The sequence below is a fragment of the Parus major genome, chromosome 13, assembly GCF_001522545.3.
Source record: "Parus major isolate Abel chromosome 13, Parus_major1.1, whole genome shotgun sequence".
Classification (NCBI taxonomy): Eukaryota; Metazoa; Chordata; class Aves; order Passeriformes; family Paridae; genus Parus; species Parus major.
The window spans coordinates 6,378,305-6,445,789 of NC_031782.1; the positions used below are offsets into that span (position 1 = coordinate 6,378,305).

Genomic DNA, 67,485 nt, shown 5'->3' on the forward strand with positions numbered 1-67,485 from the left:
ACAGTCTGAGCATCTCAACCCCCTCGGGTCCAATCCAGGTTTAAAACTTCCCAGGTAATCCTGGGGGCTGGCCCAGCCACTGCTGGATTTCACAGCCATTGTCACATTGTCACAGCCCTGCCCAGGTCCTCCTGAACAGACAAATGAGGGGCCATGACCTGGGGCTGTCAGGATCAGGGCACGGGACCTGCCGGCACAAAGATCCAAGGTCAGTAGCAGACCTGACAGCTCAGCCAAGGTTTGCTGAGCCCAGCAGCTTTGTCCTCCCCACTGTGACCCCCTCCCTCCCCCCATCACCTCCAGGCATCCCTGAATCCCTAAAGCTCCCTGAAGAGCAGAACTGCGCTGCTAAGAAACAGGGAGCAGCTCCCTGCTGCCTCTCAGACCTGCAGCCCTGGCCAGTGCCTTGGCCTCCAGCTCTGATCCCAGGGAGGCAGGATGGGAACTGAGAGTAGAGATGGATGCACACAGCCTGGGAACTGCCAGGACCAGGATAAAGGACATTTTAACAGCTCAGTGATGGAGTACACACAAGATCAGGGTTTGGCCCCTCTGAGCCCCATGGGCAGTGCTCGGGTCTGTCCATGGGAAACAAAGAGCATCCCGGGGAAGGGAGTGTTTTCTTTCCAGACCAGGAAAGCAGCCAAACCCCAGCACATGCCCATTCCCAGGCCTTGGCCCCAGCGGCACAGCAGGCTGGTGGCCTTGGGACATGAGGTCCTTTCCCATGTAGCTCCCCAAGTTGAGACCCCAGCTGGTCCTGGCGAGGCAGGAGAGCAGCCCTGCTGCTTGCTGGGCTTCTGGGGGTCCCTGAGGCCAGGGCACGACCACCACCTCACTACTCAGAGGGGTCCCCAAGCCTTTTGGGATGGGGCTGTGTGTGTGTGTGTGCTCAGCAGTCTGACTCTCCTCCTGGCAGAACCGCCTGTGCAGTAGGAATAAACATGCCGAGGACACATCCAAGCCAGTGCAAACAGCCCCTGACCGAGCTACTCTCTCCCAACACTCTGTTTTCATTTCTCTGCTTTTTCCTCTCCTCTCTTAACCCCTTCAGGAGCCCTGGGGACCTGTGCCGGCAGCCCGAGGGGCTGCTGGAGCCAAACCCCATGAAACCCTGGGAGTCTGACCACAAGGAAGGGCTGGGACACCAATGAGGTTCCAGAGTCCCCTCAGGACGCAGGGCTGGTTTTGTTGCCCTCAAGTCGCCTGCCTCTCGTTCCTCTCCCTCTTCTTCCCCAGCCTCCTTTCCCCCCTCCAGAGCTCATCCTTTCCCCAACAGCTCCGGAGGGTCCTGGGGGAAAGGGCTGCTCCCCCTTCAGCTCCCAGCTCACCCAGCCAAGCACAGGCTGGATGCTGGCAGGGGGCTCCTCATTCTGGGCAGGACAGAGGAGCCGGCGGACACCCACCGTGAAGAAAGCACTCCAGGGAAGCTCACCTCCACCCTCCGCTCTGCCGGGAGCCCCCTCCACCCTGGAGGTTGCCGTGTTCGTCTCCTGTGACACCGCTCAGTCCCCACGGTCACCGAGAGCCGTGCCCAGCCAGCATCCTGCTGGCATGGCCACGGAGCCCAGGGAACCTCTGGTGAGCCCAGGGATGCTCGCACTCGCCGCGCTCACCTCTTTCCCTTCCCCTTCTCTGCCGTGGGGAAGTAAAGCTGGCTGCTTTCCATGTGCTCCAGCTAAGCCCGGAGGAGGTCACGTCCTCGCTGCCCCCGCTGTGCCCGGACCCCGGGGTCCCGGGCGGGAGCTGCGGCCGGCAGCGCCCGGGGCTCCTCGCCTGCTCTGCTCCAGCGCGCAGGGCAGAGAGAACGGGGGAGAGGGGAGGGAGGAGGGGAGGGGGGAAATGAAACTTTAATAGCACAGAGCCCCTTTTGTTTCCCAGCATATGGGATATTTCATACATGCTGAAGGCATTAACCACCTATATTCTTCAAGCGCTCGCGGCAGCTGGGAGCACAGCCCTGCGCTCAGCTCGGGGCACAGTGCCTGTCCTGGGGGGCTGCAGGCTGCAGCAAGACACCCCTTTGCCCTGGCACCCCTCTCTGGAAGCGGGGACACCCTAAATTACTGCCTGTAAAACTGCTCTGCTTCACCCAGGATCACACCCTGCATGGTTTTGTCCCCCCAAAAGAGCAACCAAACCCCCAAACTCAAGTCCAAGAAAGGGGTGTCCCTTTCACTGTTTTTTGGACATGCTGTGAAGTGGGAGAAACTAACCCCACCATTCCTGGAGGTCTGAGACCCCAAACATCCCTCCTGTCCTGGGACATGGCAGAGCCTTGAAGTCCCATGGAACTGTGACTAACAGTGGCAGAGAGAGGCTGAGGAGGGCTGGTGGCACGTCTCCTCTCTGCCCAAATCCAAAGGACACAAGAGCATCCCTGGAGCAGCAAACAGGCAAGGTGCTGACAGGGAAGGGCTGGGAAATATCCACATGGAATATCCTTCTGCTGTTTACCCATTTTCTCCCTTCTGTCTCCCCTCGTGGTGCCGGGGGACAGACCATGGTGTGGGTAAAATGGGTGACACCGCCTTCACAAGTAGGGAAGGGACATCTCCAGTCCCTGAGCACAGACAGTGGCTGCCCCCTGCAGCCCCCACCAGCCACCTCAGTGTGGGATGGGGACATCTGGGGGCCTTGGCACTGCATCCTTCCCTTATTCCCTTGGAGAAATGTTGGCTTTGACCTTCTGGGCAGGAGAGGACATCAGCTGGTGGCAAAACTCCAAGCAAGGTCTGAGATGAGGGGGCCACATCTGTGCTCTGTTTTCACCAGGTTGGGTGGATTCCTCACCACTGGGCTTTTCACTGGTGCCCACCCCCTGACTGGCACCCATGAGGGCTCCCAAAGTGGGTTCCCCTTCACCAGCCCTCGTGGTTTTGGGCAGCCAGGGGAAGGAAGGCATGAGCCCACTCACCCAGGGTGAAGGGACATGGTGTCCATCCCATGGAGCTCCACTTGTCCCTGAGCCCCCAGCCCTGCACTGTGCAGGATGCCCTGTAAATCCTTACTTTGTCCAGTGTTTATCCAGTCACACTCTAATTTGAAATAAAAAACGCAGCCAGTAAAAGGCCTTTATAGCTCTTCAGAGCTCATAAACCGGCAGCGCTGGCGGACAGGGGCCAGATGATTGGGGGCTGCTAGGAAAATTTATTGCAGATTTTGGTAACTTAAACATTACAGTTCTGTGAGCCCCGGGACTGGTTTGCTGAGCAGCTCCCAGCAGCAGGGATGGAACAAGGGATGCTTTATTGGGGAAGGGAAGGGGGGGCTGACAGGTCTCACCCAGACCCACAGTTAACACCCACCCAGATTTAGACTGGCTCGTTTTTAAGGCAAGTCTTTGCACACACCGAATCCATCCTCTTGCCAGGAGGGAGTGTGTGTCCAGGTTCCTATCCTCACGTCCAGGGCTGCTGGACACAAGGCTGCATCACCCTGGGATGAAGACAGCCCACAGCAGCATCCCAGGGAGATGATGTAAGGGACTGTGCCAGCACCTCCTTGTGCCAAACCCCCTGGCTCGGTGGGTGACCTTGCACCATGCCCTGCCGTGGGGCAGGAAGAGCTGGGATGGGCTGGCCAAGCTTGTCGTGGGAGTCTGTAGAATTTGGAGAGAATGAGAGGAAGCGGCCGGGGTGGGGAGCGTGCGAGGGAAGGCGGGTAGCAGGAGGGAAGGCATTTTTTCCTTGCCAGTGTCTTGGCTGATTCGGTGTGAACTGCTATAAATTTGTTCCTTATCTCTCAGGCCATTTAATGTTTTCATGAAAAGAAAATAGTCTGCAGGAAAAAAACCCCGCTGATAAAAGATCCCTTTGGCATTGGGAGGAATGTTAAATGTCTCTAATCAGCAGGGTCTGGGGCTCAGAGTGCTCCCGGAGCTGGCAGGGAGCTGAGGAGATGTGGAGACTGGGCAATGCTTGGAGCAGACTCTCCCAGCACCCTCCCAGGTCTGGGGAGGAGTTGGCACCTGCACCCCTGGGTGCCCCTTGCACTAAGAAAGGGTCCAGACCTACACAGGGGACGTTGTGCCCAGTGCAGGATAGCAGTGGCTGTGGCTGGGATGGCTCCAGCCACCTCACCCTGCAGGCTTCAACATAAATTAAACCAAATGCCAGAGAGAATAAAAAGTGGGAACATGAGATGCAAATTCTATGAGAGAAAAGATATGGATCCAAACCCTTCTTGACTGCTTCCCAGGGCCAGGCAGGAGCATGGGCTGTGCTAGGCTGTCCCCACGTGTCTTTGCACCTCCAGGATCCGCATCCCTTGCCTGTGGCTGCACCCGTGGGGAGGCCAGGGGGAAGCCCCAGAGCCCCATGTGGCTGGAAACATTCTTCTCAAGAAAGCTGGCCCACAGACCAGCTGCTGTTTGGATTTACAGATGCAAAAGCAAATCCTGCATGAGTCCTCCTTGGAACAAATCTCCTGGCCCTTGCTGACCGTGGTCTTGCTCCTGCTGAGGACTGCGATGCAAGGCTGGAGACACGAGGGTCACAAGCATCCCTCTCTGCAGGATCAAGTAGTGCCTGGTGGCACTTCCCATGACATGTGGGCACTGAGCTGTATCCCTGAGGCTTCTTCCTTCCTCCAAACACTGGATGATGTGACTGCTGGCAAATCACATGCTGGCGCACCCCTGACTGGGAGCATCCCCACCGTGTGGATCTCTGAAGGCCATCCCACCCAGCAGAACCATGGCACAGGGACACACGAGCCTCTGAGCTGCAGTTTCATGTCCAGGCTTGAAAACAAACCAGGCAGCAAAAATGTGACTGCAAAGGGGATTTTTCAGGGTGGGAAGGAACTGTTAGTGATGACTTTTCCTCCCCATTTTTTTCTCCTTTTGGTAGTGTTTCATTTTATACTCCAAGAGAGCAGAAATGCCATTTAAAATGAAAAAAATCAAACCCTTCTGATTCAACACACTCCCTAGCTCAATGTCCTCATGCACCAACACACCTACATACCAGCTTTTCTCCCAGGCACAGCCCTGGCCCAGCGGAGCCCGTTTCCAGGCAGCATTCCCCCTTGGCCAGGCCCATATCCCAGCATCCTGCCTCCCCTGCCAGCCCCACTCCCAGCCCCATCCCACCATCCACATCCCCTCTCCACAGGCAAACACATTTTCTTCCACATCCATCACGTGGAAGTAGGATGTGCATTCTGGTGCCAGAACACGCACGGCCGGCTGCGCCAGCAGCGCCTGCTCGGCCGCACAGAGCTGCTGCTGCGCCGGTGGATGGCAGCCGGCTTTTGTGGGATGGTTTTGGCTGTGCCTGGAATGGTGGGGAGGAGCCAGGAGCTGGCACTTGCCATCGACACTGACCTGCTGAAGCTGGTGTGGTGCCAAGTGTCTCACTCTTTGCTTGAACATCTTTGTGCCCACTCTTGCCTTGCCCTGGGGCATTTCTGTGCCGTTCAGAGGCAAAACTGGATGTATTTTGTAAAGCTGACAGGCGCTCGGCAGCCTGGCAGCACCGGTGGCATCACGATGGCATCATGGGATGAGGACAGTGACCGTGCATGGGCCCCGGGCACTCAGCATCCTCCTGCCAGGGGATGTGGGCATGAGGGTGCCAGGCTCTCATCTCCAAAGTGCCCAGTGGCAGCTCCCCTTGGAGTCCAGGGCAGCCCCACTGCTGCTGCTTTTTCTGCCCTCTGGAAGACCCCTCCATCCCGCCGCTGTCTGCCTCTGACGCAGGCGGCTTCGCTTCCAGACGGGTCGTGCTCGCCCCGAGCCCCAGCCATAAGAAAGCCCCTTTGTTCGGCTCGGCAAGCGGGGCCCATGCGCTGGCTGACCCCACTGACCTCCACCACCCAAAAACACAGTCCCTGCTGTCCCATGGGTCAGGGCAGGCATGAGGACAGTGACAGGGACAGCTCCCAACACCCCTCCTCGGGTCAGGGACAATGCCCAGGGACACGGGCATGGGTCACAGAGGGTGCAAGGGTATGGAGCAGCTCTGTCCTGCAGGGAGAGATGAAGGGATGGAGGGATGGAGGGGTGGAGGGATGGAGGGATGGAGGGATGGAGGGATGGAGGGATGGAGTGATGCTCTACAGCCAAACCTCTGATCTCTTTTTGAGATGGGCAGAAATCACTGGGAAATAGTGGAGCTGCCAAGCTCTCCAGAGTGGGATGGGGAGCGGGGCTGGAGCTGAACAAGCTGTTGCTAATGAGAAGCAGGTGGAGAGCCCGGCATTGCCCCCCCAGTCTTCTCTCAGCCCTCAGGGTCAGCCTGTATTTTCTGTATTTTCTTAAGTCCTGATTGCAGAGAAATTGGAGGCTTGTGTGCCAGTGGGTTCTGGTGCACTCCAAAACAAAGGGAAACTGACAGGAACATGGGTGTAGGTTTGGGAATGGCTGGAGACTGTTTCTGGCACTTTGCATCCTGGCTGAGCAGGGGACAGGACTCAAGGGATGATGCCTGCCCTGATCCAGCTCCAGAAGGAGCATCCCACTTGGGAATGGCAGCAGCCCATCCAACAGCTCTCAACTCATCCCTGATTTGCATGCAGGAGAAGAGGAACCCTGAGCTTCTGAGCCAGAGAGGAAACGAGTGCAGAAAAATGTGATAAACAGCTGTAAAGCCCAGCCCTGGCTCTGTGCTGCTCCCGCCGTCGCGGGTCGGCCCCTCAGACTGTTTATGGAAAGCCCGGTTTGCCGAGAAATCCATCTCCCGTTTCCTGTTGATCGCTTGGAGCCAAGGTCCCTCAGCCAAGGGCTGCCGCCGCCCGCGCACGTCTCTGTGAGACAGGGGAAGGGGCTGAGCGCAGGGCAGCTCATGAGCTCCGGGGAGCGGGGTAAGGAGCATCCCCTGGGAGCTCAGCAAAGCTCTCTGCTGGGACAGAGCAACCCCAGCCCTTCTGGCACCCTTGGGCATGGGCGACTTGGGAATTCTTCCTCAGGCTACTCAGGATAGAGGGGGTGTGGGTGGGATGCTCACATCGACTCGTGGAGGTCCAGGGCTGGCAATGTCCACCCGTTTCCAGCAAAGACCCCTTCAGCCCTCAGTGTCCCTCAGTCACACAGAAGCCCCCGGTCTGGGGACCAGTGCTGGGTCCCCACCTTCACTCCCTTCCTGCTCCCGTGACCCCGCTGCGGGTGTGGAGGGAGCTGCTGCTCCGTGTCCGCTCGCTCAAGGCCAGCACCATTGTTGGTGAAGCCGTGCCGGGTGGGAGCGGAGCCAGGCTGGGATGGAGCCGGAGCTGCAGATCCTGCCGCTCTTCACTGAGTCATCAGCCCGCAGGAGCTGAGCAAGGCAGAGCCGGGTGCTGACCTGAAATGCAGCCGATTCTTTTCTCTGAATCAGGGCAGGGAGGAAGGGAAAAAGGCTGGGGGAAGGGGAGAGCAAATGAGTGGGTTTTGGCGGCTCAAATCTCCCCTTTTTCCAACTGCTCCAGAGAGAGATGGGGCCGAGGCAGTGCCAGAAGGATGGAGGGAGGCTGCAGAGAGTCACGATGGGGACAGACACAAGGAGATGACAGTGTGCAAAAAAGGAAGGGGCTGGGAGATGCCAGGCGTATGTGTGTCCGTGTTTTCACTGGGCTCATCCCAACTAATCCTTGGAGGAAGAGGAAGGAGGGAAAAAAACAGAAAGAGCTTTCCACCCCCTCTGCCAGGTCTCCTCCCTGAGCTGCAGTTCCCGCTGGGCGGGAATGGGGATGCTCGCCCGGCATGTGCCTGGTCCAGCTCCGAGCTCGCAGCCAAACCTGAGACAACCCCCAGGGACAGTCCCATCCCAGAAGGGCTGGGGGCCAAGGGCAGATCTGGATCCTGCTGGCTGGGAGGGATGGCTGAACATCAAAAGTCATCTCTGAATGATCAAATGAGTAAAACAAGCCCGTCCCATGGGCAGCTGAACCTCCCCTCCCCGCGCAGTCACCTCCTCAAACACCAGCAGCAATCGCTGTTGCAGGAAATCCTCCCTCAAGCCCTTCCATGGGGCTTCACAGACCCCCCCAGCAACCCCAGCACCAGAGCCAGGGAGAACACCCACCCCAGACCCACCCCATCCCTACCCCTGGGCTGCTCCCCATGAGCGGGGGGGTCCGTCAGCCCAGCTGGGGAGCTGGGGGACAGTCACCCATGTGGTCACCAGCTGCTTGGAAACGTTTCCCTGGCTCCGGGTTATATGAACAGATTTTTATAATTATTAACCTTGGTAATTTACCGTAAAATATTTATTCTGGCTCATTCCAAGGCGTTTGATTCGTGTTGGGTCCGTACGGCTTGAGGGGGGGTGGGGTGTGTGTGCATGGGGAGCCACGCGGCCGTGCAGGGCTGGATGCTCGCTCCCATCCTGTATAAATATCCATATGGATGTGTGTGGCCCAGGGAAGAGACTCTGGTGGCGGCCAGGACTGGGGGTCCAGCTCGCCGTGCGGCTCCTCACCCCCTCCTACTGCAATCCCAGGAAGGCCAGCCCCGCGGGACATGCGGCAGGGGAGGGTGGAGGTGTTGTCCTGCGTGGACGGGATGTGGGGGGAAAGCACCCTGGCCAGCCGCGGTGAGGGCAGGTGGATGGAGGTGGAAGGAAGGAACGAGGGGGAGGAGAGGAGGGTCCCGGGGTGGCGGTGGCGATCCCAGCACGCCTGGGTGGTCGGCAGGGCTGGGCTGCTCGCGCCCGGCTGCGGAGGATGGGCTGGGAAGATGGGAGCTGAGATGGGCTCTGTGCCCCGCTGAACCCCCAGTGCGAGGAGAAAGGACACCCCGGGGCACCTTTCCCTGCCTGCCCCGGCGCTGGGATCCGCGTCACGGCTCTCCGAGCCCCGGGGGCTCCGGCAGCGGCGACCCCCACGATGAGCGGAGAGGCTCCAGAGATGAAACTCAACCCAGATGTGAAACAGCGGGAACCCTTTAACATTTCCCTGCTCTGTGCCTGGAGCTGGAAAACCCCTCCAACAGCTCTGTCTCCCGCGTTTCTCCTCTCTAACTCCCCAAGTGTGCCCTGAAAAGGAGCTGCGGATATCCCAGGGAAGAACAAGGGCAGAGACCCACGGGTGATGCTCCAGCAGCTCTGGGCAGTGTCGGGATCACTGGGGAAAGCAACAACCTGAAAGCACCAGCAAACAAACAGCACCGAGTCCCCACGAGGCTTAAAATGACAAGGAGAAATATTAAAACGATTGAAAACTACAGATTGTGTGGGCTGAGTTCCACCCCCACAGCAGTGCCAGCCCCTTGGCAGTGGGAATGTGCTGGTACCAGCATGGGATTTGTATCTCCATGAGCTCAGACAAGTTTCATCTGCACTGACATGGCCAGAAGCTGGATTTGCTCAGGGAAATGTTGCCAGGACATCCAGAATCACACACATCTTGTCACCCTTTGCCCTTCTCAGAAGCTGGAGCCTTGTTTAGTGTCTGCCTTCACTTTTCTCTAGGGATTCTCATCAGCCTTTCCTCATCCTCAGCCTCCTGACATGACAGGACACCCCAGCCTGCCTCCCAGCTGGCCCCTGCATTATTAAACCAGATCCTCCTTATCAGCCTTTATCTTTTTCCACTCATGCAAAACCTGCCTGGTTCTAGCTTTGGCAGCCATCGGTACTTCCAGCAGGAGCCAGAGCACATTGGGACACCCCTTTGGTGCTGCCCCTCCGTTCATCCCCTGCTACCTCTCTGGGGGACACAACCCACTGCTTCCCTTCCCTTCCCTTCCCTTCCCTTCCCTTCCCTGCCCGCAGAGCCCCGGGAAGCAGCCCTGCTCCCCCCGGGCTCGGAGCTGCTCCGACACCTGGTTTCAATAAGAACCGGCGCGGGAAGGGACAAAGGCGCCTTGCAGGAGGGCAGCGGGATGCAGGATGAGGGGCTGGCAGGTGGGGAAGGAGGGGGCCTGCAGGGCTGGGATGAGGGGCATGCTGAGGGGGGCACCGGCCCAAGAGCTCTGCGGGGCTGGAGGGGCCCAGCTCCACATCTCTGAAAAAACAGCACTCACAGAATGGGGTTGACTGCCGGCGCTGGAAGGTTGGGATTAATGGAAATTGGTTATAAGAATTTTCCCAGATGGAAGAAACATCTTTTTGTCATCTGTCCTTTGACATTTCAAGTCTATTTTGCATCCCCAGCATTTTCTGATTTGGGCTGTGACATTTAAATGGGGAATTTGTGTTTACAGTCTTAGGTGTTGTAAATATCTTATATAGAAATGTCTTTGCATGTATAGGAGACATCCTATACATTTGTATCTTTGAAACAAGAGATATAAATCTTTACAGGAAAATGTAGATCTACAGAAACATTTGTATCAGCTTTGTAGTCACAGTGTAGATGAACATGTAACAAAAATACATTGACTTTTTCAGACACTGGGATTTAGTATTATCTTATCACAAAGTGTAAATATGTCACTTCAAAATCATGAGAGGCATTAAAAGAAATATTTTTCATGGCATTTATTCAAGGACTTGCTGACTTGCACTGTCCCCCCCTCCAGTCACAGGTCCCATGACAAGGATGCAGCAGTGTCAGGGCTGCAGAACCAAGGTCACATCTCAGCAGCTGTGGGGGGCATGCAAAGGGACACAGCTCTCCAGCGGGGCCTGGCATGGCCACAGTCCCCTCCCAGCACACAGCACTGTGTGACACCAGCTGGGGCCTCTGGAGGCTTTTGACTGCCCCAAATCTGACCTTCCATGAGGTCCCATCATCCCAGCAGGAGCACGGCTGCAGCCAGAGCTTCACCAGTAGCACCTCTGTCCCCTCCCTGTCCATGCTTGGAGCTTGGAGCTTGGAGCCAAGGGCTGTGGAAGAAGGCAAAGCAATTGCTGTGTTCACAGTCCTGGTGCACTATGAAATAATTGCAATATCTACTTTTACCCTCACCTGGGCTGGGGACACCTTTCTCAGGGGAGGAGGGGGCTCCTCCATGGCCAGGGATCTCTGTTATTTATAGGGTGCAAACACAGCCTGCTTCTCCCTGTGAGAGAGCAGTTTCCACGGTGTGTCCTGACTCCTCCATGCATTTCAGAGCCAAGGTCTCAGACAGGTCAGTGCTTGGCCCTCCTGTGTGCTTTGGGGGAGCAGAGATGGGAGGTGGTTACAGAGATGGGGGGTGTGACAGTGAGATTCCTTCAACCTAAATCCATGGCATAGACGTCCTTTGATTGAAATAATTCTCATTCCTACTAAGTCTCATTGTAAAGCTTGATTTAAATGTCGAGGCTCAGCAGGCTGTGAAGGCTGGGGACAGCACAGAGTGCTTGGAGGAGGAACCCATCCCACCCATAACTGCTGAGCACCCCCACCTCCATCTGCTTTGGGGAGCCAACACGGGAGATGGCTTCCAAGTCATCCAAGAGTTTTCTCTCTTGTCCCCCCACCCACTCTGCTCACCAGATGATGAAAGGCACAATATCCATCTGCAGGGGTTTGCATCCAAACAATCACATGGAGCCAGGGCACTGCTGGCAGCAGGGCAGGAGGAGCTGGCTGGGGTGTACGTGCACCCCAACTGCTGGCACTGCCACCTCATTCCCTGGCAAAACCCTCTCCAATCCCTCCTTCCCAGGGCTGGGGGTCTTAAATCAAGTGAGGCACCTAGGGGTAGGATCCAGGCCTGGTCTGTACAGCTGTGCTGGGGACAAGTGAAGGGTTAGGGGACCACAGGTCCCTCCATTCAGTGCCTGCATTCAGTGGCACATCCCCATGAGTTACTCTGCTGCCTGTGGCCAGCAGCCTCCAGCCCTGTGCCCAGCCAGGTGAGCCCTGCACCCTGCTGCCAGCATCTCTCCTTCCCTGCATCCCTCCTGCCCACATCTCTCCCTGCCTGCATCCTCCTGGCAGCTGGGTGGGCACAACCAGCATTGCCAGACCCCATAGGAAGAGCAGCCCAGGAACAGCTGTGCTCCATATCCCTCCTGCAGACATTGCCAGCAGGGATTCACTGGCACATCCCCAACAGCCAGGAGGATACAGGGCACGTTGGGGCATGGAGGTGGGATGTGTCAGGACAAGGATACAGGACGTGTCAGGGCACGCTGCAGGTTCAATCAAGATGCAGAAAGCAGCCATTATGGATGGACCCAACCCCACAGCTGCTTGTGGGCTGGAAAGCCAGCCCTCACCATGGCCATCGTGGTCCTGCCTGCAGGCTGGGGCTGCCAAGGGCTTGGAGCATCCTCCTCTGCCCCTCTGGGAACTCCAGGAAGCTGCTGACTGCCATCCACTGCCTCATGCAGCTCATGGAAGCTCAGAGCTGAGCAGAGGATGCCTTGGGGTCTCTGGTCAGGGAAGGGACAGCCCCAGCAACCCCTGGCCACAGCAGGGGAGCAGTTGAGGGTTTGAGCCCCAAGCAGGGATGGGGCCCTGCTGGCTGCAGCTGCCCAGCCTCTGGCCCTTGCCCAGCCCAGAAAGGATTTTGCCAACTTTGCACATTTTTGACAGAAGCTAAAAAACATCACTGGTGCAAAGACGAGTGACAAGCAAGGGGAACAGATCCTCCCTCACACAGGGCTCTCCTGTGGCCATGAGGGCAGAGACCTTCTCATCCTCCCAGGCACCCCAATAGCCATGGCACGGGGCTGAGCTGTGCTTATGACCCTGTTAATTAAAAAGCAATTAATTCAGGACTAAGCTGAGCACCAGCTGGGCCCACCTGGGGCAGCCCAGGGCCAAGATAGATGTTTCCTTGCACATCATCTGGGGCTGGAGGCCAGTCCCAGACACTGCTTCTTCCTGGGCTTGGGGACACAAGGAAGGGAACCATGGTGGGTGCATGGCCTGGATGTGCTCCAGCATGGCTGGGAATTAGCAGCCTTCTCTTCTGGGCAAGCAGCTCCATCCAGTTCTCCCACTGCAGCCCCCTCTCCTCCATCCGGCGGCTCCTTCGGCACCACACATCGTTTGTCACTCCGACAGGTTCAAACAAACCCGTCTGGGATTAATTAGGCTCCGTCTCCGTTTCCTGCAGCGCTTCGCAGGGGCCGGGCAGCAGAAGGCGGTGGGGAAGCAGCAGACGGGAGGGCAGGCTCGGGCAGGCAGGGACTGGATAATGGGGCAGAGGGGAGAAGGTAAGCAGGGACCCCCAGACCCCCAAATCCCTCCCCTGTGCTAACGCAGTGGGTGCTGGATGCTGTCCTGGGAAGGAGAGGCTGTGGGCGCCGTGCAGCGTGGATGGATCCAGGACTGGAGAGCTGCTGCCACCTCGTGCATGGAGAGCTGCTCCCACACATCCCCTTCCTAAACCCCCCAAAGACGGGCCCAAAGGCAGCCAGGACCCCCAGGGGCAGGACTGAACCATGCAAGTGAGAGTCACAGGCAACAACCAGCAAGTAAAACCAGGGCCCCCCATTTATTAGCAGTTGGTTCAACAGGACCGTACACCAGTGCTTGGGAGCCTCCCCCAGCACAGCTCCCATGGCCCCATGTGCAGCTACAGGGGCTCCTGTGAAACATCCAGGTGGGAACGCTGCTGCCAGGGGACCCCTCACATGGGGGGTGAAACATTCACCCCACTGCCCTGGCCCCACTCCAGCGGCATCCTGGGCATTGCATCCCCTCCCACGGAACTGCCGCCATCCCACATCCTGCGGGGCAGCTCCATCCAAGGGGAAATGTGGGCCCTTATCCTGGTAAACCTGTGATGGCTCAGTCTCATCTGCCAACAAATCCCAGGGCGTGGGAGAGGCTGTAGCTCTGTACAGCAGCACCGGTACAAAGATGTGTCTCCCGCTGGGAAACCGTCCCATTTCCCCACTGATCTCTGTCCATGTCATGTCTAACAACCAAAGAGACCACATAAAACCCTCGGGGTTTAGGTACAAATTGTGGCACTGAAGAAAAACACCTCCCTGCAAAATGGGAACCAAATGAACACCCTGCCCCCCCACCCCCGTAAAACCCAACATTATTAAAATACTTTTGTTTTTAATATTCAAGAGGTTTGAAGTTCTCAGCGTTCTTCTGATTGCCTTTATCCCAATGTCTGTTCTGTCCCCGAGCTCTCCTCCATGCCAGGGTGTGCTGGGCACCACTTGGCTTTACCACAGGAAACACCACATGTGTATAAGATTGCAGGATGGGCTTGGGGGTCATGAGCATACTGGGACCAGTATGCCCAGACCAGCATGCCAGCCCCTTCTCCTGCTAGGCCACATTCCCACCACACTGCCCATGGAGGGGCAGCCAGAGGTTGAGGAGCTTGAAAATGATGACAGAGATGACAGAAGAAGTTGTGCCCCAATCGCTGAAAGGAAAATCCACCTTGTTCTCAGCTTTTCCAAGTAGGTGCTGGGGGAATCCAGCAAACTCTCCTGTTTCCTGCCATGGGGGCTGATGGCAGGAGTGGGTCTGGGTTCCTCTGTGCTTTAGGTTTCCACCAACTCCATCCCTCTTCTCCAGCTCAGCAAAGCCACCACCAGTGCATCCAGAACAGCTCTTCCACCGCTGGACCAGGAAGTGAGGGACAGCTCTGGTGCTGCCCTTGGGCCCAGGGCAGTTGGAACCCATTTTGAGCAGAGAAAGGGGCAATTCATGCCACTTCCCTATGCCAGAGCAGGATGGGAAGGGATGAGGAATTACAAAGGAAAAATAAAATGAAAGAGATACAGGTGTGGGGCAGGCAGAGAGGTGGGAGCACAGGGATTGCAGAGTTGGATCACTGCTCAGACAGCCTCCAGTGGAGCCCTGTGCTCCTGGGGGTCCTCTCCAAGCCTCCAGTGATGCTGTGCGCTCCTGGGGTCCCCTCCAAGGCTGGGTATTGCTGAGAAGGTCCTGCTGGCACAGGGTCAGCCCCGCTCAGGTATTGCTGGGGGATGGCAGCAGCAGCTACCTGGTGCTCTGCAGCTCCTCCCGCAGCCAGGTGGGCAACGTCTGCCCCATTTTGTACAGGAGCTTGGAGAGCTCTATGTTATGGTCCCTGTAATAGTCCCGCAGGAAGGAGCGTGACTGCAATGGGAGAGCAAAGAGGAGCATCAGGGGACCAGCCTGGAGCCCACCACCCCAGCACAGCTCTGCTCAGGACCAGCCCAGGAGGCTTTCTGCATACTCACATCTGAATCCATCTCGGGGTACTTCCTCCCTTTGCTCTTTCCCAAGCATTTCGTTTTCCCTCCATCCAGAAGCTGACACCAGAATCCTTTCTTTGGATCAAACCTGTGAAACGAGAGCTCTGCCTCAGTCCTCTTATCCCCCTCACACCTTCCACAGACATCCTGTCCTGCAGGTCTCACTGCTGTCCAGCCCTGCAGAGGGCACTTCTCCACCTCTGGAATGCACAGCCCAGCTAACATCTTGTCATCAACCCCCTGGTACAACCCCTTGCAGCTGTTCAATAAGCAGTCCACCAAGGCTCATTCATTACCCTGTTGAGGGAGCAGAGTCTACTTGGGTTTAATTATCATTTTCTGTGGCACTTTTGTCCCTGGATGCCCTCAAGTGCCCCACAGCACCTAGGTGGACACATTTATAGGCAAGCCCTGGCAAAGGTAAATTACTATTTCTCTAGGAGCTCTGGAGGCTTCCCACAGTGGGGTTTATTAAAGGCTCAGAGCAAGGTGACACCTGCAGAGGTGCCACACAGCCAGCAGCTGCTCTCAGGAATGTATGAGGAGATGGAGTGCCAGGGCTCAATACCATCATCTGCATCATAAATGCACTCCTGAATTCTGCTCCAGGAGCCCAGGGCTGCTCTTGGGCTGCCTGGAATCACTTCCCTGTAGTGTCTCAGGCAAAAGCTCAGCCTCATCAAAATCAACTTGGGCAGCTCTGTGGAGAGGCCCAAGTCTGGGGGCTGCTCTGGGACAAGCTGGGTGTCCCCCAGGGCAACCCCCTGCATGAGAGCAAAGGCAAAGTGGAGGAAGAAGCTGGGGGAAGGACTCACGCCAGGGTCTTGTGATAATCGATGAAGTTGGTCACGCCGAGGAATTTCTGGACCGTCTCCATCACTTTGGCGGGTTCTGTTCGGAGCAGTTTGCCATCCAGCACCAGGATCTGCAGGGAGCAAAGCAGGGAGGTGAGGTGTCACTGACTCCTAGCCCTGCTCTCCTGAGGCCAAGAGGACACCTTTACCACACCTTTGATCATCTTGGAGCCAAGTGCCACCAGCCAGCACAAGGACACCTGCTAAATACCAATGTGTGCTGCTGCTCCCCTACACTGGATGTTGGAAAATGAAATGCAACTAAAGCCAGGGCCAGGGCCCACCCAGGACAACATCAGAGCTTCTGCTCAGGGCTACCCAGCCCACAGGGAGTTGGGATTGCAACACAGCAATTACACTAGCAGGAGGCAACTAATAAGGCTTTATAAGGTTAATCGACAGTGGAAAAATCATTCAGGGATTGATCCCGTACTCTCCAGCAGTGCTGCACTGTGTGGGTCACAGCAGGGCTGGCATCCAGCTCCCATGTTCCCTGCAGACAGCTGAACTATGGGCAGCTTCACCTGCTATTTTTGTCCTGTTCAATGCCGTGGTGACACCAGGCAGGGGTCTATGGCCAAGAGTGAGGGTGAGTGTTGGGTGACCTCGCAGAGCCTGCTGTGACAACATCTTCATGTGTCATCCATCACCAGGTTCCCTTCTTGCACAGCACCTGCCCTCTGTCCCTTCTCCAAGTACTTTTACTCCTCTCCCCATGGTTTGTAGGGTGTAAGAAAAACAACTCCCATAGGAACAAGTCCTCATTGGACCTTGGATCCAAGATCTCTTTCCCCCACATCTTTGCGTGGGTGAGGGCTCTCCCTGGGTGCTGTCACTGTAGGACTGGGGTGCTGCCATCCCTACCTGGTTGGCGTGGTAGCTGTTGAGCCAGCGCTCGATGTGGGTGGCGTACCAGCCTGGCACGAGGCAGCGGTTCTGCAGGGTGCGCAGCTTCGGGGTGGCCTCGGGCCCCGCTGTGATCACCTCGTGGAAGGTGTACTTCAGGGCAACCGGGTCATCGTGAGCTCGCTGGTGCTGTCAGGCAGGAGCAAGGCAGGGTTGTCCCCAGGGTAACCCAAATCCTGGGCTGCCCACAAGGCAGAGGCTCCCAGGCCACCACAACGTGTCCTCATGCATCATGTTCAGCCAACTGGCATGGCATCTGCAGTCACCCCACGTCCCAAACCAAGCCTCCTGCCCACTGTCCCACAGGACTGCCCAGGCCAGGGGACAGGCAGAGGCTCACCTGATACCAGGAGTAGGCTCGATCTGCAGGGTTGATGAGGATGGTGATGACTTTGGCCTTGGACAGCAGGGCTGCAGCTCGCCGGGGAGCCACTTCAGAGTCAAAGTAGTTGGCACTTTTCTCAAAGTAGAAGTCAGAGGTGGTGTTGGAGGGGATGGGGAAGAATTCCATGTACCTGGGGGAGGCACAGTGTGAGGCTGGCAGACAGGCACCACAAAACGGCCCCAGCACCACCCTCACAGGTCACATCTCAGACACCTGAAGGTGAAGAAGGGAAGACCCACAGCACCACTGCTCCCGTTTTCAAAGTTATGGGCACTCCCAACATAGTCCCCACAATGCAGAGACCCACCAGTCGATGCCCTTGTGATAGTTGTGTCCATTGAAGAACTGTATCTCCTCAAAGGTCTCTGAGCTGGGGTAGTTGCTGCTCAGGTCCGGGTGCATCCCCAGGAAGAGATAAAGGGCAGTCGTTCCTTTGGACAGACAGAAAGAGAGAGCTGACAAAGCCAAACCTTCCTCCAAGCTCTGCTTCGGGGCAGGAGGGTTGGGAGCGAGGAGGTCCTGTCAAGCCTCCCAGCATGCTCACAGCACTGAAGGTGAAGGGAAGCACCTGTTTTTTGAGGCCCAATGATGAGAAGCTTTGGAAATCGGTCACAGGTCTTTTCTTTGGACCAAATGTCCTTGTGTCGTTTGTCTTCACAGGGATCCTGAAACACAGTGAGGAGGGTCAGAGACAGAGCAGCCTGGATAGGACCCCACCCCACTGCTCAGCCCCTCCAGCCTGAGCAGACACACGGGGAGGCCATCCTGCTCAGCACGCAGGACAAAGACTGGGCTTATCTCCAGTTCTACAGGACAAACGCATTTCTGGCACTGCCTGCAGAACCAGCAAGAGGTGAAAGACCACTGCTAACCCAGGGAATCAGAAAGAAATCCAGCTTGGAAGCTGCTCAAAGCAGGGCCAGCTATAACCCACTACCCTCTCCCACACAATAAACAGGGTCACTCCCCTATTATAGGCACAGGGGTACCTGCCACAGTGGGTCCTTCTCCTCAGAAAAGATCTGGAAGTATTTCTGTGCCAGCTGCACGGGGGGCAATGTCTGCAGCTTCAAGTTGGTCCAGGAGTTGAGGAAGCGGACCAGGTGCTTGAAGGTGTACAAGCCCAGGCGGTCGTTGCCGTAGTTGGACAGATGGGTCATGAAGATGCTGATCTGTAGCCGAGAGGACAGAGCAGGGTTAGTGGAGCCTCACCCAGCAGCCATCCCACAGATGGCCCCACCCTGGCTGAGGACACTGGGGACATCTCCTGCAGCAGTGCCAGGACAGCTCTGCAAGACACCTGTCTGTCTCTCTCTGGGCAGTACTTACGGGGTTCAGGAGGACAGTCAGGAACAGTTCACCCCCGTTGATGATTTTGTCCAGCTCACTGGAGCCACCAGGATATTCATTGTAGAAAATGGTGTGTGTGAACAGGCCACAGGTTTGCCGGGGGAGTACCTGGGGGGGGATAAAAATATATGGATGGAACAGGTGGAAAAACCAAGGCAATGAAATGGCCACAAGGCCTCCTCCAGGCTTTGAGAGCTGGGTCTCCTTCCCTTCCCAAAAAAATGGGAGAACCTAACCTCAACCCCCCAGAAACCAGGACCAGTTCCACTGCCCCTCACCACCCCTGACTTGAATCCATACACAGAAGGGAAGGATGTGGACAGATGGAAAAGCCAAAAACTGTCCTCACACAAGCTTCAACCACGCAGGATGAGCAAGGGGGAACAACCCCCTCCAACTGCAGCTGCACAGAAACCACCTCCCGAGGTTCTGGCTTTGGTGGAGGAGGCAGAAGAAGAGAAGCACCAGAGACAGAGGCCAGCACCCACCATGATGCCATTGTGGATGAAGCCGCGGCGGTAGCGAGCGGGTTTCAGGTGTGGATACTCCTCCGTGCTCGTCACCCTGATGGACCAAACCTGCTTCCAAGCCTCATACAGCTGCACATGGACAGGGTACACACCCGAGTGGTGGGGGGCCACAGCATACCCCATGTCAGTGGGGATGCCGTGCTCCTACAGAGAAGAGAGTGTGGAATGGGTGACTGTAGAGACCCCAGAATCACAAACAAATCCCTTTCCATTCCCAGCTACAAACTGTCTAGTTGTGCCTCTGAGAGCAGCCAGAGGCTGTGCCTCTGCATCCTCTCCTAAGGCTGGCTGACTCCACAAAAGAGAGCCCAGGAGCTGCTATGCTGGGTGGACACCCAATCCTCTGCTTCATTCAGACCATCCTCATCCCGGTCTTCTGCTGTCACCCACAGAACAGCCACAGACAAGCATTTGTGTAAAGAATGAGGAGATACAGCTATATAGGGCAGTAGACTGGTTTATATCAGTAGATACAAAACAGCATGGAAATTCTGAGCTGGAACACTGCCCATCCTACGTAGGAAAGGTCTGGTCTCTCTCTAATTATGCACTTGTAATTATCAGATAATAAATTCAAGTTATGTTGAAGATCCCTCTCTTAGGCCATAGGATCCAATTATTAATAGATCTGGCTTAACCAGTTTGGATTCAAGACAGCTGTCAGTCAATCACATAATGAACAGTGTGTCAGTGCCACACTAAGGACAGCCCAAGAGGACAGAGAACCCCTGACCAAGATGAAGGTCAGAGCCTGCCTTTACAACCAAACATGTCCCTGACAGTTCAGCCTGTAGAGGGAGTTTCCATCAGCTGGAGCCTCCCAGCACAGCCACGGCTCCAGGATCCCACATCATCTCCCAGCACAGATTCACACGGTGCCAGGCTGAGCATCCCCCTGGGCAGCACCTCTGCAGCCCCATGGTGCCAGGCCAGGTGGGCACCGGCTGCAGGGCACAGACAAGGACCTCCCCTTGAACAGCCACTGGGTCAGCTCACTGCCACAGCAACAAGTTGGCTGCTGCGGATAAATCCTTTAGCTCTAGGTACTAGAGTATAAATGGATTCACCCACACAGCTGCAATGTGGGGGACATGACTTAACATCACCTGATCCCTCTGCTCCAGCAAGCAGGGGCCATTCCCTGGGAACCTTCTTTGCTTCTCTTCTACCGTCCTCCCCTCACCACCAGCAACCCCACCAGTGGCATCTTACTCACGACAGCGAATTTCTTGTTTAAGGTCATCTGCTCGGCGAGAACTGACTGGTTATGGAAGAGGTGAGGCTGCATGTGGCTCCACATGTGGGGGAACCACCAGAACTCCTTCACATAGGACAGCAGCAGGTCATCACCTTCGTCCTCAGCATCAGTACCTGTGGCATGACACTTGCTGTCATCACTGAGCACAGAGAGCTGTGTGAGCAGCTGGGGCAGAGGGAGGGGCAGCCCCCCTTGGTGCCCAGGTGATGGAAGAATAGGGTGGGATGCCTGAGGACTCTCCTACAACCCGGATAGCACCAAGTGCTGCCCCAGCACCAGCTGTACAGCACCCACAGGAGAAGCAGTGTCCTTGCCCTCCTCACCTGTGTGGAAGAATTTCCCTGAGTATCCCAGGTTGAAGGTGAAGTTCGGGATGTGGGTGCGCAGCTCGTTCTGTGTGTCAAACAGTGCCTGGGAGAAGGGGAGAGAAAGCAAGGTGTCCTCAGCACGTGGCCTCAGGGACAGCTGCTGCATCAGGGCAAGCACCAATGTCCCTGAGTGCTTTGCAGAGGGGCTCTCAGAGGGACAGGGGAGACTCTGAGGGTAGGAAAGTTCATCTCTGGAGCATCCCTGAGCAAGCACAAGTGTCCAGCCCTGCCCACCCAGCCAGGAGACACACCTTGACATCTTCCACCTTCATGCGTGTGCCCTCCTTGCCCACAAAGATGTCATCGATGTCCACCAGGATGTAGCGGTCAAGGGGCAGGGACAACCTCTTTCCAGTCAGGAAGGAGACAGAGTCCACAAAGACCAACTTGTGCAGCCAGAAGTTGAGGTTGTTGCCGAAAAGCACTCTCTGAATGCCATCGTGGAGGCCCAGGTCCTGCATCACAGTGGTGTGCAGTGCAGCATCCACACTCATGTGCGGGATGGACTCGGCTGACTTGGTCTTGGCCAGGAGGACGGGCTCGTAGGTGGAGTGGTTGGACTGGAAGACAGTCCAGTCCTCCCCGGGGAGCACACCCTTCTCCACCTCACTGGGGCGCGTGATGTAGAGCAGGGGCGACTTGGGGTTGATGCTGCAGTCCTTCAGCGCCAGGTTGGAGTGGAGAAAGAGTGGGAAGCCCTTCAGCTGGGCACTCAGAAGGCTGTTCTCATTGGCCTGCATGAGGAAAATGGGAGCTACAGGAGATGGGACACTGGGGACAAGACAGGGGCTCACAAGGAACACCAGCAGCCACAGCAAGAGAGGCAGTGGCTCAGCACCCCTAGAGATCCAGGTTCTGGGTTCCCCCCTTCCTCTCTGGAGCATGGAGTGCCCTCATACCCCTCACACACTCAATCCCGCTCATGTGCAAAGCGCCCCAAGGCTAGAAGCCCTGGGCAGGAGAAGGGCTGCTGAGCACAATACCTGTTCATGCTTTTGGCAAGCCCCAGCAAGGGCCGCTGCTGGAAAACAAGTGCTCAAAGCAACTGGACTGATCCCAGAAGGGCGTTTTTTCCATCAAAATCTCCAAAGGCCACAGCCCTTCCAAACGGAGAGAGCTAAGATACTGCCCTCTGCTAGAAGCCTGTGCCCCATACCAACTCATGCTGCTTGCAGAAGGCGTTGGGAGGGCAAAGTCCTTGTGGGGCACCAGGACCCCAGGGCTCACATCTGGCCATGGGATCTTGGTTTGCCCCATGGAGCCCCTTACCTTGAAGAAGCCGATGATGCCCACGCCATACTCCACACAGTACTTGTCCAGCAGCTCTCGGTTCCAGGCGTCCAGGTTGACATACTTGAGGATGTTCTCGTAGATGATGAGCGCAAAGCGTCCCCGGTCCTTGTCGGTCAGCGTGGGCATGTCCCCTTTCCCTGGGGCAATCTCTGTCCTGTATTTGAAGCGACTCGACTCCAAAATGGCCACAATCTCCTGGCCCAGCTGGGAGTAGAGGCTCTCCACAAAGACCAGCACCAAGGGGTCCGTGCGGGAGGAGTCGGCCACCTTGAGGGTCTTCAGTGGCAGCAGGCGGGAAGGGGCGACCTTAGGCTCATCGCAGTCCGGCCCCGCCACGTCCCCAGAGGGCTCCAAGCCCCTTTTCCACCCATATAAATAATAAGCAGAGACGAAAACACTGAGCAGGCAGAAGGCAAAGAGCAGGAGCAACACCACCTGCGGAGAAAGCTGCCAGATACCCCGCCGGGCCCTGGCCAGCACAGTCATCCTTGCATCTGCTGGGTGAGGTGGGGTCCCTCTCCCCTGCCCGCCCCCTCCCCTCACGAGCCCCGGGGAGGGGAAGAAGCAAGCAACCAACCAACAAAAAATTAGGTCAAATCAAATTGAATACTACTAATAAATTAAAATACTAGCAGGCCGCCTGTGCAGGCTCTCTCCCCTCCAGCAGTCGGGCGTCCCTCGCTGTCTGCTTCATGTCACCATGGCAGAGGCACCAAGAGTCCCCTTGCCGAGCCAAAATTCCTGTGGTGATGGCAGCAGCGGCAGCAGCAGCAGCAGCTCCATGGCCTCAGCGGGGCGAGGGGGCGGCGGGCGGCCTTGTCGCGGTTCGTGGTGGGAGTGTGGGCATGGCGGATCCCTGCTTCCCTGGCTCCACACGGCTCCCTGAGGGAGAGAGGTGCGATGAGAGGGTAGGGACAGCGCCAGTGCTGCCGCTGTTCTTTCTGCCAGCTCCACAGGAGTCCTCACGAGCTTGCCAGGCCTTGCCACAAGAATACCACGAGCTCCCGGTGGCTCCAGGGATGCAGCGGGAGTGTGGCTGTGGGCGCACCTGGAGTGCAGGGGCATCACCAGCTGCTGTGGAGGGGAGCCCCCAGCCCCCTGTGAATCTCTGGCACCTCAAGCAGCTGGAGAAGCAGCCCTGTTCCTCCCTGTGCCCAGCAGGAGCTGCACTCTGCCGAGGAGAATGGGGGGTGGTCTGAGACCCCCAAGGCCCAGCTCGGGGCTTGTCTGCAGCATGGACATACAGCAGGACAGAGCTCTCCTTTGCTTCTAGTTAGTTTTTAGCTAGCTGAGGCAGAGAAGTTTCCTGGACTGGTTTTTTCCTTTTTTTTCTTTCCTTTTTCTTGTCCTTTCTGTTTTTTTCCTTTCCAAGATTTTTTCTTGGATCTATTCAAACCTGCTCTGGACTGAAAACCCAGACAAACCCCAGGAGCTCACGCCTGTGGCCTACCAGGACCTGGGTCTTGGCACTTTCCAGTGCCAGAGGGACTGATAAGAGATTGAGTGAGCTGAGCTACACCCCATGGAAAGAACTTTTCTGTATTTGCCATCTCTTTGAACATCGAGAGGTTTTGTTGTTTAATATTATTCAATTTCTGTAAAATAAACAGTTTTTTCCACTTTTCTCCAAGGAAATCTTTTTCCTGAACCAGATGGGGGAGGGGATACTTGAATTTGCTTTCTGGAGGTTCCCCATTCAGAGGTTTTCTCCCAAATTTGCCCTAAACCAGGACAAATACAATTATTGGAACATGAGAGCCGCCAGCCAAGGTCACCAAGATGGGCATGTGGAAGTGTCCACGTGGAGCCAAAGGGACTTTGGGAATATTTTTGCCTTCCCTGTGAAAGGCTCGTTTGAAAAAAGAAAAGGAAAACAATGAGCACTGCTTGCCAGAAGGTGAAGCCACCTGGGGGACAGACCGATGAGGCAATGTGTTTAAGGATAAAAAATGACTCACCGTGCTGTCCTCAAACTCACTACCAGTGCTGGGGACAAGGGCAGGAGTCCCTGTTTGTCCCAGGGAGAGCTCTCTGTGCCCTGCCAGCACCGTGGCTGAGCACCCTCCCTGCTGACACCAGCCGGGCTCCTAACAGGATTAAATGTGGCCGGCTGAGCGGCACTGTGGATTACAGGCTGGGGCTTGGCAGGGTAATCCTGTCATCCCTGCCCTTCCCAGCAGCAACTCCTGCTCCAGGCAGCGCTTCCCAACCCTGCCGACATGGCACTGCTCCAGCCAGGTGTCTGCAGGTGCTGCTGGCAGACAGTCTCCTTCCAGCCTCCATCACTGTCTCCTCCTTCACCTTCTCCACGACACAGCAGCAACCTCCCCCTGCTGGCTGTGCTGGGCATGGTGGAACACCCGGGTTTATGCATTTGTAATTTATCTTTGTGCACATGGATAATCTCCAGGCATGACCAAGAGGGATCCACCTTCTCTCCTTACCCCCCTTGAGGTGTGTTCTCCCTGTTTCACCTCACTCCTGCCCCTCCACCATCCCTGAGACAATAGACCTGCTGGAGTTTTGGGACAGGGCACTTCTCCAGGTCTGTTGATTTTAGGGATGTGCTTGTGCAAAAGGAAGGTTCTCTGCATCTCCCTGCCTAGGGATGCAGAGAGCTGGGAATGCATTATCCAATACCCTGGCTGTGCCATCCCACTCCCTCTCCATTTCTTTCATCTGCCAGGAGCAGTGGGTGCTGGCAGCTGCATTCCCACAGTGACGGGTGGGCAAATAGCAGCAGTGAGTTTGATGCCAAGCACCAGAGCCAGCAGCTGATGGACAGGACCGTGTGTCCATCTCTGCACCACCCTCCATTAAACAGGGAAGAGGGCTCTGATCACCTGCCATTTCCAAGGGTGCTTCATTAGTCCATTCTCTCCTAAGAGCTTTTAATTACTGGTACTTAATGACCAGCTTTGGAGACAGCATCTCTGGCCAGATGCTGGCTGAGCTTCCCCAGGCTGTCATGTCAAAGCCTGCCCAGGCAGGGGGCCAGACCAGATCCCCAAAGCACCCAGGTGTGAGCTGGGACCAGGATGGGCAGCATCCTGCCCCAAGCACCTGCTGGTGTGGCAGGAAGCAGGCAGGAATCCTGCTCTGCCGGTTCACTGCCAGAGCAAACCCTCCATGGGGAGGATGCCAAGGGCTCTGGGGCGATGCTGCAGGGTGGGGATGCTCCTGCCCAGGGCTTTCCCCGTGCAAGGGGGTGCTGGCTGCACCCTGCCCTGAAAACCCCTGCACAGCCCCAGCAGTGGTGGGAGAATTGACAGCTCACTGCCAGAGAAGGAAACAGGTTCATGCCCAAAAGCACAAATCAAGTCCTTGAGACCAACAGCTTTTCTAAAACAAAAACAAGATGGTAAAATTTAAAAAACCACAAGACCTGGCAAGGTGACAACAGGGTCAAACTTCCTTTTAACCTGATTTTTAGATGCTGCTCAGGTGCCTTTTAAAACCACAGCGGTTATTTAAAAGGCACCAGCTGGAAATGTCAGCCTGAGTCCCACACACAGACCTCAGGCCCCCAAAATCGGTGCTGGCAGGCTCCCATCTGCAGGCGGGTGCTCAGCCACAGCTGCACATCGAGGATCCTGGAAGAGCCCTGGAAAATGCTCTTTTCTCCTGGGTTTCTGAGCAATGCCCTGGCACAGACTCCACTGGAGAGGAGGCTCAGAGAGGAGGCTTAGCCACTGTGCTCTTAATCCGGCTGCCCTGACAAACACAATCAGCATCCAAGCAGCTTCCCAGCGTGGCTGGGAGCCCGGAGCACCCTGCGGAGCCAGATCCGACCCCAGGACGGGCAGGGAGTGCAACCAGGGGACGGGGAAGCCCTTTACTACCAGTGCTTCAAATCTAAGACAGCTGCAGGAGGAAGGGAAAAATGTTTGAAAAGCTTTTCAAAACCCACCCCCTGGTGCAGTTTGGGGATGGTGGTTTCCTCCTGCCCAGACTTATTTTCCACAAATACTGCCTGGGGAACCACTGCACCTCAGAAAGTCAGGGAGGCACCGGATGGGATGAGAATGAATGAAACCATCTCCATTAGTGGCTTACAGCACTCTTCCTTTAAATACCAGTGAGATTTTGCAGGGATGCAATGGAAGGATTAAATATAAGCAAGGAAGTACAAAGAGATCCGGAGAAGAGGGAAGGGTCAGTGATCCCAGAAGACAACCACAGCAAGGTTTGATTTATTGAGGGGTGGAATAGGTCTGGCTGCAGGTGCAAGCAGTGAAGATCAGGCAGTTCACAAGTCCCATCTGTTGGATAAATCAACTGTCCCAAGCCCATGGCCCAGAGATGAGAGGGGAGCTCAAAACCACAGGCGTGACAGAGCCAGAAATTGCTCACACATTTCTCTTGCACCACTTTGGAAAGGGTAGAAGGGGAGGAGCAGGCATCCTCTGTCATGCCAAAGACAATCCAAGATTTTGTGCAAGAACCTCGATCCCCAATTCTAGTAGCTCCCAAACCTCCAACATCCAACCCACAGAGATGAAGCCACATCCTAAACATCACAGCCATATGGGTCACCCTGCTCCTCTCCTGCAGGGCGCTGGCACCCTTCGGGTGGGCACCCCTGCTTCTCACTCCTCCTTATTGCAGGGAGAGACCCACCACTGCTGGGTAATCACCTCATCACCACCATGCCAGCTCCACTTCCCCAAGTAAGCCAGCCCTGAGGGTTAAGCTTGGATGGAGGAGGATTTAGAGGCAGGATACTAAATTGCATTGCACAGCTCAGCGATTTGCAATCACTCCTGCTCGCTCCAACACTTCCCTTCCCCTATTCAACCACTGCAGGGAATGTGGACAGATCAGCCCCACCTACACATCTGCTGCATCTCCCATTTGAAAGCAAAAGGCTACTGGAAGGTCTAAATTTGGCCAGGCTGGGACTTGGGCCCCCAGCAGGCGAACAGTGCTCATCCAAACCTATCTTCTGTCTCTCCCACACCTCAGTCGCCCTCACCAGCATCCCCAGAGATCACTAAGTGGTGGCCTGCAGCCCTGGAAATCGGCACTACATGTAAAAGATGCACAAAAGGCAGCCAAATTATTATTAATAGGTTTAAGTTTCCTCTAGAGGGAATCCCCTTCACTCACTGGTAATATTTAGAGGGCTACAGATCTAAAACCACTGAGCTAAGCATGTCCTTAGAGAGGAGATTAATGCCATCACATTATTCAAGAGACAACTGCAAGCTCAAGACAGGGGAGGTTGCTTTGAAAATGAAAAAGTAACTGGCATGAAAAAATGGCCTTTAAACAACCACCTCTGCACCGCTGCCTTTATCAGCTCGAAATGACAGTGATCCCAGCTACAACTGGAAATATCTGCAGGCAGTTGGAAGTGCTGGCAAGAGAAAAGAGCTATCTCAGAGTGTGAAGGACCACTGGCTGTCCCTGTCCCCATCTCCTCTCCACCCATCCACAGCTGGACCCACTGACCAAGAGAAGGCACAATCAGGAGATGATCCCCTTTACTGTGCTGCAAGGTGGTGTGATGATCCCACCAGAGTGCTCCTGGAGCTGAGGCACAAGCCCTGTGCCACAGGAGACAAAGCCATAGCAGCCCAGGAAGAGAACTCAGCATAAAAACTTCAGCCACTGGAAAAACCAAGAGTTTCTCCTGGTGATTGCCACGTCCTGACAGCCTGGGTGAGCCTTTAGGATGGACCCAAGAGACTTGGACAGAGCGATGAGCTGTAGGGACATCCATTTGCCTTCTGCCAAGCTGGAAAACCTGGGTGCCTGGGCAGGGGAGAGGGATGTGGAGAAGACAGAGAGGAGAAAACCCAGAGAAGGAGACAGAGGAGAAGAAAGGAGCTTGTCCCAGTCACCCAGTTGCCTGAGGTCTTGTAATGCCAGATAAGGAGCATCTTAGTGGTAAATTACATAGGCTGCTTAAGTGCTTTGCAAACAGTAGTTACAACCTACCAGGGAGGAAAAACACCCTGCTCAGGAAGAGGGACAATCCCAGTGCTCCTTTCCTGAGGACACCAGCCTTCTGCTGGTGCCCAAGAGGTGCCAAGTTAAAAATGGACGAGGGCAGCCCCAGCAGCTGACCTTGAGACAGGCAGTGACTGGCAGCCACTGGTGCTGCTCCCACTGCAAACCCACCTGCCTCGGCTTCTCCCCTTCATGCACAGGCTGGATATGACCAAACACAAGGGAGTATCAGGAAAACTCATCCATGATTTATAAGGTCTGGAGAACTTCCACCCTAGGAGGATTTCAGCAGGAAAATTCTGCCTTTACCTCAGCTTTTTTTTTTAAGATCTGATTTATAGAGCCTGGCCAGAAATGAGCAGTTGGAGCATTCACCTGGATTGCTGAACCAAGCTTCCCTTTGACACTTCACTCCCCTCTGGAAATAAACCTCTGGCTCTGTCTGCCCATGACCTTCCTGCTCCTGGGGGAAAGAAACTAATATAAGCAATGAACCTAGTGGAAGTGGTTAAGAATTTTCACTTTTAAAAAGTTATTTTTAGTCAAAGTGTCCAGCTCTGGAAGAGGCATTTTTTTTTCACCCAGAAAGCCCTGTTAGCACTTCAGTTTTACTCTAAAAGATATAAGTAATGTTTTTCTCAGATTTTCTTCAAAAAAACAATCATAAGAACATCCCTGCAGAGGGATGAAAAAGCAAGGTTCAGTGTGTGGCATGTATATGCTGAATTTTTATGGGAGAAAAAACCTGAATAAATCTTTAAAAAAAATCTAAATCCCTAAAAACTCAGTGAGGTTTCTGGAAGCCCATGATTAAAACTTTTCATGGCAGAACAGCTGGCAAGCCAAACTGGAGGGTTTCTAAGACTAGCTCTAGCAAACCCCACATCTCAAACCCACATCCCAGGGTCCTGTACCTGCTAATCCCCATCTCCCACCCCGTTCCCCAGTCCCAAGGTGCCCCAGCCCTGTCAGTGAGGCTGTACAGAGGATCCCTCTGCAGAGGTCACCCCATTTCTGATCCTGGGGCACCAGTGGCTCCCACCCTCCTTGTCCTCAGCATCCGGATCTGGAAGAGCCATCTCCCAGTAGCCACATGAAATCAGTCTCCTCCACAAACTAGGCCAGCAATTAGCAGCAGTCATTAGTTCTCCTATGCCCCAGGGACACTGGGGTTGGGCAGCTGATCACTCAGCACTGATGATCCCCAACAGCATCCCAACAAAACACCCCAACACCCCACATCCAGGTTATGGTCTGGGTTGTGCCACTGCAGTCCCCCCAAAAAAAGCTGAAACCCTTCACAGGTGACTCCTCCTCAGGGGTATTTTTTGTCCTTGAATCGTTGGGAACAGCCTTGGAGCAGAGCTTGGGGAATTCTCCCAAACCTTAATTGAAAGAGGCGCTTAACGAGGAGAGTTTCTTTTGTCTGTTAATTGAAACAGGTTCTTACCGACAAAACTCTCCATGAATTTTAAGTGGGTTTGCAGGGGGAAATAATCCACTCAATGAATTAGGTTTTCCTGCTTCGAAATGTGCCGTGTCGGTTCCTGTGGCTTTCCAAGCACCCAAGAGCCTTTCTGGATAATCAGGGTCTGAATCCCGAGTATTTTAAAAAGAAAAAGGATGAGGGGAAAATAATCTCACATGCATTTTTATATTTCACTGGAGTGGCAGCCTGCTCTCTCACAAGCAGGTTGCACAAGGACTCCTACCCAAAAAACCCCACGGATTTAAAAGCCTCTCAATGCCACCTTTTGCTGCCTCTGACACTTGGCTTGGCCAGACTTTCCCTGCAGAGATGCTGGTCCTGCCACAAGTGTGAGGGTGACACTGGATCTCAGAGAGCCTTGAGGCAGCAGTGATTCCCTGTGCCCAGCAACAGCAGCACTGCGAGCCCCACGGGATGGGCCAGCTTCCTTTTCTTGACAGCTTCCCAAGTTGGTAGGAGAGCAGAGCCATCCTGCCACAGAACTGCCAGCTGTTCTGGGGAGCACAGGCTGCCCTGTGAGTGCTAATCCAACCCCAAACCAGCACTTTTGCAAAGCAGAATCCATAAAACCACAGCATGAACCAGCTCACACAGAGACACTGACACCCCCCGCCAGTGCCCATATTCCAGAGAAATCCCTGCAAGGATGGAGCTGCTCCCTCCTTCCAGCTCCCCAGGACGCTCCTGTCAGACCACATCCATCCTGCCTGATGCCCCAGTGCTTTGCTGAGCTGCCTCTGACCTCCACTTCCCTGCAGTCTGCCAGGACAGACGCTGCCAGGAGCCCAAAGCACCCGCAGGGCCAGGTGCTGGCAGCCGGTATTGAATCAGAAGTCAGAGCAGTCCCTGCCGTGACATGGGTGTGTTCCCACGATGGCTCCCAGGGTGGCAGGTCCTTTGGGAGGGCTGGGCAGCACACACTGACGCACAGGCAGGACGCTTCCAGGGCCAGCAATGCTCCAAGGTCATGGCCGGGACACGCTGGAGGTCAGATCTTTTATTAGACCCATGGACACAGTTGGAAAAAGCGACACATTTTGGCCGCGCAGGCATTTCTCAGGCCCAAGAGCACATCTGTTTTTTCCTAAAGGTATTAGTTAGGCTAATAAAAGACATTACCTCTGCATGTAAACTTTGTCACCCTTAAAATGTACCAGAGGCTGCAAGGCTCAGCAGCCCAGGGAAAACACAGGGAGCAGGAACAGGCACAGAGCACAGGGGACACTTGAAAGATTTGTTTTGTTTTCAACCCCTAGAACAGCACTGGCAAAGGCGACACTTGCCCCGAAGAAGCACAGCTGCTGGCATCTGAGCTGCCTCTTGCCTCCCCTATTTCCAGATCCAGGTCTGAGGCTGCAGGAACCTAATGGCATGTCCAGGGGAAGTATGTTGCTTCTGTTTCCCTGCTCCAGCATCAGCCCTGTCCTCTCCTTCTCCTCTGCAGGGGCTCCAAGGCAAACAAACGCTTGAGGAACCAATCTGTCATGCCCCACCTGCACCAACTCCTTCCCTCCTGGCCTCAATCCCACTCTCCAATGTAAATCCAGAGACCAGCAGTGTACCAGCACAGAAAGTGATGGATCAAGGCTGATGGAGAAGACTGAAAATGGCCCTTGCCACATGTCCAGGCACTGAGAGTACTCACAGCCGTACTTTAGGACTGCGCGGTTAACACTTTTTTTTTAATGCATTCCCTTTCTCTAAGAGCTCCAAGCCCTGGGGCTGCAGGGTTGTACAAGCCTGTGAAGATGCAGACAGTGTTGGGAAGAAAGAGGAATACTTGGTGAGGTGCTGATAAGTAGCTAGAAGGTATCTGGGTTTTGCCAAGAGATGGGAAGCAGAGCCAGGAGAGCAGCAGGTTACCCCGAGGAGCAGCAACATCCTAAGGGCTGTCATCCTTCCTAAGCATACCCAGAGCTTTGGGATGAGACACACATCTCCCCATGTGGCAGAGGGAGCTGAGCCAGACACTCCTCACTGTGCATCCAACCCTCAACATGCCCAAGCTCAGAGACAGGAAACACTTCTTCCCTGCTTTACAACACTGAATGTAAATTCCAAGGTATTTTGAATATCTTGCAGAAGCAGGACAAGAAGGCAGAGGTCCTAGAAGAGAGCCTTGATCTCTCCAAGACAATCTCCATATCTACAGCTTTGACCAGATCAGTAGCAGGGCTGAACTCAGGACAATCCCACTATAAATACCAAGGCAGTTCCTCGTGGGATACCTTCCATTTATGGATCTCTTGACCTTCCTTAACCCCTTTAGGAAGGCTTGTCACCTGAAGGTAGTGCAGAGGATCCCGTCCCCTTTCTGTGCCAAAAGGCTGCAGCAAGGTCCTGGTTTTTGGGAAGACATGGGAACCGAGGTGCTCCCAATCCCAGCCCCACAGCCGCAGTCACACACAGGATTTACAGCTCGATATTGATTAGTCTTCTGCAAGCTCTGCCATTACAGTCAGGGCTTTTGCAGGAAAACAATATGAATCATAAGCTACAGGCCACCAACTCTCCGTGTTGGCAGGGTGTGACTCATCCAGCCCTTCCAGGGCTCCGGGACTAGGGCTGTCCTGCTCCTCCACACCTGGGGACAGGCACAGACTGGGCACAGGGGGCACCATCTCCCACTGGCACCTGCAGACTGGTCACAGCCCCCAAGGTTTATAGGTGGTCTCCAAGAAAGCAGCATCCCACTTTCCCTCCACTGAGGTCCTCCTGACCCTATGTCAAGTTCCAATACCACCAACATACATGTGACAATGGCACAAAGCAATGCCACCACCTCAGCCAAAAACACACAGAGAAGTCAAGGGCTGTCATGAGGTCCTGAAGTTGGAGGGGTTGGAAACACAGGTGAGACAGACTGGAAACCCCTGTCCTATGAGGCCATGAAACAAACACATGACATAGGAACTTAGTATCTTGCTTCTCTTAGGTCCTAATCTTATTCTGGCAAAAATAAAAACACAACTCATTAAGGTACATCTTAATGAGTACAAAACCCCTTTTAACCAAAACGCTTCATGACTCTGCCCCAGAGTACAGAGAGACAAGAGAGCAGCTCCATCTCTCCCATGCAGTCAGAAGCTGGCCAAGATGGGATACTTTGTGAGACCACAGCCCTCTATCCTCAGCCCAGCACCCAGAGATATCCCAAAATCAAACCTGCTCATAAAAGCCTGTGGAAAGAGATGGGCAGGTGCTGATGGTGACACTCTGCAGCAGGGACACAGAAGGCTGTGCCATACTTCACCATGACACACTAGTGAAGAAAATATTAATCATTCCCTCTTCATTCCAGCCTGGGTTTTGCCTTATGAGGTGTCTTCTTCCTTCAGTTTAAATTACCACCAACAGCGTATTAAATGTCCTGTTCTACAGTACTGACAGGGACACAGAGAACGGTGGGGAAAACCCAAAACAACCTGTCAGGAAAAGTCTGTTTTCCTGTATGTTGTTGGGATGGATTTTCCAATCCCATCCAAACAAAATCATACCAGATGCAGCAGCTTCCCAAAGGCACAGGAAGCGGGAAGGACTTTGTGTGTGTGAGCTTCCCCACCAGCGTCTGTGTCCTGTGCCAGCAGCTCCAGGTTGGAAGGGGAAAATTTGAGGGCTATAGCTGGTGGGTACACATGGCATGGGGCTGGGTGAGGTGACCCCAATGGATGGCAAGGGGAGCTCATGGCTTCCCCATACCCACACATGAATGCCTCAGCCATGGAGGTGCACTGGGAAACATGAGCTTGGCCTTCACTGGCCTTGCTCAAAATGAACACTGACACAGGCAAAGGGAAGATGCTCGGCCATTCTGCCAGAGGCCAAGAGCGCTGGGAGTTTATTTTCCTGCCATATCAAGCCCCGCACGTTTTTTCTATTGTTTAATTTCCTTCTTCTCCACCCACACCAAGTTCACTCTGAAGAGAGGAACTTATTTCCTATTGAATTTGTCCTGGTTGTTTTATTTGGAAAAGGACAGCTTCCTCAGCTGTGGTCCCCATGTGCAGGCAAGAGGTGCAGGCACAGGGCTGCTCACCTCCCCATCTTTACCAGCCCAGCCCCAGTAAAAACCACTCTTGAGATGTAACAAAGATGCTGCTTTGCTGCAGGAAGAGCTGCTGTTCCAAGGCTGCCGGTGACAAAGGGGCACTGCAAGGCGCCGGTTTCCCAACCCTGCAAGCACGGTTAGTGGGAAGACAACCATCCCCATGGTGTGCTGTGGCAGCAGCTGGCTGGCATCACGGGACAGGAGAGTCCCGGTGCTGGGATATGACTGCAGTGCTGGGAGCACCCGCCTCGATGGGAAGTAAAGTCTTCCAGGTGATGTCAAAGGTCGCCCAAGCTGGTGTGGCTTCTGTGCCGCCAGGCATCAGGGACTGCCCCCATCTGCGGGGGACAGCCTGTCTGTGCAGTGGTGGAGACAAACCCAAAACACTCGGGGAAACAACACACACAGCTATGCAGGAGAGGCCCAGGAGCTCACCAGCGGCAGAGAAAATGCCAGGACCTCTTCCAGAGGGGGTGGTGAGGTGCTCCACAGGAACGCCAGCCAGGCTGGGCAAGCCGTGCCATGCGCAAGGTGTGCACCTCCAGGTGCCCTGGCTGCTCTGGTCCTGCACGATTTTAGTTACCACCACTCGCACTCCTCGGGAGCGGGGACGCCCCAGGCCTCGCACCCCGCGCCTGGCGCCGTGCTGCAGCTTGGCCTCGACTGCTCCTCGGCGGTGCCCGGGAGCGGCGGGGCCAGAGCACCCCCGGGCACGGCGCGGCCCCGCCGCCTCCTCCGAGCCCCGTGCGGCGAGACCCCCTCGGCCCGGCGGGGCCGCGGGACGGCTCGGGGCGGGGGGCTCCCCACCGGACCCCCAGCTCCGCCCGGGCCGGCTCCTCCCGAGGGCACCGGGCAGTTCCGCCGTGGGGACGGGCAGGGGGTGCCGCCGTTCCCGGGGGACAGGAGGAGCCGCCGGGCCCGGTCCCCGGCGCAGCCCGGCCGGGGCGGTGCGAGGCCCGGCGGCCCCGGCCCGCGCTGCCGCCCGCCCGCTCCCCCGCCCGCCCTTTGTCTGCGCCGCCGCCCCGCTCGGGCCGTACCTGCCGCCGCCGGGCCCGCTCCGCTCCTCTCCGCTCTGTCCTGCCCTGCCAGGCCGCCGCCGCCGCCCGCTTCGCCGGCCCGGCCCCGCTCGGCGCGTCCCGCCCGCCGCCCGGGCAGGCGCCGCCTCCGCCGCCCCCCGCCAGCACCGCCCCGGGGGCCGCGCGGGGCTCCGCGGCTCGGCCGGAGCCGGGGCTGGGCCGGGACGGCGCTGACCGCAGTGCCGGGGGCAGCGCGGGGCATGGGGCTGCCCCCGCCACACGTGCCCTGCCCAGCGCAGCCGCCCGCTCCTCGCCCCCTCCGGCCCCCGGGGTGAGCCAGAGTCGGGCGATAATCCCCGGCGGGAGGGCTCAGATCCCCGCGCCCGGGGTGCCTGCGATCATCCGTGCGCCCAGCGATGCTCCCACCAGGCCCCCACATTCCCGCTGTTTCCCGGGATGAGCACGATGGGATGCCCAGAGGGTACGGCCCAGGCTGTGTGTTTGGTTTAAACTGGGGTGTCAGTGTGGGAGTGTGGGCTCCTACACAGAGTCTTTCCATCCTTCCCCCAGTGTGCACACATCCGTTTGTGTCAGATATTTAAAGCTAGTCAAACCTGAGGTCTTCCCCAGCCTCCTCCCCATCTGCAGAACTCGGGTGTCATTTCAGGGTGCTGGTATAACATCGTTTCAGTGTTTTCTCCCGGACTTCAAAACAAGATCAAGGGCCACATCCAAGTTACTGGCTGACTGCCCCCAACCTGCATGCACACACACAAAATTCCCTTCATTCCTCAGAGAGGGGGAAAACGAGCTGCTCCATTCCTGCCCTGCCCTCGGAGGCTGCTGGGGACTGTGCCGGCATGTGGAGACACGCTCCAGTCCAGAGTTAATCACCCACACGAGCCGCCCAGGTCTGTCTCACTGCCCATGTTAGAAGGGATGTGGTGCATTAAGTCAGCCCTGACAGGTTTTGTGTCCAGCCCATGGGGACAAGTTTCATGTCCAGCCCGCGGGGATGAGATGTGGCAGAAGGTCTGCTAGGTTTGGTTTAGGCAGCATACCCTGGGAGAGCTTCTGACTGAACAAGAGTCAAGGAAGCAATTTCAATCAAATGGAACAAGCAGATAAACAAACAAAAGGAAAACAAGAAAGGAAATTGTAGGGAGAGAGACACAAAGAATGGTAGACTATTATGGCTGCAAATTTTCTAAGTGTTCATTGAAGTCAAACACTTCTTATCCTTAAACATTTCACTTCCCTCACAAGCATTTCCTCTGAAGATCCCTGAATATTTTGCAAATGCCAAAGTTACTTGAAAGCTTGGAAAACAAAAAGGGACAAACAGCAAGTTTTTCAGCTGTGAACTGCTATAAAGGGTATTAACGGGATTATTTTTTTTTCAGCCTTAAATGATTTGCAAACTCAGCCTGAAAAAAATATCTCCCCTGGGAACAGCATTCTGAGGCCACACTAACCTCTGCCAGAGGAGATTCATGCACAAATCATTGAGCAAAAAGCCAGCAATGAGTAATCAAAGGCATGTACCAAACTCCAAGAACAATCTGCAGAATCCACGATCTCAAGCAGTAAAGTTTTCCACTGAATAATTTCTTCTGAGAAAAAGGAATTTGTTGAATTCTAGGTCTGGCATTTGTGAATACTTTTTTCTTTTCTTTTTTTTTTTTTTTAACTGGAAACAGAAAGCTGCTCAGAAAGGCACTGGAATTTATTAATACCAGCTCTGCCATTGTACATGAATATCAGGTAGCCTTTTTTCTTGCCTGTCTTCTGTTTGCAAACACAAAGGAAACCAATTCCTTTCCTGCATGCTTTAAGCTACAGGGTCTTCTTCAGCACATCTGTCAGAAAGCAGTTTAGCGGCTTTCCTCCACATTGTTTCCAATTTATTAATCAACACTTCCAGCTCCCTACTGAGTTACAGCCACATTATGGTCCCCTTGAAGTCCATGGCAGCACTTCCACCAACTTCATTAGGACCAGAAACTCGCTCTTGAAGTCTCTGCCAATTCCTTAAGTGCTTTAACTTCAGTGTTGGAGATTTCTGTTTTAATCTTCTTATGCCTGTTCCTGACATCGTTTTACATGTGTGCTTGCACCAACTGCCCTTCTAGAAACTAAAAATGGCCGTAAAAGAAAATGGAAAAATTTTGTTGTTTTTTTTTTTTTTTTTTTACCTGTGAATGGTGCATTTGGGACCCTGAATGTCTCTTTGCCATGGCTGTTAGAGGAGAGATGCTGTCCTCAGGGGTCTGTTAGAGAGCCCCAACTGCAGGCAGACAGCTGGGGTTCAGCCTGCTGCAGGGGGAATTTTGGCCTTTTTCAGTTCCAGTCTCTGCTTCAAGGCCACCAGTAAGGCCACTGGTCCATGGCTCATGGGAACAAGTCAGAGCCATGGAAGCAGGGATATCTGAGCACGAAAAATTCCTTCTTGTGGGAAGCCCAGAGTTGGGGCTTTTGCAGGTCAGGCCAGTCACTTCCCACTGACCCCTCTCAGCCTGAACCAGTTGACTCCAAGGCCAAACCCAGCAGGAGAAGACATTCGGAGCAGCATTCCCATTTGCCTGGCCTTTCTGTTTAGTCACCAGCTGAGTTATGAAATCCGCCTGCAGCGTCACCGTGTCTGTGGGTTTCCCATGGGCTGGAGAGGCTATTACCAAAGAGCAGCTGGAATGTTAATTACCCATTAAGGAACTAAATCTGGGGGATTTCTCAAAGCAAATACACATCATCTCTGGCACTGACCCCACAGTGGCCTGAGCATCCTTCCCAGCCAGGCTGGAGGACGCAATCCTTGCAGCCCCTGCTGGGTGCCTCCCTTCTCCTCCCAGCCAGGGAAGGCTCTCAGCGCTGTTCTCAGCAGTAGAACAGCCTGACTGGAGCTGGCATTCAGGCCCCAAGAACATTTTGTGGGGCAGGCAAACCAGACTACCAGACACACCAGAACTAGTGCAAGGCAAAGTGAAAGGGGAAGAACGTGTCCCAGGGAGTGGAGAAAGCTCCATCCCGCTGGAGGGGTTGGGAGCAGTTTGTCTCGCAGAAACTTTGGGGCTGAGGGCAGCACAGGATAATGAACCAGTGGGTTAATTCTTCTAGAAGCTCATATGGTTATTTCAGCCTGTTGCCCATAAATGAAGGCATGTCCATTTCCTTGCCTCTGGCTTGCATCTATTCCAGGGGAATATCCATAGGCTCATACAGTCCTTTTGGAGGATTGTCACAGGCAGCACTGCAAGTGTGGCTCCGTGGGGACAAACCCACCCTGCCTGGCTGCCTGTACCTCTCACCATCCCCAGGCTCCTCCTGAGACAGGACACCCACAGCACACGTGTCCTGACACAGGCTGACCTCTGCAGCACTCCCTGCTGCTGACTCTTTCCTTCTCCTTTCCTCCAAATCGGGCCACAGTTGCTGTCACTGGAGCTCCCGGCTGGAATTACAGCAGCTCTGCCAATGTGTATTTTAAAAGCCTCTCCTTCAGTATTCAAACAAGAAGATCCCTGATGCAGTGGCAAAAGCGTATCAGACACAGGGGCAAGTGAAGGTGTTCCACGGGGTCAGGACAGGGGTTACAGTGGCATCCCTGAGCACAGAGAGCTTTCCCAGGGAAATATCCCAGCACGAGTGGGGGCGGTGCACCGGACACCGAGCCTTAAGGACCAAACCTCTTCTCCCTGGTGGCAGTGTGGAGGTAGCAGCATCCTGGAATGCTTGGCCAGAGCAAGGAAAAGGTATGGGAAATCTGGATGGGCAATATGGGCATGTGGATGCTACTCTAAAAACACATAGCAGCCCACAGCTGCAGAGGTGATGGACATGAGAAGGGAGGCAGAAGTTCCTGATGGGCCAGCACCAAATACTATCAGTCAAGCAGAAGTGCTGGACCCTCCCTGCAGATGTTTCCAGGCCTTTGGACTGTGCAGCCTCACTAGCAGTGCTGTTATAAGGAGCCTCCCATGTCCAGCTGCTTCTCGTCCACCAGCCCAGCTCTGAGCAGTTCTGGGTGCGGATCTGAAGGTCTGTCAGATGTTCCCATGTAGGGACCCATGGGTGCTCCTGCTCTGGCACTCACACCCCAGCCCCACAGTGGCTCAGAGCTCTCTGTTTCGCAGAGGTAGCTCAGAGCCAGGTGAAGCAGCTGGAAGCAGGGCAGGATCATGCCCAGGAAGCATTTAATCAGCACTATAAACTCATTTTCATTGTGCCTCTGTTCTGAAGGTTTTTGGTGTTCGCCATCCTTACTCTCCTGAGCACTTTTCAAATCACTTGGAAACAGAAAATATTGCCGTGCTGGACCACCTTTATTTAAAAATTTACAAACTGACATTCTCTTTGTTGAGGTGGAACAAATCTCCCCAGTCACAGCTCAGGGAGGTGTTCCTGTGCCATCGTTCACGGTTCACAGATGAAGTCTCTGCTTCTCCCATCAGCTGCCAGATCTCCTGAGAGAATCACCGGGATTGAAACTTCTCCCATCAGCTCCTTGATGAAAATACACCACTCACACATACTAAACCACCACATACACTCTCTTGTGGGTGAATTCCCAAACACCTCCTCGCAGTCAGGGCTCCCGCCTGAGCTCGGGGCAGGGCCAGGCACCGCCAGGACCCCTCACCGTGCTCAGCCCCGACAGCGGAGCGAGGGAGAAAGGCCTGCGCCCCAACCTGGCTCTAGCTGAGCTGGGGCAGAGCCGACTGCAGCGGCGTAGTCGGAGGGAAGCAGGATGCTTGCTGGAATTACACCCATTTCCCTCCAGTTGTTTTTAAACCGGTTCGTTTCCAAAGCTCTCCCGGGCCTTCTCCGTCTGGAGCGCAAACACGCGCCCGCAGCCATCTTGGAGAGGAAACCGGGTACAGGCCGCCGCCATCTTGGGGAGGTCTGGGGAGCGGGAGAATTGTGTGAGGGGAGAGGCGGCCGCGCCATCCTGGGGAGATCGGCCCGGTCTGGGCTCGGGGGAGACGGCCACGGTTTGTCCCGGCTCGGAAGGATCGGGATTGGGATCGGGACACAGCCCTGCGCCTGCGGCAGCGGACACACCGCCTCCCGCCATCCCTTCCGGGTCAGGCGGTGACCCGCGCCCCCTGACCCCGCCGCTTCCTTTCCGCGGCAGCCGCCGGAGCAGACGGGCAGGTGAGTCCGCGCCGCGCCGCATCCGCCGCCATCCGCCCGCCCGCGCCTCTCCGCGGCCTCCGCGCCCGCCGCCCGCCCTCGCGGCACCGGGGCAGCGCGGGGCAGCGCGCTCGGCGCGGGGGAGGCGCGCTCGGCGGAGCGGGGCCATGGGCCGCGGGAGAGCCGCGGGCTGGAGTAGCGGAGCGCCCGGCTGCGGGTGCTGGGCCCCGGGCCGGCCCTCTCCCGGACCCTGAGCGGTCGGGGCCGCGGTGAAACGCGGCGCTCGGAGCTCAGTGCCGTCGGTACAGCGTGTGGTGCGTGTCCCGTGTGGGCCGCGCTGGGCTGGGGACGGCGCTGTCCGTGGGGCCCGTGCGCCATGTATGTGTCGAGAAGGGGATGTGGTGCTATCGGAGTGGCCGCGCAGACACTGATGTAAATTGATATTACAGTGCTCAGCGCTCTTGGTGAGGGCACCACAGAGAGTGACCGTGTGTTGAGATTGATTACCTCGGCGCAGAAGCCGGACATCTCTCTTGTGCATGGCGCCGGCTGTAGCAGGAATTTGGCAGGAGAGGGCAATAGGGAACCGTTCTTCTGTGCTTGGGAGCGGATGCACAGGATCCCTGGCCGTCAAGCCGAGCACAGCCGAGTGCTACCCCTGCTGTCTCCCATCGCTGGGTGTGGGCTTCAGGAGCTGGAGATTTAGCTGGGTTGGTCCCAAGGATGTGGTTGGGAAACCAATAACATGGGAGAATCCAAAAGGTCTGCAGACTTGGGGCTTACTGATAATACTGGGTCTGTAGTAAGTGGTTTGGTGTTTTCTTTCCATAAACCCACATAAACAAGGGGAAGTAGCATTGCTGGTTATCAAGGAAAGGAGTGCCTTTGTGCACTGCTGTGATGGGGCCTGGGGACATTAACTGCCATGAAGTGCATCAGGAGAGACTTCACTAAACAGCTGTAAGTGATGATCTGTGTGCCAGGATGCAGCAAAGTTGAGAATTCTGGGGTTTATAAGAAAGCTGCCTGTGTTTTGCCAGTGGCAACTCATTTTTCTTGTTTGGTAAAAGGTTGAAATAGCAGGAATTTCATAAAATCCTGTAACGATGCTTAAAAACTACCAACACTCATATGTCTCTTGTTGTTCAGAAATGGCACCTCGTAAGGGCAAGGAGAAGAAGGAAGAGCAGGTCATCAGCTTGGGACCACAGGTTGCTGAAGGAGAGAATGTGTTTGGCGTTTGCCACATCTTTGCCTCCTTCAATGACACTTTCGTCCACGTGACTGATCTGTCTGGCAAGTGAGTATGGGACAGGCATGATCTTACTGCAGTACCCCAGCTCCTTGAGTGTGAAAGTTCAGACTGGGTTTGGCAAGAGGTTCCACCAAAATCCTTGAGTTTCTGCTGAGCTTTGTGCATGGTGCACATACATGAACTGGATGGCTTGGTGAGCTCTTCTGCTCACGATGGTGTTCAGGGTAGTGTGTGGCTTATTGATGTGGTAACGTTGGAAATAATAGATTCTGACTGTACCCAGATTCTGGTTTGGGGAAAGAACAAGGAATGGCTTTCTTCTGAACATCACCTTTTTCCTTCTGTAGGGAAACCATCTGCCGTGTGACCGGTGGGATGAAGGTGAAGGCTGACAGAGACGAGTCCTCTCCCTACGCAGCCATGCTGGCAGCCCAGGACGTTGCCCAGAGGTGCAAGGAGCTGGGCATCACCGCCCTGCACATCAAGCTGCGTGCGACTGGGGGCAACAGGTACAGCAGGAGGGCTGGAGCACTGATGGGGACATGATTGTGGGGGTTGATGGTGAAGTGTGGAACACAAAGAGAGTGGTTTGGAACAGGGAAAGTGACTTTCGTATTGCTGGCTGTTTGTAAACTGTGTTCAGCTTCTGGGTCATTAAAGGGGTTGTTGGTTCTGACTTCCCTCCAGGACCAAGACTCCTGGACCTGGTGCCCAGTCAGCCCTGAGAGCTCTGGCTCGCTCTGGAATGAAGATTGGCCGCATTGGTGAGTGAGGAAAAAAGGGATTATTTAGTGAAATGAGCTTTGTAGGCATCTGTGCTGCTTGTTCTTAACTTTGAGATGTTCTTCATGGCCACTTCGATGGCACCCATGAAAGGATTTCATGTAAACAGATTCTTAAATTGACAATTCACCAGTAGGTGGAGAGCAGTACTCAGAAGCCACGTTTCTGTGTGCAGGACAAACCCCAGCTTGGGGCAGGATGCTGCTGCTCCTCTGATGTCACATGGCTGTTCAGTCACCTGAAAATACCTTGTTGGTCTTGGTGATTCAGTAATAATGGAGTTCTCCAGCTGTTCTAGGAAGAGTCCTGAACTTCGTGGGGAAGTCACAAGATGCAGTGGTGGTGGTTGTGCTGAAAATTCTTCAGGCAACCTGTGTTTCTTTTGAAATGCTTTGGCTGCTTAGTTTAAGTGGGATGGGAATTTTTTCTTGATAAACGTTTAAGCCCTAGGTACCCAGCCTGTGGCAAGTTCCCAAATACCTTCACTCTGCAGAGAGTTCCTTCTGTGCATATGCAGCTCCTGTTGTGTCCTAGTGCTGAGCTGCTGGGTGATGGCTGTACCCAGGTGGTTTCTGGGGGTACCTCTGGAAGGTGACTGTGTTCTGGATTTTCTCCCTGCAGAGGATGTCACCCCCATCCCCTCCGACAGCACTCGCAGGAAGGGTGGTCGCCGTGGACGTCGTCTGTAACCAGCACAGCACCTTCTGTTATTAAAGCTCTCTTAAACCTCTGTTTAGCTCTGTGTTTTCTTACTGGGGTGTGCTCAGAAGCCATGGGGCTTCAGTTTAATTCCGTACACAGATGGCTTGTGTTCTGGAGCTGGGCTTCTGGCTTAGAGGGGAACCAGGCTGGCTGATCCAAAGCCGCAGGGCTCTTGGGCTTCATGCAGCAAAAGCTGCTTTCAAAATGAACCATGGCCTCTTGCATCTCCTGGAAAAGAAAGCTGCCAATGGGAGTAAGCAACTGCTGCTGGATTTTCTGCAAAATATTTCTTAATTCATCACTTCCCCTTTCTGTGGAAAAAGTCCTCTGCCGGGACATCTGTTCCTTAGGCAGCATTTCCCTAGGCACAGCCATAGCGTTTTATTTGTTATTTTATATGTGGCCATGGAAAATGTTAGAATAAACTTCCCTTACTGTCTTAAACGTGCACCATTTGCCGTTCAGATCACTGTTTTCCTGTACTTAGTGTTTGTTGAGCGCTGTGTGGAGAAGGTGTCGACCAGAAGCAGTTCAGTCAACATGGAGCTGAAGGAAGAGGGGGCAGGACAGAGAGAGATCAGGGAGTGGGACACTGTTACCAGCAGCACTCTGGTTTTTGATACACTTTGGATACAGTGAAAGCTGTTGTTGTTCTTAGCCAGGCTGGCGCAGGACGGGGTGATTAGAAGAGGGCTCTGGGAAGCACAGGGAGGAGGAGCTGGTAAATGGGCCCAGCACGACTCTCTCTGGCCATGGTGCAGCAGTTTGTGCAGGCAGGGTTGCAGGTTTCCTCCTGCTAGAGGGGTTTTTAGTTTATTGTTTGTTACAATTTGGTTGGTTGGTTTTGAGTTTTTTTGCTAGTAATGGTTTTTACACAATCAAAAGCCGCAGTTAGTGTATGTGGCCAGGTAGAACCCTCCAAAAAGGATGTGTCTGTCCAGACCCCTTCCTGTGTGGAGTGTTTGAGCTTATCAGTGGTCCCAGGGGGCATTGCAGAAGAAGCCTGCCTGCTCCTCTGAGCAGGTGAATGATCTTTTGCTGGTGGTTGAGCCTAGGGAGGAAGTAGAAAGACTAAGGAGTATTGGGGAAAGTGAAAGGGAATAGATGGGTGGAGTTCTGCCCTTCCATCCTTGAGAGAGTCCCACCAGGAGCACTCTGTGCTGGGTTAAGAACTGGCTGGATGACCAGGCCCAGAGAGTGGTGGTGCTGCATCCAGCTGGCAGCCAGTCACCAGTGGTGTCCCTCAGGGGTCTGTGCTGGAGCCAGTCCTGTTCAATATTTTATTGATGACATGGATGAGGGTATTCAGTCTTTCATTGGTAAATTTGCAGATGACACTAAGCTGGGAGCGTGTGTGGATCTGTTGGAAGGGAGGAGGGCTCTGCAGAGAGACCTGGAATGATTGGATGGATGAGCCGAGTTTAGGAAGGACACTGAGATGCTTGAGCGCATCCAGAGGAGAGCAACAAGGCTGGTGAGGGGCTGGGAACACAAACCCTGTGAGGAACAGCTGAGGGAGCTGTGGTTGTTTGACCTGGAGAAAAGGAGACTCAGAGGTGACCTTTCTCCAGGCAGCAACTGACAGAACAGAGGACAGTCTCAAGTTGCACCAAGGGAAATATAGGTTGGATATTAGGAAAAAGTTTTTTACAGAAGGAGTGATAAAGTACTGGAGTTGTCTGCCCAGGGTGGGTGGTGGAATCACCATCCCTGGATGTGTTTAAAAGAAGATTGGATATGGCACTTGGTGCTATGGTTTCACTGAGGTATTAGGGCATGGGTTGGACTTGATGATCTTGAAGGTCTCTTCCAACCCAGTGATTCTGTGTAAGCATGTGAGTTACTCTGTCCCAGGGGATACCACTGTGGCTGCTTCATGGGGCATGTTTGGGGAGAGGTCTACAGCAGAAATCCAGTACAGGACCTTTGCTGCCGCAAAAACTCAGCAGACTCTGCTCATCTCTCAGTGCAGGGGGAGATGTTTCCACTCACTGCCTCTGCTGCCCACCCTGGTCCAGCCCTGCTGGTTTATGGAGCAGATGTAGAAAGGGGAAGGTGTCTGCTCCATGGAAAGGTGGATTTACTCTATTAACCCGTAATCCTTGGAAGCTGGAGCCATGCAGGTGTACACAGGGCTGGCTGAGCCGAGTCACTGTACATCCAGCCCGTGCCACGTGCTGCCCTGGCAGTGCTATGCCATGGACAGGCTGGTGCCTGGGCTCACTGCACAATTAAAGGCAAAAATTGTTTTGATTTCTCAGCCAACCTGACGTCTTTGAAGCAGCTTCCTGTGTTGATGCATAACCCCAAAGAGGAAATGATGAATGAAGAAGAGAAACTGAGGCACCAGCACAGGGCAGCTTTCTGGCCCATGTCCTGGGACTTTCTGGAGGGAAAGGCCCTCCTGTCAGTGTGGCATAGATGGGTCCCCATGGCTCTTGTCAGTCCCTGGCCTGATCCAGCTGGCTTGTCTTGATTCAGTGAGGAGCTGAACCACCTGTACCCCTCTAAAGCTGTAGCTGGGTGCTGGCTTCTGGGCTGCATGGGTGGGGATGCTGTGCCTGCCCCCCCTTGCTTGCCCACCCTGTGTCACCCTGGCAGGGATGCTCATCCTGTGGAGGGCATGGGGCTGTTCAGGGGCTGTGCTCCATCCCCAGACACAGTCTGTTGTCACTGGTGAGTCCTCTGGCTCAGCTTTTGCTCTCAGGTTTGCCCAGGGCTGATTCTGTGCTGTCGAGGGTGTCACCTCAGGGTTGGTGGGAAATGTGTCTGTTCCCCAAACCTTTGTGCAGGGTCTGAGGGCTGAGAGCTGCGAGATGAGGCCCAGCTGGTGATGAATGGCTTCCTGTGAATGCCCAATGGGTAATTCCAGCTCACTGCCTGAAATAATTGCTCTGTAGCCTGGTTCTCATCAGAGTCCTGAAATCACTCCTTGCTCCAGATGGCTTTTTTTTCCCCAAAAAAAGAATTGTGAAGTTTTTGATGGGCAGCATCAAATGCAAAGCCTTGGGGTAACAGGGAGGTGACAGCCTCAGGCAATGGGAGAGTGAAGAGGGTCTGACAGGATGGAAGCTGCTCTCTGAAAGTGTCTGTGTCTTCCCTGTAAAATCAATTCACAGTCTGAGAACACACTGAGTGTCACAGCCCTGGGCAGAAAGTTGTGTGTGAAGCCCTGAAGAGCTGACTGGGAATGTTTGTGTGGAGCAGGGGCTGACTTAGGGCTGACAGTCTTTCTCTAGGCTGAGGCTTGAGAAACTCAGCCTGCCTGGGAAGGGGGCTGTTCCCCACCCCCAGGTTATCACCCACATCTGTGGTTTGCAGAGCCAGCCCAGCTCCATGGAATTGCTGTGGTTTTGTCTGTGAAGTTCCTGTTCAAACTTTCTCTGGTTCCCCTTATGGCTGAGGCTAGTCACGGAATGCACCAGGAGGTGTGGCCTTGAGGCAGAGTTTGTGGTCCCAAAATGAGGAGCTGAGTGGGGACTGGGGCTGTGAGGAAAACCTGTGTGTCCCCCAAAAGTCCCAGTGTCCATGAGGGGAAGAGACAAAAAAATGTATGGAAGGCTTTTGTGTTCTTTTCTTTTCCCCCCCTTTTTCTTCCCCTTTTTAAAGTTCTCTTTCTTCCCTTTTCTCTCCATTTCCTCTCCCTTTTTATTTTCTTTGCAAACCCCTCTGATGTTTTCTAAATACAGCTTTGTAACAGGCCTCAGATGAGGCTGATGGACACCTGTGGGCCAGTGCTGTGTGAACCCCTGTGTGCCCAGACCTTTCTCAGCTGGGTTGCAGGGTTGGGAGCGGGCTCTAGGCACCAAAACCCTTCCTGTGTGTGAGGCTGCAGTTTCCCACCTGGAAAGCAGGAGCATCATCCCATCACATTTCCTCCAGGAACAGCATCTGCCAGGAGACCCTGTCCTACTCCCTGTAAGTGCTCTGCAGGATCCCTTTGTCTGCTCTCCCAGGGCTGTTCTGCCAGCTGGGAGGCTCAGGACTGAATCAGGAAAAGAAATGGAGTCGCTGAAAGAACACGTCCCTGCTTGTCCCAGTGTGTTTTCCACGTAACCAGTGGTGCCTGGTTAGGTAGGGTTAGGTAGGACTTGTAATTCCACATTTTCTGTTTCTCTTTTGGCTGAACTCTGGCTGTGGTCATGCTGAGTCCTGACACTGCAGCCAGCTTGGTGCTGGGCTCAGTGTGACCCTGGGCCCAGCATGGGCATTGGGGTGTGTTACCCTGGGCTGCTCTGGGACATGGTGTAAAACCACCAAAACCCAGCATTACAGGGTAGATGGCTGCTCCTGCCCATGTAGCACTTGTGGGGCTGTGCAGGGGCTGGAGACCCTCATTGCCCCACTCCCACTGGTGCTTTGGGGTCACTCACCTTAGGAGGCTGTTCCTCCTCTCTTGGCTTTGGGGGTTCTGCCCCTGGAAGCTGCTGCAAGCAAACCAAAGTTGTGCTAGAGGGAAGGAGGGCTTGAAAGCCCTTGATCTTTTAGTCATCGCCCCCTCAGCCTGAGAAGGGCTGGCCAAGGACCCCCACACAAGGAGGGTCCAAAGTGACCCTCAAGGAGGGGCTTGAGCCCAAGTTCAGCTTTTCTCAGCAGCAGGGGAGGAGGCCAGGGAGGAGGGGTGTACCCTGGCACTGTGTCCCCACAGAAGGTCCTGCTCAGCTTCTGGTGTGGGGGATCCCCCCATGATGTCCCACCCCTGCGTCCCAGCTCTGCACCCCACTTCCTTCCTCACAGGTTTCCTCTCACCTTCCCCAGCCCACTGCCACCTCCATTTTCTCACCTCCTGCCCCATCAGGGCTATCAAAGCCACTGGGCCCATGGCACCGGTTGTCACCAGGCTGGGTACCGTCCCCTGCCCGTGGCGTGGTGTGGGCAGTGAAATCCCACCGAGTGGCCGTGGAGCTGAGGGCTGTGTCCAGCATCATTTCTGAACTGGAGACCTCTGGAGCAACGCTCTGCCTGACAACAAGTGATGCAAGTGCCAGCAGCCAATAGGACTTTTTTTTTGGCTCCCCCCCCCCGGGTGTCAGGGCAGGGTGGGGACCCGAAGGTATTTCCAGAAGCTTCACTCGGGGTGCTCATTGCCTTGGGGAGCCCAGCGGAGCCATGGCTGAGGAGCAGCGAGACCTCATCTCTGACCGCGGCAGCAGAGTGCTCAATGATGGGGACACCCAGAGGTGCCGCTGCTGGGGACACGGGAATGGGGCGCACGGGGAGGGCAAAGTGGGCACAGTGAGGTCGTGGGGCAGGGGGGTATTGCGTGGCTGTGGGATGGAAGGGGATACAGCCGGGTCAAGGGGCACAGAGGGACTATGAGGCAGAAGATGGGGTGCAGGCTGTGGGAATGGGGCACTGTGAAGCTAAGAGAGCCGTGGAAGGGCCCAGAACATGTCTGTGAGGCAAGGCAGGGGCACGGGGTGGCTGTAGGATGGGGTGGAATTGGGCGGCTATGGGATGGGAGGCATGGGGCTGCAGTGGGAGGGGGACAGAGGGTGGCTGTGGGATGGGGGGAATTGGGTGGATATGGGATTGGGGGGGCACGGGGCGGCAGTGGGATGAAAGGGGTCACCGCGTCTCTGGGCCGCCGGGGACAAGACATGGCGGTGGGGTGGCCAGGATCACAGGGTGAGACAGAGAGCCATGACTTGAAACTTTGGGGGAAGCAGCTTTGTGGGAAAGAGGTTGTGGGACAGGCAGGCTGATGGTGTGGCCGTGGGGCAGGAGCGGAGCCTGGACCCAAATTACTTTGTGGTGCTGCCCCCACATGTCCCAAATCGTCCCTATATCCCAACCCCCGCAGGGGGGACACCCCCCCTCCCAGAACTTTCAGCCAATCAGAAGCCCTGGAGCTCTGACGTCACCAGTTACTAGGCAGACGCCGATGCAGCGGGCCCCGTTCGGGACTTGTCCCTCGGGCGGGCAGCGCAGGCAGGGGGTGGGTGACCTCTGGGGCACCGCTGCACCTCCACAGTGCCACATTCACCCAGCGGGCAGGATCTGGCACAACATCTTAAAAATTAAGTGCAGTCCAGCATCCCATGAGTCGTGTCCTCTGCTCCATGGACCAGTAAGATTCCAAGCGGCTTCATCATCCCGCAAAAGGCGATGCCCAGAGTGATGCTGTTCCCCAGAATCGCCTGGCAGCACCCTGTCCCCTCCCACGTGCCTTTCGTCCCGCTCCCGTGTCCCCACGTCCCCCCGCCCCCACAGAGGGTTTCGGTTCCCGCTGTGGGGGCGTGACGCTCCTGCTGAGGTTTCACTTCTCTCCTCGATGGGGGAATTTGCATTTGTCTGGCTGCAAACACCCCGGGACAGGAGTGTCTGGGGCCGGGAGGGGGTGACAGCAGGATGTCACCTCCAGCTGCCGGTGGGTGGCTGAGCTCCCCGTCCGTGTCCCGCAGGTCTGTGCTGAGGCGCAAAGCCGCCTTCTCCACACTCTCCATCCTGGTGGCCCTGCTCATTGCTGGCCAGGCTGTCACCGTCTACTTCGTGTACCAGCAGAGCGGGCAGATCAGCAAGCTGACCAAGACCTCCCAGAGCCTGAAGTTGGAGGCTCTGCAGAGGAAGCTGCCTGCTGGTCAGTAGCCCCATGGACACCAGAGTGGTGGGAGGTGGAAGAGAAGGGATGAATCCCTCCCAGATCCTCCTGGGCCACCCAACCTGCTTGGTGCCTCTCAGAGTTCTCCTTCTTTGGCAGGTGCCAAGCCAGTAAATAAGATGAAGATGGCCAAGGCAAACACTCCTCTGGTCATGAGTGTCCTGCATCCTGTACCCTTTGAAGACCTCTCAGTAAGAGAGACCCACCACCACTTGGTGCTGCCTGCTGCCCTCAGGCCTTGCTGCTGTGCTCACACTGTCCCTTTGTCTTTTCTCTTGAGGTTAAGGCTCCTGCTAGCAACAAAACCGAGGACCAAGTGAAGCACCTGCTGCTGGTAAGGCCCTCTGCTCCCCTCCACCCCATAGCTGCCTCCTGCAGTGGTCAGGGGTCTTACTTGGGATGCTCAGAGCTGGTGGGGGAGCTCCTGACCTCCTGCAGCATCTGTCTGGCTGATACCAGCAGAGCTCCAACCCCCACCTCCCCACCTCATTTTTCTTTGCCCTCACTGTGGTTGTTCTGCAGCAAGCAGACCCCAGCAAGATGTTCCCGGAGCTGAATGACAACCTGATGGACAACTTGAAGAGACTGAGGAGCACTATGACTCATGTGGACTGGAAGGTCAGTGCTTGTCACTGTCATCCTGTCCCACTTCTGTCCAGGAGTGCTTTGGGGAGGGACTGGGGTATCCCCAGCAGGACGAAGTCTGTCTTTAGCCAGGCTTGAACTGCTCCCACCCCAAAGAAGGGGATGGTGTTCACCACCTTCTCTGTCCAAGCTAGATCTCATGACATGGCTCCCCTGGGGTGAACTCCCCCATGCCCATTAACATGCTGGAGCCTCTCATTGCAGTCCTTTGAGTCCTGGATGCACAAGTGGCTGCTGTTTGAGATGGCCAAGAACCCCAAGTCGGAGGACCGCAAGGCAGTCCCAGCAGAGAAAGGTACTGGGGATGGGACTGCTGAGCTGGGGAGGGTCAGGGAGGTGTTGGCATGGGGCAGCTCACAGGGAACCAAGCCCTCCCTCCACTCATGGATTTGTTCTGTGGGGAGCCCGTTTCGTGGCTGCTGGGACATGACAGAGCAGCTCTGCCCACTGCTTGTAGGGTATTTGGGGTCAACAAAAGGCTGAACAGCTGGAGCTCCATCCCAAGTCCTCCATCCCTGCTTTGCCCAAGAGCTTCAGAAAGGTCACTGAGCAGGGGCTTGTTCACCTTTAAATATTTCTGGGGAAGGGTCTGGGAGGCTGATAGAGTGTCCCCTCTGTTTCTATTGCCCTAGTGCAAACTAAGTGCCAAGCAGAGGCCACTTTTGGGGATGATCAGCTGGGCCGCTTCCGCCCACAGTGTGATGAGAACGGTGACTACCTGCCCAAGCAGTGCCATTTCTCCACTGGCTTCTGCTGGTGCTCCTACAAAAATGGCACCAAGATTGAGGGCACTGTGACTCGGGGAAAGCTGGACTGCCCCGGTAGGTTGCCAGGGAGGGGATGGAGAGGAAGGAGCAGTGTGCATGGACTGTTTGGGAGTAGGGAGGACCGTTAGGAGGGCATCTAGGCTTCAGGAAGCACTCCTCACCCATCCAGTGCCAGTATGCTAAGGCTGGAGAGGACCCCAAAACCCACAGCCCCCCACAGGTAGCTGGAGTTGAGATGTGCAGCCAGGGTTTTCCATGAGCCCCTCCCTTGCCCCCTGCTCAGCAGTGTGTGCAGGCTCTCCCCTGCTGCCCTCAGAGGGATGGGGATGGACAATGGGGCAGCCCTGGGCTCCAACACCCACATCCTGCCCTCCCTTTGCAGGCACCGATGCTCCCAGTGCTGCCACTGCCACCCCAGATCCAGAGGAGATGATCTTCTCTGGGGTGGACATGCTTAAGCTGAGCACAGGCAAAGGTGAGTGTCCAGGTGTCCCCAGAGTCCTGAGGACTGCTGGGGAGGGGAAGGATGCGAGGGAGGGGTTTTGGAAAGTCCTTGAGCTGTTTCACTACCTCCTCTTGTTCTGCCAACAGGTTAGTGTAGAAGAGGAAGCCAGCAGTTGCCTTCAACATCCCTGCCCCTTTAGTTCCTGCCTTATTTTTTTTCGCTATTTCTTTTCTGCTCTTATATTGCTTTTCCAAGTCAGTTAACAGTGGACATCCCTGGGCACCCTTCCCCTGCTGCAGAGCATCAGCCAGGGCTGAGCTGCCACCACCATGAAATAGTGGGTAGAGCAGGCTGGAAAATTGTTTCAACCACATCAGATCCATAAACCCTGTTCTCTTTGGCTCAATCTCCAACAGCTCCCAGGCAGCAATGCAGCTCACCCCTGCTGAAGAACTTTAGCTTCCTTACACCAAATGAACATTAAAAGCAGCAAAATAACCCCCACCAGCTTCTTAACTGATCCCTGTAGGCTGGAGCCCTGTTAGATTACTGGACTAATGGGTTTTTATTGTGGAATGCTCAGATTTGTACATAGAGATTCACCTACAGCCTCAGCAGTGGGTAATCATAGGCAGAGGGGCTTCTAATTTTCCTGAATATATCTGATTGCTCCTTTATAAACAATCTCACAAGCTAATAATCTCAAATAAACTTTTCAATAAGAAAGCCTCGTAAGCAACTCCAGCAGGGCTCCGTGTGCTGTTTGCAGCTGTCTGAAGTTATAAATAAATGAAACAAAAAAAAAGATAAAGAAAAATCTCTGCAGGCATTTGGACAGCTGTATCTCCACCCAGGACTGGCTGTGTTCCCTGGCCCATTCCTTGTTTGATTTCACTTGCACCTTGGGATCCCCCTGCCCCAGACAGGCAGACACTGGGCTCTGCTCTCCCACACACAACATTCTCCAGAGCCAGTCAGCCTTGGCCTCCCCTGAAAGCAGCTGAAGTAAAATCTGTTTGTTGTTTTTTATTTTGTATTTCATAAAAAAAAAAAAACAACACAAAAACTGACTCTGCCTTGGTTGAGAACAGCTGCTGGACACAACTGTTCAGTGCAACTCCAGGGACATGATAATCACCACTGTCAGTGTTAGGATAAAAAGGAAACCCGAGAGCATTCCTTGTAGTAGCAAAAGGACTGACACCACAAGTCACGGGAGGAAGGGAAAAAAGGTAAAAGTTTTTCTCAAAAATATAGCTCTGTGGTAAGAGAAAGGGATGGCTGGGTGTCAACGACAGGAAAAGAAGTTTATGCTCTGCTCTGGTCAAACTGCCTCCTCCAGTTCCATTCCATCTGGAGGGACTATAAACACATCTCTGGGCCTCAGCAGGGCAGGAGGCAGAAAGTTACAGCTCTGCTTTAAAAGTCACAGTTAAAAGAAGTTATAAATTATTATTTGAAAACAAGTTGGAATTCTCCAGGTGAGCTTCCTTTTCCTCTCTTCTGTTTGATCTTCACCCATAAATCTTTAATCACAGGAATGCGGTACCTTTGGGGAGAGGAGTTAAAAAGTTAGGGATGGGGAGGAGGAGAACAGCCTTACAGCTGAGCAGAGCATGGGCAGAGGCATCTGGTCCACTTCCAGGTGGTTACAACATCACCATCTAATCCCCATCACTTTCCCAAGCTCCCTGTGGTCAGCAGGGACAGACAGACACTGCCAGAAGCTGCTCATCTCTGCTGGTGACAGAGGTCAGCAACACCCAGGCTGGACATCCAGTTCTCAGCAGCTAAAGAGTTGAGGTCAGACACATCCAAAGAAGCCAGCACATGGCTGCATGACATTCCTCACATCACTCCACTCCCTGGCCCTCTGATCCAAGGCCAGGCTGACTCAGTGAGCTCTTAGAGGGCACACTGTCTTCCTAAATCTGGCCCAGGAGTTCTGGATGTGGCCAAGGTTACACTGCTCAGAGTACCAATGGCCAATTCCCACAGGCCATGTACCTTCTTACAATCCTTCAGGCTCAGCTCCTTTCTTCTTCTAAAATGGAAAGCAGAAAAGAAATACATCAGTATCATTTGCACCACAGAATTGAAGGACCCAGTAAAGCCACAGAGGCTTCCTGGATATGTCCCTGTAGAGGTGGCAGCCACCACAAGGAACATTCTGTAGTCTCCCTCTGTTACCCCTTCAAGCCCTTGGGGTGGGATGCAGAAGCCTGGCAAGCTCTCAGGCACTGCAGCTTCTGCTGAGAATGAGATGAACAGACAGCTGGAGAGGAGCACCTACTCCTTAGACAGGACTAAGAGTCCCCGGGTTTGACCATTCCAGGGGACAGGAATCTCCTAGGGCAGCAATACAGCAACAAGCCCTTTGAGTCACTCTAATCCCAACCAAAGGTCAGGCTGTCTTAAGACTGGCCACAGTGAACTGTAGGCTTCCCTGTACTGTCAGCAAGGCCTGGATATGGCTCTGTTCCTTCTCCAGCCTGGGGAGCTGGGATGAGCACCACAGCCCAGAGTGTGACCCATACCTTCTTCTTCTTGTGAACCTCAGCAGAGTCATCTGCTACAGGTGCTCCTTCCAAAGGTGCCTTTTTGCTCTTCCTCTTCTCTTTTCCAGTCTTCTTTTCTAAGAGTGGGAAAGAAAAGCCAGCTAAGAGAGGTACTCTGGTATTGCCAGCCTCTGAGAGGGAGCACAGACTGGTAGGAGGATCCCCAATAAGTTTTTGATCACATCCAAACCTGAGCAAGATTTCTAGAGCAGGAATGTTTCCCTAATACCCCTGAGCCAGAGCAGCCTGATCCCACCATCTGTGCATACACATGGGTGGAATGACATAGAATTCCCTTCTTTACACCTCCTGCTCCAAGGAACTGCTTCAGGGCTGGAGTAGATGGGCACATGCCAGAAATGAGAGCCAGGGGGGCTGCTAATACAGGGTGGACACGAGGTTCAGCTCAGCACAACTGCTCAAGAGGCTCCACTTCCCCCTGTTAAACAGCTCACACAGGGGCCAATAGACAAGTCTGTCTCCTCCAAAAATAAGGGCTGCATTTCAGCAGAATAGAAACACCATCAGATCTGGCCCAGCCAATCCATGTTTCCCACCCCTCCCTTTTTCTTTAAAGCTTAACAGATCCAACACAAAACCAGCTCTGATTTGAAAATACAGGCTGCACTGCAAAAAAAAAAAAAAAAAGGCCTTTGGATTAGGACAGAGAGCAGGGCACTACAGAACAACAAGCTGTAGAAGGGTCAAAACTGACAAGACAAGAGGAAATAACCTCAAGTTGAGACAGGGAAAGTTTAAGTTGAATATTAGGAAAAATTTATTCACTAAAGGGTTGTCAAACACTGGAACAGGCTGTCCAGGGTAGCAATATGGTCACCAACCCTGGAGGCATTTAAAAGATGTGTAGATATGGTGCGTGGGGACATGGCTTGGGGATGGGCCTGGGTTAATGGCTGGACTTGATGATCTTAGAGCTTTTTTAAGCCTCTTGGCTATGATTCCATGAGGGAAGCAGCCAAACAGGAAGCCAATGGGAAAGTGGGTGCTATTTGCAAGGCCCTGCATCAGAGGCTAAACATGCATCAGCTGCAAGAACCTATTGCAAAGTAGACCCCGAGTGTAGGATGCTTACTTTTAGCTGCTTTTTTCTTTTCCTTGCTGCCTGCCACCTTCTCCAGGTCACCATCTGCTTTCTTCTTTTTCTTTTTGGGTACTTCTTCACTAGCTTGCCCTTTCAGTTTTTTCTTCTTGGGCTGCTCCACAGCCCCATCCTCTCCTGTCAGCTTCCGCTTCTGAGATGTTTTCTGCTTCTTGTTCTCTTTGTCTTTGCCCTTGGATGTTTTCACAGCCTTGTCTGCTGCGGAGGATGGCTTCTTTTTCTCCTTTTCTTTTTTCTCCTTTTTCTCCTTTTTCTTCTTCTTCTTCACTTCCAACCCCTCCACTGTCTGCACTGCAGGGACTTTGGCAGCAGTGGTGACCTCAGTTTCACTCCCTGAGCTTGGCTGCTCTGACTGTGGGACGGAGAGCAGGGCATGTGATGATTCTGGGTTCACTTGCATCCTTGTTGCCCCAACATTGTTCTCTTTCATTGCCTGGGTTTTCTTCAGTGAGGAAGCTTTGAGGCTGGCATGACCTGGCTCTGTTTTTCCTGCCACCTTCTCTTTGCTGGAGGCTTCTGTAGCTTCCTGCCCTGAAGGGGGGTTGTTTTCTGCAGAAACAGACAAAGAAAACAATTCAGTGAGCATTCATTACACAGACTAGTCACAGGAGGATGGAAATATGCATTTGATGAGGAAAATCCAGTTCTTCTCCCAAGAAAAAAAACCAAACTTATTGGCATCTGCAGCAGAGTCAGAGAAAGATGCCTCAGCCTGAAGTGGGTGACAACAGCCACAACAGCTTTAGCTGTTTGACAAGATGGGTAAGCATAGATGGAGCAGTCCTTCTCCAGGACACCATCCTCAGTAAGCTGGGGATTTCCCAGGGTGGTAGGGGTCTCCTCACTGCCACAGGTAATCACCACCAATGGCCAAGCCCAGAGCCCCTGGGCCCTCTTGAGCTATCTATACATAGTTTTGACTTTCTCAACAGCCTTTTGCACAATTTCATGATATGCCCAAGGGACTAACAGACCCATGTGAACTTCTAGAGCAAGCCAGAGTTTATCTGAAGGTGCCAGAGTCGCACCAGAGCAGAAGCAGCTTCCAGCTTCAAGTTTTACAATTTGCCAACAAATCAGGGAAACAGTGGGATACTTTGTTTCTCCACTGGTCTTCTGTCTTGCTTCCCCTCCTCTGCTCTCCAGATACGCAGCAGAGCCCACACAGCCCAAGGGCAGGGCTTGAATACCAGCACTGTGCAGCAGACATTCTTCAGGCAGTGACTGAACCTTCCACAGAAGCCAGCAGTGCAGTGTGCACCAGCTCCAGGGAGAGCCCTACCCACTCCTGTTAATTACTGTGGTTAAAGCACATCTTGGAAAAGGCAAAGGCACTGAGCCTTGGAGGCAGCCAGCACAAGCAGGGTGCTGAGGCAGAAGGCTGTGCTGTGGCCAGGGAAGCCAGCAGACGGCAGCAGCACTCCACGCTGTGGTTTCATGGTAGAGACACACTGGGAACAGGGCCCATCCCAGTGTCACCCTCCTGTGGCAGCACAGCTTCGCTCCTGGGCCAAGCAAATTCCCAACCTTGCCAAAGGAGACCCACCTGCTTTGTGGTTTGCAGCCACCTGGTTGTCATCTGTGTCAGAGTCACTGCTGTCGCTGCTTGAGCTGTTGGCCGGGGCTGCTTTCAGGGAGCCCTTGGCGACGGAGTTCGCAGCACTCCCAGCTGCCTTCCGTGGCCCCAGCTCACCTCCAGGCAGGGGGGGAACCGTCTTTGGTGCCTGGGTTGTTACTGGGGTCTTGGAGAGGACTGGGTAGCCTGTGAGGAGGGACTGAAACAGTACAGACACACTGAGCAGTCACAGCATGGCAGCCTCCCACACACCAGACATGCAGCTCTGTCGCTGCTGCTATTGTCCTCATACTTCAAGTGAAGGGCCCACCTTTGGCCACCTGTGGAGCCTGCTCTAAGAGCCCAGGGCTACCAGGAGACAGGCCAACACTGATGGACACCAGCTGAGCTGACAGCCTCGAGAGCTGGCAGCCAGAGGTTCTCCTTTGTTCTCACCCAGCAAGGCAGGCTTGGGGGAGGCTCCTGGCCATCAGCGTGCGCCAACGCACACTTAATGCACTGCAGATGTGCTGCACGCCCTGCACGTTACTTACAAAGGGAATTTAATGCCTTGGACATGGCTTAAGTTACAAACTAAAGTGAGGGAAAAAAATCCCTGCTGCTATTGGCACTGTGCAGCAGCTCTCCTGGTTTAACCCTTGCAAGGTACCACATCCATCCATCTCTTCTCCCAGGGAAGGCACCATGAACCCTGGACCCAAGGCCTGGCTGTCTGGGGAAGCATTCCAAATTCAAATCTTCTCTCTGCCTCCACCAAAAGCCCACATCACTGCACTGGGGAACCCCCACTTCTCTGCTGGCAAACCCACCCAGCACCCCATCTGCTGTGGCTGAGAATTGAGTCTCTCAGTCCTATTTGGGAGCCAGCTGCAAGACCCAAGAGTATCCAGCCTGCTTTAGTACCATACCTGCGATGCTGCATGCTCCTCCTCCTCACTGGACTCTGAGGAGGAGCTGTGGGTTGCCTGGGTCCCTCCTGGTTTCTGTAGGGGGCCTGCTGGAAGAGCAGAGTTCCTCCTGTCAAACCACTGCTGCCTGGGGCTGAGCTCAACTCCCCAGCACAGCCACCAAAAGCCCTTCTGCCTCCAAAAAAAGGGAGTGCTCTGCCAGTGCAAACCTGCCATGGGTAACAAAAGGCTGTCCCCATCCAGTAGCACTGAGAGCATCCTCTGGAGAGAACTGACCAGGTTTGGACGGCTGCTTGGGTGCCTCCTCCTCGTCACTGTCGGAGGAACTGCTGCTGTCTGAGGTGTCCTCTGCATGGGGGGGTAGCACAGCCTGGCTTGGGTGGGTGTCCTGTCCTGGCTGCAGGACTGGCTTCCTCGCCTTGGCAGTGGAATTTCCCGGGATGGCAGTGCTGGCAGAAGAAGCTTTTCCTACAGGAACCGTTTGCTTTTGGCTAGAAGCAGCAGGGACCTAGGGAGAGGGAGACGAAATAGATCTGGAAGGAGGAATAACTAACTCCTCACATCCAGGAACTATAAGCAGCAGCCCAGAATAGATGTGCTTGGACCACCTTGGCCCTTCTTCAGCTGTACTGCTCCACTTCTTGTCACAGTGAGCCCAAGAACCTCTCACAGGGCCCAGCTCATCCCAGCCCACAAGAGAAGTGGGCAGCTGAGGCCAAGCAGACAACTGCTACCACAAAATGAAAGAAGCAGTGAGCCAGGAACAGCAAAGGTACCAGGGCCACCCTCTGCCTCATCTCATGGCATGATAATTGTGGTTAGGATAGAGCAGTCCCTCTCTCCCAGCTTCATGAACACATCCCTCAGCTGGGGATGTGGCACCAGCCCCAGACTCGAGCAGACCTGTCTTCTCCCTGTCCCCAGGAAAGCTCCCCACCTTACTTTCCTCCATCATTACCTTTCCTGCCAGCATGTTGTGCTCTGAGGCATCACTGCTCAAGCTCTCAGACACTCTGCTCACTGAAGGGGCAGCAGGAGTTTTTGTCTTCTTCCCTGAAGGCAGGCTGGCATTTGCCTTTGCAGCCACCATGCTCGAAACTGAAGTTCCTTTCATGTTCTGCTGGGACAGAGTCTAAAAGAGATGAGAAAGAAAATCAGGACAGAGCAAACTTGGAGGGAGAAGATACAGAGGCATACACCAATCCAGAACTAACTCCTAAGCCTTTCTATCATTTTCAGCACAGCACCAAGACTTTTTGGTTTTTAATTCTCTCCTTTACAGATCAGTTCTGCCTCCCATGGGCCTCTGAACAAGGCCTCCAGCACAGCCAGGAGCAGAAATGAGGGCCAGCACCCCAAGAGCACCAAAAGCTTTAGCTCAGTGCCCTAAAGGCACCTACCCTGAGGGCAGGCAGGGGAAATGTCCTGTGCTTGCAGGCTCTGAATCCCTACCCACTGCAGCACCAGCACGACTGCAGTTGCAAACCTTTGCAGAGTGGGCACTTGGACTCCACGATGTCTTTTACAGGCTAAAAATCACACAGCAAGAGTTAATTGGCAACAGAGATAACAAAGACACCAACCACAGGGAAAATCTGCCTCCAAGTCCACAAATCAAAAACAGATTAGGAGTCAAATTAACAAGAGCAATTTTGTTGCCTCACATTTGAAATCTCCCATCAAACTTAACATAAGAGGGGTTAAAAATAGAAAGGCCAAGGGCATGGAAACCAGGCACCAGGTCCATGACAAATGCCAGCAGAGGAGGGAGAAGGAGCCACGAAGGAGCACTCAGCCTCCTGGTTTGTGTTACTGATGAGGCTACGTGAGCAGCTCTCCCCCCCAGATCTCTGACAAGCTGAGCCTTTGTGGGCTGACATTTCCCTCATACAACATCTGGCCTTGGGAAAGGAAAAGGCCCCGCTCTGCTGTGCAGAGCTGCCAGCCCAACGTGAGCTCTCAGCCCTCTCACACAAAGCTTAAGTTACAGCAACTGCATTATTTTATACAATCTCAGTAATATAAACATGCTTTACTCAAGGACTGCTTAGGATGGCTGCCTGCCCATCAGCTGCAGGGAGACATCCTTTCCACTGGCCACAGCCTCAGGCTGACAAGGGGAAGGGTTTCCTGGACTCGTAATGTCCCCCTCCCAGCAAAGGCATGTGTGAGGCAAGAAGTGTGCCTGGCCACCAAGCCCTGGGCTCAGAGCACCAGCCATGCCACCAAAATGTGGAAGAGTAGCCATGTTCCTCAGCCAGTGGGGTTTTTATGTGGTTTCTTGGGCTCAAACTGCAGCACAAGTGCAGACACCCCCAAGACAGTTTCACACCAAGGGAGCTCTGGCCTTAGGGAGCTCAGCCGCAGCTTTGCAGGACTGGCATAGACACAAAGAGACTTCAGTGGGAGAGCTGGGATCGGCTCCATGGCACTCAGGGGTGCTCTCAGCACAGATATGGGGCCACCTCCCTTTTTCAAGGCAGGGGACTGGCTCCCCCAGCTGAAAGGCAGCAGGATTGCTGTGCTACTTCTCAGGGCAGATCCTGCCATTCTCCCAAGGCTTGTGGAAAAGAGGACCAAAGAACTTCAGAGGTCTGTGAGGAATGAGGTGATGGATTGCTTTGGAGCTACACAGGTCATGGAAAGACTCTTCCTGTAAGGATCTGGCTGCTTGTCCAGCCTAAATTCCTGGAGTAGAGCTGAAGGAACAGAGTGCCAGGGAAGGTCTGGGCTTGTGTGTCTACTCGTGTTCCTGTCAAAGCACTCACTCTCCACTGCTCTCACACACTGCAAGATTGCTGTGGCTGAGATGTGCACCCAGAGCTGGGGTCAGCCTGACCCACGGACATGGCCAAGAAAACCAGATCCAGCCAACAGGAGGCTCCTCTGCACTGCTCATCGCCTGCACAATTACCACCTTCCAGCTCCTGAGACCTCCTGAGCCTGCAGCACTAAAAGCCTGAACAACCAGTGTGTCAGTGGCTCCTCACCTGGGAAGGGGGGACTATTTCATCCTCTGAATCTGACTCCTCACTGGAATCGTCACTGCTGTCCACAGCTGGAGGGGCTGTGGCTGGTGCCGAAGCCGGTGCCTTTTTCGCGTTTGTTGGCTGGGGCACAGCGTTGGTTTTCACTGCTGGAAAAGCACAAGAATTTCTCTCAGTGTCAGAAAGAATTGCTCTCTGTGGCTGTGCAGAGCAGGAGCTGCTCCATGTGCACTGGAGAGTAAGAAACCCATAAGGATGCTGGTGTGGGATCCTGGCTACTACCAGGCAACTTACCAGCTTGTGGAGGCTGTGTCTGTGCTGCAGGAGACTCCTCTTCACTGTCAGACGAGTCACTGCTCCCACTTTCTGCAACCTGGCTTTTCAAGGTGCTTACCACTGCTTTTTCAGGCTGCCCAGCTTTAGCAGTCTGGGTCAGGCTGGGAATAGGCCTGGGCTGGTCTGATAACCTCTTAACAAAGAAGAAACACAGGCCCAGAAATGCAGTATTAGTACAGGTGTTTAGGTTCTAGTGCAGTTTCAGCTCAGGCTGGGTTTTGTTTTACCCTAACAGAACTGTTACTAACACTCATGCCATCCTTGATGTGTCAGGAGTGGAAGGGGCTTCAGTCACTGCCTGGGCTGAGCTGCTGTAGATATATCCCTCGGAATTTAACAATTTCTTTCTGACAGAAAGCCCAAGTATGTTTTACACGAGCACATAGGCTAATAGTGCTTGTAATCTTCTAACAGCAATTCCTTCTTGAGACAGAGACACTGGCTGAGGACAGGAGAACCAGGAGTGCAACCCCAAGACTCCCACTCCAAGGAAGCCATTCAAGCACGACCTACCCACAGTTCAGGGAATCAGTAGGAGTTTGGAAGCCTTGTGCCATAACACTTGCAAGATTCAGAGACAACATTAGAGCAGCTACAGCCTAGAGCTGCTAGAGCTCGGTGTAGACACAGGGCTGACACAAGGGTTGGGAACACAGGGCAGGCAGAGACAGAGTGTGACTCATCTTGGAAGCTGATTTGTCAACAGGTCTAATAATTTAGAAATCTATAGACAACAAACACCTCTGATACACACTTGGGCTGTGTTTTTCTGCAGCACCTGTCAACACTCAGTGTTCCAGGACAGACCACAAGCCACTTTCCCTGCTGTGTCAGCAGTAGGAAGCCACAGTTACCTGGGAATGCCCCAGATACACAACTGCCAGGTGAGACTCCTCCTGTGCACTGAAGGTTAGCGGTGGCAGAGGAGAGGAAGTGCCTGTGGAATGATCTGGGGATTTCCTCCCCTGCAGATATTCCCCAGGCTGGCACTGCTCTGCACCCGCTCATTTACTCCACTCATGGCTCATCTCTGGGCTGCACTGCCAAGGAGTACATCATGTTTGGCAGGGCAGGCAGGCCCTGTGCTCCCTGCATGTGATGCCAGCCTGCTTTGGTGCTTCATGAGAGATTCCTGCCCAGCTGCACCATCCCTGCTATGCTGCTAATGCAGTGATAGCCCACAGCCCACAGCAGGGAGCACCAGCACAGCAGCCTCTCGCAAAGACCAATCCTACTGTGCTTCCTGGCACAGCCCTGCCATGGGCTGCCATTGGGGCACTGTTTATCATCTCCAAGCCAAACACTAAACAGGCAACAGCATCTGCATGTTTATCCCATTACAGAACAGCTCTCTGAACAAGCCAAGCACATTTTGACTCTGCTTAGAGAAACAGAAACCTCCACAAGTGCTTGGGGAGGGGGGACCACAAACCTCGCTTCTCTGTTTTGTTTTGATACCAGTGAGTCACAATCTCCAGGAGAGAGGCCAGCTTTGCAATGCTGAAGAGACACAAGTACTTGAAGCACCCAGAAGAATTCACACACACTGCTCTGAACGTGCTAACTCCTCTCTGCTGTTCTGAACACTGCTGTGCAAGGGAAGAGCTTACCAAGATCAGAGCCCACTGAGTTTTAAGATCACTCAATTTTAAGTCCTTCATAACAATGTTCTGGCTTCTCCTTCTATGTGGATGCACAGCACGGTGTGCTCCTTTTCCTAACTTAGCAATGGAGTGGGAAAGAACTGCCATGCAGGGGCATCATAACACAGAATGAACATAACAGCATCCACATAGAAACCACCATAAGGTTTACACAGCCTCAGATCTTCCTGGGAGGCAGCCAAGGTCCATGAATCCACATCAGATGGATGACAGCCTCAGGTGGGATCTGGCCAACAGCACGGCCAAGTTACACCCAGAGAGCAGGTAACACAGGCAGAGAGCTCCTGGCAGCTTGAGAGTCACAGGTACTGAAGGAACTCAGAGAGGAGGAAAATAACTTGAGAGGAAATAATTTTTCCTGCTCCCTCTCCAGCCCCCAAAGCAAGAGCTGCCTGTGGCTCAGTGAGTGTGATGACTCAGCTCCTGCACAACCCATCTGCCACTCACTGGGTCCATTTGCATCCTGCAGCGCTGCATGACAAGAGGGGGAACAACACTGAGCCACGTGCTGGGCGCACGTTGTAAAATCACACTCCAGCAGCGCCGTGTACCAGCACTGGGAGCAGCATCTCAGCTGTGTCATGCCCCAGCCAAGGGACAACTGTCACCTGAACAAGAGGGGGAACGGGGCTCAGAGAGGAAAAGAGACCCTCTGTCTCTTAGGATATTTGGCCTCTACCCACACAGCCTGCAGTCCAAGATTAAAAGTTGCTGGCGCAACTTCTGCCAGCACAACCCACGCGGGTTTTCCTGGGATGCTCAAGGAAGACACGGGTTCCCAACACATGGATGCACGTGCATCTCACACCCACTCCTTGTAAATAGAAGCCAAAGCCTTTCTATAGAGGGCTCAAGTGCCACCTTTGGCTCAAAACACTCAGGAAAGAAGCAGCAGAGCAAAATTAGCAGTTCCAAAAGAAAAGCAGCTCACAGCATCTTTAAGGTGAGACTGTCCCCCATTACCATCCTTTCCCCCCAAAATATGCAAGCACCATGTCAACTTCTTTGACTAAATATTCCTGAGTCTTCAGGGGTAAACATACCAATTAAGCAGTTCAATTTAGGCATGATGTTCATTTTAATTGTGCTAATCCACCCCCACAAGGAAAGATGAAGCAGCTTCCAACGCTCTGTATCTGTTTGGATCTTGCACAGAAGCCAGAGGAAGTTGCAGGATACAGTAAGTCAGTGGTTAGCATATGCCCAAGTAGCAGATGGCGAGGGATGAGCTAAGAAGAGTTTGACTGGGAGGACAGGACTGTGGACACAGCTAAGCCCAATGGTTTATCTTCAGGCTTCACTCGTGGTCTCTGCCTGTAGGCTACTAACACGGGAAGGAACAGTCTGTATGGCAAAAATAGAGCTCCCTCGATGACAAGCTCTTCCTTGCTGACTCTGGCTTTTGAGGGGTAAATGTCAGTTTGCAAGAGGGAGTATGCTGAAGTGGTTAAATCAGCAGGTAAAACTAGCTGTTGGAAGCTTCACAGAATCAACACTGGAGGACACAAACCTACCCCGGCAAATAAACCCTGCTAAAACTGAAAAATCTTGATGGTTTTACAGTGGGACCTCATGGTACAGCTAACAAATAGCTGTTTCTGCCATCTAGAACTGAATCCTCACATGTAATCAATCATGCAGGAAGAGAGCAGCACAGAGCCAATTGGGAGAGAAACATCCCCCTCCACCCACCTCAACAGACCAAGGCTATAAAGACAAAAATGCAGAGCCTCGCTGGCTCTGGCCTGTCAATAGTCAAAGGATGTGTTGACAAAGAGCCTCCTTGCAAGGACACGTGAGGCTCTACCCCCAGCTTCCCTTCCTCCCTTGCAGACAGTAAGGCTGCATCTCTAAAAGACTGCTTTCAGGGCACTTTCTGAAGGGCCCTGGAGCTCATATGATGTGCCTAGGAATGCTTTCAGGAAGGGATTTGCACCCCTTTGAGTTTAGGCACCTGAGTCCCAGTCCTTCTCCTTTGGTTAGAGAACTCTGAACAAACCCCCACAGGAGCGCCAAGACCAAGCTACCTGTGACCCTGCACACAAGGCCACTCCAGAGGGGCAGGGCATGAGTGAATAGCTGGTATCAAACCTGTGCCTCCCACCTTCTGTGGGACAACTGCATGAGAAGAGTGAGCCTGTACTTGCTTCCAAACAGAAAGATCTTCTTCTCCAAGAGACTGAGAAACAAGATATTTCTGGTGTTTCAAGGAGGTCAGTGGCAGCATTTAAGGGATAAATGCTTGTCTTGAATATCCCATCCCTTGGCACTGGGGTGAATGCAGCACCTACCTTCTGGCTGATGGGCACAGCGAGATCCTCCTCTTCACTGGCTGATGAGGCAGAGCTCTCCACTGGCTTTATACTTTCAGCAGACTTTGTGGGAGTAGCAGTCCTTCCTAGTAAGGTTTTAGCCTGCTTTGGCACTGTTGGCTTTGGTGCTGTCTTCCCTTGGGACCGTGGAGATGTTTTTGTTGGAGTTGCCTTGACAGAGACTGATGCTGCTGGTGAAGGTTTCACTGGGGATGGGACAGCCTGGGAGGATTTTGGAGATGTCTTTGTCTGGACAAGATATGAACAGAGTGAAATAAGGCAAATCCCACAGCAGCATAATTCATTTGCTCAGACTGTAATCAAGGGAAGAAATTTCAGAGCCCCCTGGGAAAGGCAAATCTTGAAGGAAGATTAGTGACTGGCAGGACACAAGGAATTCTTTCATCTGGCTTTCTCCATCAGCCTGCTGCTACTACCAGTCCCCTCCAGTGAGGTACAAGGCAGCATTTTGCACTCTCCACAGCAGGGAAGCTGAGTTGCACTACAGTTTGACAAATTAGACACTATTTATTGCAATTTATACCTGAGAAGCAAATTCCACCATGATAATTTGCCTCTTCGGGTGGGAAAAGAATCACTGGGGGTTTTTTTCATTTAAAAGTACTGATGGATTTTTCTAAGAAAGGCACAATGGGTTGATTAAAGCTCAGAGCAAAGACACGGAGGTGCCTTTTAACAACTCACGCCTCCTTCCTCCCACCCCCGACATGACTTTGCTACACACTATATGCATTTACAAAATTTTCTTTCCACTGCAGTTCCTAGCCCTGAGAGGCATGCAAGGAGAGGGAGGATCTCAGAGACACGCACTTGGGTTACCAATGGACGTTCTTCATCTTCACTGTCCGAGGAGCTGCTGCTCTCTGATGTGTCATCGGGCTGTGCAGCCCCAGGAGCCGCTGTTGATGCAGGTTTGGCCTGGATTGCTGCCACTGCTGTTTGCTTCACTGCATTTTTCTTGAGGGACAGTGGAGTAGGAGGTGCATTTTTCACAGGTGCTGCATTACTCTGCACTGCTTTAACAGCTGGCTTGGCCTGGGAACAGGGGGAACAAAAGGGAACAGGAGATTCAGGTAACACCTTGGAAGAAAATGGTTGAAAGCTCTAACTGCATGGAATCTGTTTCAAAGCAAGATACATTGCAAATTTTGACCAGGACAGGCTTTTTCAGACCCATGAGCTGTGGAATATCTGAAACAAGTCACTTTCTTCATGGACTGTCTGACTATATCCATCAAATTGCATACTAATCACCTCCTACAGATCCAAGGATCTCCCTCAGCTTCAGGCACTAGTAGAAACTGGAATAGAATGGTTGATGTCAGCAAGGTTTAGTGGGGCTCTCACACACCCAAGTTAAGGGGTGCTGTCAGAATACAGCACCGCAGCATTTCCTCTCTTCTTCAAAAGAAGGGAAGTGGTTTCCTAGGGATTAAGAATCCATGTTGGAGAGGTTACCTGGATGGCTGGAATTGCCAGCTCCTCCTCAGAGGATGTGTCCTCACTTGATTCCTCACTGCTGCTCTCGGCCCCAGCTGCTGGCTCTGAAATACAGGAGAGGAGATGTCACAGCTGCTGCCTGCTCTGATCCCCAGAGTGTGATGCTAATGTGGCTTTTGAAGTCAGGGAAGCAAAACAAGCCACAGAGAGGGCTAAGGGGATTTGCAGGGAAACGGACCTAGCCTTGCTGAAAACATTGATGGCCTGCTGAGAACAGCTTCTCCAGACGAATGCTGGTCCAGAAACTCTCCTCGAGTGCAGGCAGAGATGGGAAATGCTTCCTGGCCACCCTCTGACCCTATGGGGTGCTGCCCAGCCAGACACAGCTCCCTGTAAGGGCACCCAGCCTGGCTGGGCCTCCTCTGGCTAAGAGCCAAGATATATTCAGAACTTCAATGATCTATTTCTCACCCTCCTACTCCAACACACATAGATATACTTCAAAGCATTTAAAGATTTCCCTGAAGAATTCAAACCCCAAAACTAATCACTTTGCAACTGGGAATTAAGAGAAAACACTGTGGTGCCTTTCCATAAAGCTGAAAGTATCAGCAGCATTAGTACTGCATCTCCTCTGGACATACTACACTGTTAGCCCCAACCCTTGGGTATGTGCTGGGTGCTGCCAGACATCTTAGCACAGGATCTGCTGCTTGAAATGGGAGCAAGCACGCTGGATTCATCCCACGGAGCTCTGGAGCTGGCTGCTTTGCAGTGTTCTAGCAGCCTCCCCAAGGAACAAGCATCACTCTAAGCAAGGGAACTAACAGGAACATGCTGAAGGCACGCCTCAGATCTGATCTGCAGCAGAGCTGGAGCTCACATCACACACATCTACACCACCCTGCAGGCTCCTTACCCGTCCTGGGAGCTGGGGTCTGTGCAGTCTGCTTCTCCTCTTCCTCCTCACTCTCGGATGAGGAGCTGCTGCTGCTGGAACTTTCCGGTGCTTTGGTCAGTGTTGGTGCTTTGCTTTGCCCTACTTTGGCCACAGCTGCTGTGGCATGTCCAGGCTTCCCAGCACCAGGCAGTTTCTGGGCCTTGGCTGGGGCTGGAGCTGCAGCCGGGGCATTGGGCTGCTGCTTGTTAGGGAGAACAGTTCTGTCAGCAGCAGAGGGCCCTGCTGCTCTGCCTGCTGGGGCAGCAGCCTTGGGAGCTGAATGCAGGGAGTTGGCAGCTTTGCCACCCACCACAGCTGCTGTCACCTAAGGGAAATAAAGGAAATTAGAAGGCTACTCATGAGAGGATGAGGAACTACTGGAGACAATGTACCTGCAACAGCAATGTGGCAGCAGGTAAGCCACAGAGCTCTTCAAGGCAGCGTTTGGGGGAAAGGTATCTAAGAGAAGGCTTATGGCAGCACAGAAGGGTCATTTAAACATGATTTCCACCCCAGGACACAATCCTACACATGCTGAGGAGTCTGAGACAGTCCTGGCCTCAGAGTACCACCAGCCTTCAAAGCCAGGAGCATTGCCTTACCGTCACTGCACCTTTCCCAGCTGGAGCTTCCTCTTCTGATGAGGACTCATCTTCCTCACTGCTTCCTATATTCACTACTGAGTTTGTGGCCAGAGGAAGGCTGGCTGCTGCATAGGAGAGAGGCACAGAGCAGCTGTGTGAGTGTGTTTCTCACACAGTCTCTGGTTTGCAGGAGGGCCCCAGCAGCAGGGCAGGGTCCCATCTCCTACCTTACCCAAGACCATCACCAC

The 67,485-nt window shown here is 54.1% G+C and overlaps 5 protein-coding genes and 1 long non-coding RNA gene across 11 annotated transcripts in view; 2 read left to right on the forward strand and 4 right to left on the reverse strand.

Moving 5' to 3' along the window:
- The window catches only part of SYNPO (synaptopodin), a 22,512-nt gene extending 20,725 nt beyond the window's left edge, over positions 1-1,787 (reverse strand). The window contains exon 1 of one of the 2 annotated variants that reach the window (XM_015642137.3): positions 1,617-1,787. The gene's annotated coding sequence lies outside the window, so the exon portion shown is untranslated. Of the gene's footprint in view, positions 1-1,435; positions 1,590-1,616 lie in introns of those variants that run through there. The other variant, XM_015642138.2, reaches the window with a different exon arrangement.
- An 11,491-nt stretch (positions 1,788-13,278) lies between these two features.
- On the reverse strand, positions 13,279-34,557 carry NDST1 (N-deacetylase and N-sulfotransferase 1). The gene is made up of 15 exons (XM_015642173.1): positions 34,485-34,557; positions 21,932-22,837; positions 20,914-21,396; positions 20,618-20,705; positions 20,253-20,407; positions 18,995-19,180; positions 18,486-18,614; positions 18,146-18,328; positions 17,725-17,821; positions 17,464-17,587; positions 17,112-17,286; positions 16,730-16,900; positions 15,827-15,936; positions 14,997-15,099; positions 13,279-14,892 (listed from the first exon to the last, which is right to left on the reverse strand). Exons 2-15 carry the CDS (start codon positions 22,439-22,441, stop codon positions 14,773-14,775), a joined length of 2,634 nt encoding a protein of 877 aa, XP_015497659.1. The 5' UTR covers positions 22,442-22,837; positions 34,485-34,557; the 3' UTR covers positions 13,279-14,772.
- Positions 34,558-38,763: 4,206 nt separating this feature from the next.
- LOC117245113 lies at positions 38,764-39,379 on the reverse strand. The gene is made up of 2 exons (XR_004499346.1): positions 39,149-39,379; positions 38,764-38,963 (listed from the first exon to the last, which is right to left on the reverse strand). It is a non-coding gene; the product is annotated as an uncharacterized LOC117245113 (long non-coding RNA).
- RPS14 (ribosomal protein S14) lies at positions 39,345-42,361 on the forward strand. Of its 2 annotated transcripts, none has more exons than XM_015642248.2 (5): positions 39,345-39,614; positions 40,743-40,893; positions 41,196-41,357; positions 41,536-41,612; positions 42,253-42,361. In XM_015642248.2, exons 2-5 carry the CDS (start codon positions 40,745-40,747, stop codon positions 42,318-42,320), a joined length of 456 nt encoding a protein of 151 aa, XP_015497734.1. In that variant the 5' UTR covers positions 39,345-39,614; positions 40,743-40,744; the 3' UTR covers positions 42,321-42,361. The 2 variants fall into 2 exon arrangements, with proteins under 2 accessions (XP_015497734.1, XP_015497735.1); XM_015642249.3 differs by lacking the exon at positions 39,345-39,614 and adding an exon at positions 39,887-39,907.
- Positions 42,362-47,384: 5,023 nt separating this feature from the next.
- Positions 47,385-51,535, forward strand: CD74 (CD74 molecule). Of its 2 annotated transcripts, XM_015642060.1 has the most exons (9): positions 47,385-47,513; positions 48,738-48,913; positions 49,034-49,125; positions 49,215-49,268; positions 49,457-49,552; positions 49,784-49,874; positions 50,212-50,400; positions 50,729-50,821; positions 50,938-51,535. In XM_015642060.1, exons 1-9 carry the CDS (start codon positions 47,443-47,445, stop codon positions 50,940-50,942), a joined length of 867 nt encoding a protein of 288 aa, XP_015497546.1. In that variant the 5' UTR covers positions 47,385-47,442; the 3' UTR covers positions 50,943-51,535. The 2 variants fall into 2 exon arrangements, with proteins under 2 accessions (XP_015497546.1, XP_015497547.1); XM_015642061.2 differs by lacking the exon at positions 50,212-50,400 and having other exon boundaries at positions 47,386-47,513.
- Positions 51,445-67,485, reverse strand: part of TCOF1 (treacle ribosome biogenesis factor 1) — a 20,332-nt gene continuing 4,291 nt past the window's right edge. Inside the window, exons 4-18 of one of the 3 annotated variants that reach the window (XM_015642058.3) lie at positions 67,256-67,362; positions 66,633-66,978; positions 65,732-65,817; positions 65,084-65,308; positions 64,232-64,501; positions 60,235-60,409; positions 59,944-60,089; positions 57,912-58,085; positions 57,230-57,461; positions 56,954-57,042; positions 56,016-56,244; positions 54,443-55,018; positions 53,329-53,426; positions 52,799-52,835; positions 51,445-52,340 (exon numbers count right to left, since the gene is read on the reverse strand). In XM_015642058.3, the coding sequence (XP_015497544.1) occupies positions 52,803-52,835; positions 53,329-53,426; positions 54,443-55,018; positions 56,016-56,244; positions 56,954-57,042; positions 57,230-57,461; positions 57,912-58,085; positions 59,944-60,089; positions 60,235-60,409; positions 64,232-64,501; positions 65,084-65,308; positions 65,732-65,817; positions 66,633-66,978; positions 67,256-67,362 (2,786 nt within the window). In that variant the 3' untranslated portion in view covers positions 51,445-52,340; positions 52,799-52,802. Of the gene's footprint in view, positions 52,836-53,328; positions 53,427-54,442; positions 55,019-56,015; positions 56,245-56,953; positions 57,043-57,229; positions 57,462-57,911; positions 58,086-59,943; positions 60,090-60,234; positions 60,410-64,231; positions 64,502-65,083; positions 65,309-65,731; positions 65,818-66,632; positions 66,979-67,255; positions 67,363-67,485 lie in introns of all 3 variants that reach the window. The other 2 variants (XM_015642059.3, XM_015642057.3) reach the window with 2 other exon arrangements.

Coding starts and splice junctions, on each gene's coding strand:
- RPS14 (XM_015642248.2), top strand. CDS start 40,745: ATGGCACCTCGTAAGGGCAAGGAGAAGAAGGAAGAGCAGGTCATCAGC. Junction 41,358..41,535: donor CGTGCGACTGGGGGCAACAG/GTACAGCAGGAG, acceptor ACTTCCCTCCAG/GACCAAGACTCCTGGACCTG. Junction 41,613..42,252: donor AATGAAGATTGGCCGCATTG/GTGAGTGAGGAA, acceptor TTCTCCCTGCAG/AGGATGTCACCCCCATCCCC.
- NDST1 (XM_015642173.1), bottom strand. CDS start 22,441: ATGACTGTGCTGGCCAGGGCCCGGCGGGGTATCTGGCAGCTTTCTCCG. Junction 17,822..18,145: donor AGAAGGACCCACTGTGGCAG/GTACCCCTGTGC, acceptor ACTGTGTTTCAG/GATCCCTGTGAAGACAAACG. Junction 17,287..17,463: donor TATCACAAGGGCATCGACTG/GTGGGTCTCTGC, acceptor TGCCTCCCCCAG/GTACATGGAATTCTTCCCCA.
- CD74 (XM_015642060.1), top strand. CDS start 47,443: ATGGCTGAGGAGCAGCGAGACCTCATCTCTGACCGCGGCAGCAGAGTG. Junction 48,914..49,033: donor GCAGAGGAAGCTGCCTGCTG/GTCAGTAGCCCC, acceptor CTTCTTTGGCAG/GTGCCAAGCCAGTAAATAAG. Junction 49,553..49,783: donor TGACTCATGTGGACTGGAAG/GTCAGTGCTTGT, acceptor CTCTCATTGCAG/TCCTTTGAGTCCTGGATGCA.